The sequence below is a fragment of the Nerophis lumbriciformis genome, linkage group LG19, assembly GCF_033978685.3.
Source record: "Nerophis lumbriciformis linkage group LG19, RoL_Nlum_v2.1, whole genome shotgun sequence".
In the NCBI taxonomy this organism is placed as follows: domain Eukaryota; kingdom Metazoa; phylum Chordata; class Actinopteri; order Syngnathiformes; family Syngnathidae; genus Nerophis; species Nerophis lumbriciformis.
Genome location: NC_084566.2, coordinates 32,854,621 through 32,921,624, shown reverse-complemented (window position 1 = coordinate 32,921,624; position 67,004 = coordinate 32,854,621). Strand labels below are relative to the sequence as shown.

General features: G+C 40.5%; 2 protein-coding genes across 2 annotated transcripts in view; both read left to right on the top strand.

The window, feature by feature from the left end:
• The first annotated feature begins 17,387 nt into the window (after window positions 1-17,387).
• Window positions 17,388-46,846, top strand: LOC133618485 (transmembrane protein 200A-like). Its single transcript, XM_061978902.2, has 2 exons — window positions 17,388-17,522; window positions 44,725-46,846. Exon 2 carries the CDS (start codon window positions 44,758-44,760, stop codon window positions 46,243-46,245), a length of 1,488 nt encoding a protein of 495 aa, XP_061834886.1. The 5' UTR covers window positions 17,388-17,522; window positions 44,725-44,757; the 3' UTR covers window positions 46,246-46,846.
• Window positions 46,847-53,986: 7,140 nt separating this feature from the next.
• epb41l3b (erythrocyte membrane protein band 4.1-like 3b) overlaps window positions 53,987-67,004 on the top strand; it is a 123,117-nt gene continuing 110,099 nt past the window's right edge. Inside the window, exon 1 of the mRNA XM_061978889.1 lies at window positions 53,987-54,074. The gene's annotated coding sequence lies outside the window, so the exon portion shown is untranslated. The remainder of the gene's footprint in view (window positions 54,075-67,004) is intronic.

The window sequence follows — 67,004 nt, the reverse complement described above, 5'->3', positions numbered from 1 at the left end:
ACCTGCTCCCGGGCACTAACCAGAGAGATACTTATTCCTGTTTTTCGCCACGGACTGTCTGGCTTTCTTATCTGTAAGTTACTAAGTTACCTTGATTTACCTTTGGATTCCTGAGCTAAGTTTAGCCATTTGTTTTCTTGTTAGCTATTCCATTAGCTCCCCGTGCTATTGGCATGCTGTACTTTTTGTATATTTAAATGATTTATGGACTTTAAATCATTTTCTTACCTGCACACTGCATCCCGAGTTCCGTCTGCATCTTGGGAGAACGATCAAATCAATCAAAAGTGAGCATTTGTATCATAAAATCAGAAACGCTCACCTGCTCCCGGGCACTAACCAGAGAGATACTTATTCCTGTTTTTCGCCACACACTGTCTGGCTTTCTTATTTGTAAGTTACTAAGTTACGTTGATTTATCTTTAAATTCCTGAGCTAAACTTAGCCATTTGTTTTCTTGTTAGCTATTCCATTAGCTCCCCGTGCTATTGGCATGCTGTACTTTTTGTATTTTTAAATGATTTATGGACTTTAAATCATTTTCTTACCTGCACACTGCATCCCGAGTTCCGTCTGCATCTTGGGAGAACGATCAAATCAATCAAAAGTGAGCATTTGTATCATAAAATCAGAAACGCTCACCTGCTCCCGGGCACTAACCAGAGAACTAGTTATTCCTGTTTTTCGCCACACACTGTCTGGCTTTCTTATTTGTAAGTTACTAACTTACCTTGATTTACCTTTGGATTCCTGAGCTAGGTTTAGCCATTTATTTCCTTGTTAGCTGTTAGAATAATTGTTTCTAAGTTGTCACAAAAACTTTGTGTTACATTGAGTGCCTGGTGAGAAACAAAAGCTGTCTTTGGAACTTACCAAGAGTAAGGCTCGTAAAACTCCACTGTGTGTGTGTAGGGGGGCAAAATGAAGGTGTTCTGTTTCTTTCATGTATTGTAATCAAACAGAAAGATATTGTCTGACCCAAGGACTACAAAAGCGAAGAGGAAGCAGGACTAGACTCCCCTCCAGGCGACTTCCTTTTGAACTGTTTTACGAACCTCTCTTTGATCTCTTTTACTAACCTCTTCTTTGAACTGTTTTACGAGCTTTTCTGTGAAGTGTTTACGACTTTTTCTTTTGAACTGTTCTGTAACCAAAGGCAACGCTGTTTACGACCCACTTCCCTTTTGGAAGCAGCTGTGGTCATGTGGTCAGGGAAAGTCAAATAAAGGCGGAGGCGTACAATCTTTCGCCAGAGCGTGCTGGAGACTGTAAAAGGGTACAGACCAGATGTTTCTCCTCAAATTGAGACAAATTTAATTCTGTCTTTGTTTAATTCTTTGCTTCTTGTCTTGTTTAATAGATGTTATCAGTGTTAGAACCTGACAGTTTCCTTCAGATGCTTGTGTTGGACAGCCAGACCACAGTATCATCTTTAGCATCATCACGGACGGTGGCGGTGAAGACCAGAGTCTGTCGAGGCTATTGTGCGTGGCAAGTCAGAGACTTTGTGGCCATTTTGCGGCGAATCTCAAATGGCTGGATGTCCATTGAAGTGGGATGCAGGCATCCAGTCTGTAGGCAAAGCTTGGTTAATAGGTCTGTCAACGAGGCGAGTGTGAGTACTGCGACACCAAGCGAACAATCACGGAGTACTTACAAGCAGACACAGTGTGAAGACAGAAAAGGGAGAACGGACGCATTTTGGCTTGAAAACTAACAATAAAGGTGAAGTTATAACACTGAAACGCCCTCAAGAAGAGGTGCTTTAAGACATGGCTGCAGTGTTTTAGCTATTTCTAAATCACTAATCCTTGTCTCCATGGCGACAAATAAAGTAAGTTTCTTACAAGTATCATCCCTGATAGCTGTCACGTGCGGGGGTCGCAGCGAGGTTCGTTCCCCCGGGATGCAAACGGACCACTCCGGACAGGACGTGCAGGTAGGAACATGATTTATTCTGAAAAACTCGAACAAGTGCCAAAACCAGAAAACAAGCCGACGGAACAAAGTGCCGATCGCACTCGAAGCTAAGGCTACCACTTAGCATAGGCAAAAGACAAGGAATACTCACGTAACTTGTTGCATGAAGCAAACAATGAAGCCAGCCTGACTGACCGGCAAAGGCAGACTTAAATAATGCCTCTGATTAGTGCTCGGGGAACACGTGAGCGTCCCGAACACCAATCAGAGGCAGGTGAAAATAATAAGCAACCATGGTAATTAAAACAAACTCAAGGGTGGAGACTGTACAAGAGTACAGTGTCCCGGCGTCTCTCCTCAATTGAGCCAAATTGAATTCTGTCTCTGTTTAATTATTTGCTTCTTGTCTTGTTTAATATATGTTATCAGTGTTTGAACCTGACATAGCTATTCCATTAGCTCCCCGTGCTATTGGCGTACTGTACCTTTTGTATTTTTAAATGATTTATGGACATTAAATCATTTTCTTACCTGCACGCTGCATCCCGAGTTCCATCTTGGTAGAACGATCAAATCAATCAAAAGTGAGCATTTGTATTATATAATCAGAAACATCTCAGATCAAGTGTGACCAAAGTGAGGCTCCCGGGCCCAATTTGGCCTGCCGTGTTGTTTTGTTTGGTCCACCAGTGGCTTACCAAATTGAACACATATTCATACTGACCTCTTTCAAGCTCACACAATCATTAATCGCATGTCTGCAAGGCTAACTCATGACGTGACGATCTCTACTCAGGGGCGCCGAAAAGGGGGGGTAAAGGAGACGGATTCTAGGGGCCCATGATGGAGGGGGGCCCAGAGAGGCCCCTAATGAAGATGAAATTATAATACAGAAAAAATAATGACACTGTGTTGGGGGCCCTGTAAAGATTATTTTCATGGGGCCCAAAATCCCTAGCGGCGCCCCTGTCTCTACTACCTTATATATAATGGCGGTATGGGGCTAAACTCCCCACTTATGCTGTGTTTGGCCCCTGACCCATTGGCACATTTTCACTTTGGCTCTTGGAGGCAAAAACCGCCACCACTTGTCCGTTTCCAGTGCTCTGCACGCTGTCAGAGATGCATGGAGGCTCATCATAACAACCCAAACGTCCATACGTCTCCGTGGCCTACATCAGTCCACCTACACGGTGTGAGAATAATTATGTATATATTATCACACTAACTTTAGTATGCTTAAAGTCCGTTGCTTTAGTTATTTAGCTATTGTGCTCAAGTTAGACTTTTCTAATCTATGCAAGTACAAAACTTCTTGTCTGAGGGTTATCTTTGTTTTAGCCCGCTAACAGCCAAGGACTTCAACGACCTCAACAAAGATAAGATGACAGCACGCAGACGAAGCAGAGACTTCAAGGACTTCAAGGAAGATAAGATGACAACACGCAGACGAAGCGGGGACAAGGCGAAATCACAAGGCCCCCAGCACATTCCGTCACATACTGTGCGTCCTGGACCCTGCTTTGCATAATATATGTGACCACTCCTTTTAGAGGCGGCCTCAGTGATGTTGACTATGGAGCTCTGAATAAAAAGAGGGCCGCGGAAATGAACCTTAGCGCGTAGGGCTAGACTGTGACTAAGTGTGCAGCTCCATGCGTTCTCCTCATGAGCTAAATTGAACTCTTTCTCTGCATGATTCCTTGCTTCTTGTCTGATTAATAGATGTCATCAGTGTTTGAACCTGACACACAATCATTAATCGCATGTCCGCAAGGCGACCTCATGACGTGACGACCTCTACTACCTTATATATAATGGCGGTATGGGGCTAAACTCCCAACTTATGCTGTGTTTGGCCCGTGACCCATTGGCACGTTTTCACTTTGGCTCTTGGAGGCAAAAACCGCCACCACCAAACCGCTACCTGTCCGTTTCCAGTGCTCTGCACGCTGTCAGAGATGCATGGAGGCTCATCATAACAACCCAAACGTCCATACGTCTCCGTGGCCTACATCAGTCCACCTACACGGTGTGAGAATAATTATGTATGTATTATCACACTAACTTTAGTATGCTTAAAGTCCGTTGCTTTAGTTATTTAGCTATTGTGCTCAAAGTTAGACTTTTCTAATCTATGCAAGTACAAAACTTCTTGTCTGAGGGTTATCTTTGTTTTAGCCCGCTAACAGCCAAGGACTTCAACGACCTCAATGAAGATAAGATGACAGCACGCAGATGAAGCAAAGACTTCAAGGACCTCAACGAAGATAAGATGACAACATGCAGACGAAGCGGTAACAAGGCGAAATCACAAGGCCCCCAGCACATTCCGTCACGTATTGTGCGTCCTGGAGCTTCTTTGCATAATATATGTGACCACTCCTTTTAGAGGCGGCCTCAGTGGTGTTGACTATGGAGCTCTGAATAAAAAGAGGGCCGCGGAAATGAACCTTAGCGCGTAGGGCTAGACTGTGACTAAGTGTGCAGCTCCATGCGTTCTCCTCATGAGCTAAATTGAACTCTGTCTCTGCATGATTCCTTGCTTCTTGTCTGATTAATAGATGTCATCAGTGTTTGAACCTGACACACAATCATTAATCGCATGTCCGCAAGGCGACCTCATGACGTGACGACCTCTACTACCTTATACATAATGGCGGTATGGGGCTAAACTCCCTACTTATGCTGTGTTTGGCCCGTGACCCATTGGCACGTTTTCACTTTGGCTCTTGGAGGCATAAACCGCCACCACCAAACCGCTACCTGTCCGTTTCCAGTGCTCTGCACGCTGTCAGAGATGCATGGAGGCTCATCATAACAACCCAAACGTCCATACGTCTCCGTGGCCTACATCAGTCCACCTACACGGTGTGAGAATAATTATGTGTATATTATCAAACTAACTTTAGTATGCTTAAAGTCCGTTACTTTAGTTATTAGCTATTGTGCTCAAGTTAGACTTTTCTAATCTATGCAAGTACAAAACTTCTTGTCTGAGGGTTATCTTTGTTTTAGCCCGCTAACAGCCAAGGACTTCAACGACCTCAACAAAGATAAGATGACAGCACGCAGACGAAGCAGAGACTTCAAGGACCTCAAGGAAGATAAGATGACAACACGCAGACGAAGCGGGGACAAGGCGAAATCACAAGGCCCCCAGCACATTCCGTCACGTATTGTGCGTCCTGGACCCTGCTTTGCATAATATATGTGACCACTCCTTTAAGAGGCGGCCTCAGTGATGTTGACTATGGAGCTCTGAATAAAAAGAGGGCCGCAGGAGCTGAACCTAAGAGCGTAGGGCGAGACTGTGACTAAGTGCGCAGCTCCATGCGTTCTCCTCATGAGCTAAATTGAACTCTGTCTCTGCATGATTCCTTGCTTCTTGTCTGATTAATAGATGTCATCAGTGTTTGAACCTGACACACAATCATTAATCGCATGTCCGCAAGGCGAACTCATGACGTGACGACCTCTACTACCTTATATATAATGGCGGTATGAGGCTAAACTCCCCACTTATGCTGTGTTTGGCCCGTGACCTATTGGCACGTTTTTACTTTGGCTCTTGGAGGCAAAAACCGCCACCGCCAAACCGCTTCCTGTCCGTTTCATGCATGCAGGCTCATCATAACAACCCAAACGTCCATACGTCTCCGTGGCCTACATCAGTCCACATACACGGTGTGAGAATAATTATGTATGTATTATCACACTAACTTTAGTATGCTTAAAGTCCGTTGCTTTAGTTTTTTAGCTATTGTGCTCAAAGTTAGACTTTTCTAATCTATGCAAGTACAAAACTTCTTGTCTGAGGGTTATCTTTGTTTTAGCCTGCTAACAGCCAAGGACTTCAAGGACCTCAACGAAGATAAGATGACAGCACGTAGACAAAGCAGAGACTTCAAGGACCTCGATAAGATGACAACACGCAGACGAAGCAGGGACAAGGCGAAATCACAAGGCCCCCAGCACATTCCGTCACGTACTGTGCGTCCTGGACCTGCTGTCAGAGATGCATGCAGGCCCATCATAACAACCCAAACGTCCATACGTCTCCGTGGTCTACGTGTGAGCACCTCATTACCGGATTGCACTTTAGCTTGTGATTTATGAGGAGTTTGTTCCATATATTTGTTAGACAGTGAACACACGCTGCATCCATGAAGGTCACAACACAATGATGGATTAAATTAATGCGAGGCTCACTAATAAAAAAAAGTGTTATGGTGAGGCTGCACAGGGAGAACATATTTATGGTTTTGGTGTCAATTGTGGGGATTTTTTGTTAACATGATGAGGACCACACTGAAAAGAAAATAATTTTAAAAAATTGCGAAAAAAAAGTTGCCAAAGAAATTGAACAACTTTGCAAGATTATAATTGCATTTAATGGGGGGAAAAAACAGCCAGTATTTACTGTATGTATTAATTGTAATTGTCATTTAGGAAAACAACTGAAAATCAGTATTTATATATTTAATACATATTTCATATAAAACTATTTGGTCTATGAAATATAAACCTTTTTCCTTGTTTTTCTCCAGTGGCTGTGAAGTCCCACTGAAGGCCTAATTAATCACTCGGCTCAGGTGAGCGTAATCACCCGGGGATGTCTTGCTCATTAATTATTAAGTCTGGCCAAGCAAAGTCATTACTACAAGTTGGGAAAGTCCGCAGTAATAATCGTTTCTGCAGCTATTGGCCATTCAAACATCTTATAACAGAAATGACACAATGTTATCCAATAATTGTTCATATTTTGTCAAAGTATGCACAGCAATGTGATAAATTAAGGTATGCAGAATGCATGTAACCTATGTTTAAATAGTATTTTTTAAATTCAGCCCCTGAAGTCAATTTTAAAGAAAAACATGTTATTTTCTAATCATACTGTAAAACTCAATTGACCTAGGGGGCTGCTGGAGTCTGGGGGAGGCTCGGCTGCATCGGGTATCCATCCATCCATCCATTTTCTACCGCTTGTCTAGGAAGCACCTGGTAAAACGCAGGATTTTTCTCATGGCTAAGAGTGCAGCCAAGTTAGATGTGCGGCTGCAACTTCTGCATTTGGCACTTTTAACACTCTTTATTTACATTGCATGCTGGGAGCTGGGAGCTTGCAACTTTTCTTTCAGTCTGTAGAGATGTCCATCATAGATAGACCCACAAAAATTCTCAAGAACCCATGTGTCATGACCCGTGGTTACAGTTCATGTCCTGTGTTGTTTTTTTGTGTTATTATTCCCTATGTTAGTGTTTATTTCTTGTCTAGCACTCCTATTTTGGTTTCCTCTTCCTATATGTGTCGTCCTGCTATGACGTGACCACTTATTGAGCCCTGCCTTTGTTTAGTGATTAGTGTCCCCACCTGCTGTCTACACTAATCACACACCCATTCACTCGGTGCGGGTACTTTGTTCACCACCTGTCAGAATAATTGTATATAAGTTATCACACAACTTGTTTGCTATGGTGCAGGTTGACCTGCGTCTTTGATCTTATCAAGCAAAAGGCAGACAGCTTTTAAACCTCCACTGTGTGCGATGGAATGCGCCATAGAGGTGTCGGTTTCTCAGATCTTGGACAGCCACAGGAAGGACCTTTATCAGGACCTGAAATCTACAAGCAGAGAGGGGGCAGACCTGACACCGCTCCAAGCACCTTTTTGTTTGAACTGTTTATTGACCCAGTGCAGCTGCTGTATAATGAGACCCCTCCCCTTAGAAGCAGCTGCAGCTATGTAATCAGGGAATGCCCATATAAAGGAAGAGGCGTGGAACCCTTTCCTCAGAGCGGCGGGGTGACACTGTACGAGGGTGCAGGTCGACGCACTCTCCTCATGAGCTAAATTGAATCCTGTCTCGGTTTGATTCCTTGCTTCTTGTCTTGTTTATTAGATAGTTCGGTGTTTGAACCTGACACCACCAGTGACTGTTACGTTGTCATTTACGCTCTGCTACTATTTATGTTTAAGTCTTCATTTATAATGCTATAGTTGCCTAACGCTTCACATACGCTTTCCCAGCGACACCGTCTCTGTTTTGTATTTTGTCTTGCTTCGGGATTAAAGGATGGCTCTTACTTGCGCGCTGCTTCCTGCCTGTCCTTCTGCATTCTGGTAACACTCTCGCTCTTGTGCGACCCGAACGTGACACCATGTCCAAAAACACAAAGGATGTTGGCCATTTTGGTTCGAGGCAGATATTTTTATTTATTTTCAGGGTCATTTAAAAACTAACTTTTGTACTTCGGCTAGAGAATTTATGTGACTACTACCAAACTTGAACCACGTGTTGTAGACCGATACACAGTGTTGGGTTGGTTACTGAAAACCAGTAACTAGTTACAGTTACTAGTTACTTTATTTCAGTTACTAACTCAGTTACTTACACCAAAAAGTAATGCGTTACTGTGAAAAGTAACTATTTAGTTACTTTTTTTTTTTTTTAAGGCTCCCATTAATGCCTTCATTTCAGTACTGTTATTGCACTGGAGAATAATACAATCTGTTGATCAACTCGGCATGCATTTGCATCACTGAACTCTGCTAAGCAATGTGGTCTACATGAAACACACAAAGACAAAGATATGTTTCAAAGGGCCAATTTGTTTCAGGCCAGAAAAAAAATGACAAAACTATTTGAAATAGCTGCAACATAACATACATAAGTAACAAACAGCATAATAACAACATAGCTGTAAACCTGGCTTCACCCAAGGAAGGCACACATGACATACACAAAGCCTAACCAGGCATTTTTTTTCTCTCAAGGAATTGTGAAATAAAATTATGTCTTCATGAGATCAACACTGTACTGAAGCCCAGAACACTCTACACATTTCCCCAGTTTTAGTTTAGAGATAAGGAAGGATTGGCCTGGCCCACTAGCATCCCTATTTATCTTTGTGAACTTTATAGTCTATACATTTAGAGTGATGTGATAATCAAACACTCTAGAAGTTTAGAATGAAAGAGCGTATAAGAGAATTGACAGAGTGTGTACCTTCAGTGATGAATGATGAGCAGAGGCAGAGTTTGGAGTGTTTTCTTTAGCTCGCTTTCCATGTTTATGTACTCACTGTCCACTGTGTCCAGCTGCCTGAAAGCGGGTGACTCCACTGTAGAAATAGCCTGCATGTCTTCTAGCACATACGCTGCAATGGCTCTATCAATGTTGTCCTGGCTGTCCTACCTGTAGCTTCTTAAAATCCAGCCACTGTTGGAGGTGGAGGTGAAGTGTGTCTCTCTTTACTAGCTTCGTCGAAGCATGTTGTTTTTGTAGCTGTTTCAGCAGATTTGAATTGCTGTTTTTGGCATTAGATAGGATCTTTGATCCAAGACACAACTTAGATTTAACTAAAATATAATTTTTCTTTGTGCTCGACAAAAGAAAAGTAGTGAGAATATCTTCATGTTAAGAAACTCGACTTCTGGCTCCACCATGATGTAAACACAGACACGCCCCACGCTCCCCCCTTCTTTTCCTTGTGACACAGAAGGACGACACCGCAGCTCTCCAATAAAACACACTCAGATCTTCTGTTTCTAGCCGATACTACATAAAAAAATAACGAAAAATAACGCAGTAACACGTCATGTAGTAACGGTAACTGAGTTACTGAATATAAAAAATAACGCATTAGACTACTTGTTACCGCCGAAAATAACGGCGTTACAGTAACGCGTTAGTCCCAACACTGCCGATACATGACACCTAAATGCCAAAGGTGGAAGGTAACCCAATATCATAACATGTGGACGGAGCATTGCAGTTTAACCCATGTCAACATTCTTAAATGTGATGAAGTTAAAATTGCACCTGATTATAACAATGATAATAGCAATAACCAGGGGCGTCACTAGCTTTTAAGGACAGGGGGGGCTTAGCCCCCAGGAGATACACAGGATGCAAGCGAACGTTACGCGCAAGCACAAAACTTCACAAACGGCTAACAAAGACTTAGAAATTATTCATTGTTATTTTTTTTTATTTTTTTTAAATGCATGGGATGAAATGAAATGCTCCCCGGGACGATGGCTTTTAACCATTTTTTTTCTTTTTCTTTTTATGTATTTATTCATTTTACATTTTATATTAAATGTCTTGGTTTTTCCTCCCTCTGAAAATCCTATGAAATGTTTAACAAGCCATCCTATAATAATACAACAGCTATTAATGTAACAATACAATAAAACAAATATATTTAATGATGTTTTTTTCATTATTTTAACAATAGGCTAATGTATATTACTTTATATAGATTCTACAAGAAACACAAAACTTAAAAACTAAATGATATACAATTGCACACACAAGGTTTCGTGCAGCTTCACTCATTGTAAAGGAAGATAATGTGCTTCGTACACTTGCAGGACCGCAAGCAAGGTCGCAGAGAAAATGCGGACTGGAATTTGAGTGATGTGGGCATTTTCTATATGAACAAGTGGAATGGATTGGATACCGACGCACTAAAGGGGCTCTCTATTTTACGCTATGAAGTGAGGGGAAACTGAGTGCATAATAACAGGTTATATGATTATTTATTTAAACTCATATTCGGGCCACTTTATAATGACTATGTCGGCATGTATTTGTAAAAAAAACAAACACCAAATTATTTAGGGGGGCTTAAGAATATTTTATATTTTTTTAAATATGCCTAACAACGCCAATGGCAATAACAATAATATTAATGGATTAGATTTATACACCACTTTTTTTCTCATGACGTAATGCATGGGACACTGACAAGCCATCATTCATTCACTCCACTTTAACACATTGATGTTGGTAAGCCAGTTTCATTCAGTAACATGAAATCTAATCATAAATAGACCCCACAAAACTAATACGAGAGATTGTGTGATTTCTACAAAACTCGAACCATGTGTATTAGACAAGAGTACGTGATACTAAATTGCCAAAGATCTGCGTTTTCGTCATAGCCTGTGGACGTAGCACAGCAGTTCAACCCATGTCAACAATCCTGAACATGAATTTCAAATTGTTCAAATACCAGTTACCTGCAATCTATTTTAACTCCACATTATGTGCACATTTTATAAACTGCTGGCTGCTTCGGTGTGGAACCAAATTGCATTGTGATGAAAATTGATTCCGACCTTCATTGATGCCTAGGTGCTTGGAGCTGTCACTCAACGACACATAAGTCTTTATTTGCTGAAATGTGCTGACAATAAAGGTAGCCGGACGTCCCTTTACATCATTTTAATGCTCCTTCACCGTGTGACCTCTGTCACCAGCCTCACCTCCCAATGCTGCAGACATCCTTTCACCGTTCACACGCACTTTCTAAAGGTTCCGATATGCTGAAAAGCAACTTCATGACATTGCTGCAGTGTGTCCTGGTGTGTTGCTGCGCATTTGCTTCGAGCACAAGTCCCGAATCCATTAGCAGAAGCACAGGAAGCATATGTTAGAAATATCTCAGAAATATACATATACAAACCCTGTTTCCATATGAGTTGGGAAATTGTGTTAGATGTAAATATAAACGGAATACAATGATTTGCAAATCATTTTCAACTCATATTCAATTGAATGCACTACAAAGACAACATATTTGATGTTCAAACTAATACACTTTTTTTTTTTTTTTTTGCAAATAATAATTAGCTTAGAATTTCATGGCTGCAACACGTGCCAGAGTAGTTGGGAAAGGGCATGTTCACCACTGTGTTACATCACCTTTCCTTTTAACAACACTCAGTAAACGTTTGGGAACTGAGGAGACACATTTTTTAAGCTTCTCAGGTGGAATTCTTTCCCATTCTTGCTTGATGTACAGCTTAAGTTGTTCAACAGTCCGGGGGTCTCCGTTGTGGTATTTTAGGCTTCATAATGCGCCACACATTTTCAATGGGACTACAGGCAGGCCAGTCTAGTACCCGCACTCTTTTACTATGAAGCCACGTTGATGTAACACGTGGCTTGGCATTGTCTTGCTGAAATAAGCAGGGGCGTCCGTGGTAACGTTGCTTGGATGGCAACATATGTTGCTCCAAAACCTGTATGTACTTTTCAGCATTAATGGCGCCTTCACAGATGTGTAAGTTACCCATGTCTTGGCCACTAATACACCCCCATACCATCACAGATGCTGGCTTTTCAACTTTGCGCCTATAACAATCCGGATGGTTCTTTTCCTCTTTGGTCCGGAGGACAAGACGTCCACAGTTTCCAAAAACAATTTGAAATGTGGACTCGTCAGACCACAGAACACTTTTCCACTTTGCATCAGTCCATCTTAGATGAGCTCAGGCCCAGCGAAGCCGACGGCGTTTCTGGGTGTTGTTGATAAACGGTTTTCGCCTTGCATAGGAGAGTTTTAACTTGCACTTACAGATGTAGCGACCAACTGTAGTTACTGACAGTGGGTTTCTGAAGTGTTCCTGAGCCCATGTGGTGATATCCTTTACACACTGATGTCGCTTGTTGATGCAGTACAGCCTGAGGGATCGAAGGTCACGGGCTTAGCTGCTTACGTGCAGTGATTTCTCCAGATTCTCTGAACCCTTTGATGATATTACGGACCGTAGATGGTGAAATCCCTAAATTCCTTGCAATAGCTGGTTGAGAAAGGTTTTTCTTAAACTGTTCAACAATTTGCTCACGCATTTGTTGACAAAGTGGTGACCCTCGCCCCATCCTTGTTTGTGAATGACTGAGCATTTCATGGAATCTACTTTTATACCCAATCATGGCACCCACCTGTTCCCAATTTGCCTGTTCACCTGTGGGATGTTCCGAATACGTGTTTGATGGGAATTCCTCAACTTTATCAGTATTTATTGCCACCTTTCCCAACTTCTTTGTCACGTGTTGCTGGCATCAAATTCTAAAGTTAATGATTATTTGCAAAAAAAAATAATGTTTATGAGTTTGAACATCAAATATGTTGTCTTTGTAGCATATTCAACTGAATATGGGTTGAAAAGGATTTGCACATCTAACACAATTTCCCAACTCATATGGAAACGGGGTTTGTAGATTCTGCAGTATAAAGTAAACCATGGTGCAGCATACAAACAACAAGGGATCTGAGCAGAGGACCATTTTACGCATTGTGTGTGCATTGAAGCCCTTAAACTGCAATTCCTACCATGTCAGAGCCTTTGCACGATTTATTACTCCTCTCCCCCAAACGCTTGGACCACAGAGCTAGACCACATACTCCTGGGACATAATATTGGGCACACAGCAAAAAATTCTGCCTGTACATAAATTAAATGTGCGGCGCCCCGTGTGTTGTGGTCAAAATGCTTTGTAAAACTTGTATAATCATCAGACAAATGCACAATGACTTATTGGTTGCTAAGTCAAGCCCATAGGAATGGGTAGCTTTTACAATTCCTGGTACCTGGAAATGTATATATAGTCGCGATCAAAGGTTTATATACACTTGTAAAGAACATCATGTCATGGCTGTCTTGAGTTTCCAATCATTTCTACAACTCGTATTTTTTTGTGATAGAGTGATTGGAGCACATACTTGTTGGTCACAAAAAACATTCATGAAGCTTGGTTCTTTTATGAATTTATTATGAGTCTACTGAAAATGTGCTGGGTCAAAAGTATACATACAGCAATGTTAATATTTGCTTATATGTCCCTTGGCATGTTTCACTGCAATAAGACACTTTTGGTAGCCATCCACAAGCTTCTGCTTGAATTTTTTGACCACTCCTCTTGACAAAATTGGTGCAGTTCAGCTAAATGTGTTGGTTTTCTGACATGGACTTGTTTCTTCAGCATTGTCCACACAATTAAGTCAGGACTTTAGGAAGGCCATTGTGAACCCTTAATTGTAGCCTGATTTAGCCATTCCTGACGTGTGTTTGGAAGTCATTGTCCTGTTGGAAAACCCAACTGCACCCAAGACCCAACCTCCGAGCTGATGATTTTAGGTTGTCCTGAAGAATTTGGAGGTAATCCTCCTTTTTCATTGTCCCATTTAAAGCACCAGTTCCATTGGCAGCAAAACAGGCCCAGAGCATAATACTACCACCACCATGCTTGACGGTGGGCATGGTGTTCCTGGGATTAAAGGCCTCACATTTTCTCCTCCAAACGTATTGCTGGGTATTGTGGCCGAACAGCTCAATTTTTGTTTCATCTGACATCACATGGACAAAGATAAGGCAGGGTGTGCTTTGGTTGTCTACAAACCGGGTGTAACTAAATAGTAATAACATTCCCACAGAATATATATACAAGTGAATAATACGTTAAAAAATATGTATATTTTAGTGATTAATTGGCTGCCTTTTTTTGGTAGAGGGGAAGAGGCACCTTGTTAGCGCAACCTCCATGATGCAGTGCAATATAACACCATACTACAAACCCCGTTTCCATATGAGTTGGGAAATTGTGTTAGATGTAAATACAAACGGAATACAATGATTTGCAAATCCTTTTCAACCCATATTCAATTGAATGCACTACAAAGACAACATATTTGATGTTCAAACCCATAAACATAATTTTTTTTGCAAATAATATTTAACTTAGAATTTCATGGCTGCAACACGTGCCAAAGTAGTTGGGAAAGGGCATGTTCACCACTGTGTTACATCACCTTTTCTTTTAACAACACCCAATAAACGATTGGGAACTGAGGAAAGTAATTGTTGAAGCTTTGAAAGTGGAATTCTTTCCCATTCTTGTTTTATGTAGAGCTTCAGTCGTTCAACAGTCCGGGGTGTCAGCTGTCGTATTTTACGCTTCATAATGCGCCACACATTTTTGACGGGAGACAGGTCTGGACTGCAGGCGGGCCAGGAAAGTACCCGCACTCTTTTTTTACGAAGCCACGCTGTTGTAACACGTGCTGAATGTGGCTTGGCATTGTCTTGCTGAAATAAGCAGGGGCGTCCATGAAAAAGACGGCGCTTCGATGGCAGCATATGTTGTTCCAAAACCTGTATGTACCTTTCAGCATTAATGGTGCCTTCACAGATGTGTAAGTTACCCATGCCTTGGGCACTAATGCACCCCCATACCATCACAGATGCTGGCTTTTCAACTTTGCCTCGATAACAGTCTGGATGGTTCGCTTCCCCTTTGGTCCGGATGACACGATGTTGAATATTTCCAAAAACAATTTGAAATGTGGACTCGTCAGACCACAGAACACTTTTCCACTTTGCATGAGTCCATCTTAGATGATCTCGGGCCCAGAGAAGCCGGCGGCGTTTCTGGATGTTGTTGATAAATGGCTTTCGCTTTGCATAGTAGAGCTTTAACTTGCACTTACAGATGTAGCGACAAACTGTTTTTAGTGACAGTGGTTTTCTGAAGTGTTCCTGAGCTCATGTGGTGATATCCTTTAGAGATTGATGTCGGTTTTTGATACAGTGCCGTCTGAGGGATCGAAGGTCACGGTCATTCAATGTTGGTTTCCGGCCATACCGCTTACGTGGAGTGATTTCTCCAGATTCTCTGAACCTTTTGATGATATTATGGACCGTAGATGTTGAAATCCCTAAATTTCTTGCAATTGCACTTTGAGAAACGTTGTTCTTAAACTGTTTGACTATTTGCTCACGCAGTCGTGGACAAAGGGGTGTACCTCGCTCCATCCTTTCTTGTGAAAGACTGAGCATTTTTTTGGGAAGCTGTTTTTATACCCAATCATGGCACCCACCTGTTCCCAATTAGCCTGCACACCTGTGGGATGTTCCAAATAAGTGTTTGATGAGCATTCCTCAACTTTATCAGTATTTATTGCCACCTTTCCCAACTTCTTTGGCACGTGTTGCTGGCATCAAATTCTAAAGTTAAAGGGGAACATTATCACAATTTCAGAAGGGTTAAAACCATTAAAAATCAGTTCCCAGTGGCTTATTATATTTTTCGAAGTTTTTTTCAAAATTTTACCCATCACGCAATATCCCTAAAAAAAGCTTCAAAGTGCCTGATTTTAACCATCGTTATAAACACCCGTCCATTTTCCTGTGACGTCACATAGTGAAGCCAACACAAACAAACATGGCGGAAAGAACAGCAAGCTATAGCGACATTAGCTCGGATTCAGACTCGGATTTCAGCGGCTTAAGCGATTCAACAGATTATGCATGTATTGAAACGGATGGTTGTAGTGTGGAGGCAGGTAGCGAAAACGAAATTGAAGAAGAAACTGAAGCTATTGAGCCATATGCAAGCGAAACCGATGGAAACGACACGACAGCCAGCGAGAAAGCGAGGACGAATTCGGCGATCGCCTTCCAACCAACGATTGGTATGTGTTTGTTTGGCATTAAAGGAAACTAACAACTATGAACTAGGTTTCCAGCATATGAAATACATTTGGCAACAACATGCACTTTGAGAGTGCAGACAGCCCAATTTTCATCAATTAATATATTCTGTAGACATACCCTCATCCGCGCTCTTTTCCTGAAAGCTGATCTGTCCAGTTTTGGAGTTGATGTCAGCAGGCCAGGGAAGCTAGGGTCGATAGGGGGTTTAGCTCGCTCGTCTGCGGGAACAATCTGCCGCCATTGCTTGCCGTGCTACCGAGGTCCTTTGTCCCTGAATTGCTCACACACTCCGGCAGATTCAATGGGGGTCTGGCGGCAGATTTCTTTGACTTTATCGTTGGAAATGCATCTGCTTTGAGTGTCGCAGGATATCCACACATTCTTGCCATCTCTGTCGTAGCATAGCTTTCGTCGGTAAAGTGTGCGGAACAAACGTCCAATTTCTTGCCACTTTCGCATCTTTGGGCCACTGGTGCAACTTGAATCCGTCCCTGTTCGTGTTGTTACACCCTCCGACAACACACCGACGAGGCATGATGTCTCCAAGGTACGGAAAACAGTCGAAAAATAACAGAGCTGATTTGACTCAGTGTTTGAGAAAATGGCGGATTGCTTCCCGATGTGACGTCACAACGTGACGTCATCGCTCCGAGAGCGAATATTAGAAAGGCGTTTAATTCGCCAAAATTCACCCATTTAGAGTTCGGAAATCGGTTAAAAAAATATATGGTCTTTTTTCTGCAACATCAAGGTATATATTGACGCTTACATAGGTCTGGTGATAATGTTCCCCTTTAATGATTATTTGCACAAAAAAAAAAAAAAAAATGCTTATGAGTTTGAACATCAAATATGTTGTCTTTGTAGCATATTCAACTGAATATGGGTTGGAAATGATTTGCAAATCATTGTATTCCGTTTATATTTACATCTAACACAATTTCCCAACTCATATGGAAACGGGGGTTTGTACAATGGGTTGTTACCTTTGCAAAAGTCAGGATCATCTATGTAGCTCCTGTATTGGAACTTATTATGATAGATAGTGATGATATCTTTTTGCAACAATAACATGACAAATGTCCTCCTCTCTCCCTCTCTCTCTCTCTCTCTCTCTCTCTCTCTCTCTCTCCATGCACAACAAGGGGGAGCTGCAGCTGGCCCGCCCCTGCCTTGCCTTGCCTTGCTAGGTTGGGTGCATCCATGGTGGAGCACAGGAGCACTCTTTTCTTCTTCTTCTTCTTCTTCTTCTGCAGCTCTGGCACCAACGTCGCCATGCACACGCCTTGGAAGGATGCCATTTTCTGTCGAGGTAAGCATGTTTTGTTTTTTTTTGCCTCAGTGCAAACATGACTCATTTGACACCAAAAAAAATAAAAAATTTAAAAAAAAAACGTCCATAAGAACACCGTGTGCGTGGATGCCAAACGCATCATTTTGCAGCCAAATTGACATTAATGTGACAAGATGAGCACGGGAATATGTCACGCATCTGCCGGGAAGCAGCGAACTTTTTTTTTTATGGCTGTTCGCGTATTTGACAGCTGCCTTTTTTTTTTTTTTTTTGTGCGTGTGTGCGTGATTTTATATGCGTGCGTGGTTTTCGTCAGGGGCTGCGTGTGTTTTGTCATGTTTGGACGTGACGTTTCTGGACATTTTCAGGTGCGCGCACGCACACGCACACGCGCAAAAAAAGAAAGAAACAGATGTGCTGCCACGGCGCGTCATTTGCGCTAAAACACGCGCCCCCGCAGTTTGGACTGAAGGCCCCCCACCCACCCACCCCAAAAAAAAAAATGAAAATATGAAGCCCATCCTCCTTCCTTTTCGTCCTTGGCAATTGTGACGCTTTTTAGGGAAGCAGACGGAGACGCGAAAACGATCCACACCCACACTCATGCCCCCCCTCCAAAAAAAAGCTCACGGCACAGTCCACGTCCAGCCCCCACGCGTCACTTTAATGCATGTTGACTGCTGAATGCAGTCACCTCTACAGTACCGCTCCTATACTTGCACTGTACAACAACGTACCAAAAAAAAAATCACAAAAGGATCATCCATCCATCCATTTCCTACCGCTTGTCCCTTTTGGAGTCGCGGGGGGGTGCATGGAGCCTATCTCAGCTGCATAAATTAACGTTGTTCGGCAACCCAAAATGCTGAAAGAGCCATATTGGACCAAAAATACAAAAAAAGACTTATATAAGTGTTATAATGATGGCAACACATGATGTACAAAACCCCGTTTCCATATGAGTTGGGAAATTGTGTTAGATGTAAATATAAGCGGAATACTGCAAATCCTTTTCAACCCATATTCAATTGAATGCACTACAAAGACAAGATATTTGATGTTCAAACTCAGAAACTTTTTTTTTTTTTTTGCAAATAATAATTAACTTAGAATTTCATGGCTGCAACACGTGCCAAAGTAGTTTTGGAAAGGGAATGTTCACCAGTGTGTTACATGGCCTTTCCTTTTAGCAACACCCAGTAAACGTTTTGGAACTGAGGAGACACATTTTTTAAGCTTCTCAGGTGGAATTCTTTCCCATTCTTGCTTGATGTACAGCTTAAGTTGTTCAACAGTCCGGGGGTCTCCGTTGTGGTATTATAGGCTTCATAATGCGCCACATATATTCAATGGGACTACAGGCAGGCCAGTCTAGTACCCACACTCTTTTACTATGAAGCCACGTTGATGTAACACGTGGCTTGGCATTGTCTTGCTGAAATAAGAAGGGGCGCCCATGGTAGCGTTGCTTGGATGGCAACATATGTTGCTCCAAAACCTGTATGTACCTTTCAGCATTAATGGTGCCTTCACAGATGTGTAAGTTACCCATGTCTTGGGCACTAATACACCCCCGTACCATCACAGATGCTGGCTTTTCCACTTTGCGCCTATAACAATCCGGATGGTTCTTTTCGTCTTTGGTCCGGAGGACACAACGTCCACAGTTTCCAAAAACAATTTGAAATGTGGACTCGTCAGACCGCAGAACACTTTTCCACTTTGCATCAGTTCATCTTAGATGAGCTCAGGCCCAGTGAAGCTGACGGCGTTTCTGGGTGTTGTTGATAAACGGTTTTCGGCTTGCATAGGAGAGTTTTAACTTGCACTTACAGATGTAGCAACCAACTGTAGTTACTGACAGTGGGTTTCTGAAGTGTTCCTGAGCCCATGTGGTGATATCCTTTACACACTGATGTCGCTTGTTGATGCAGTACAGCCTGAGGGATCGAAGGTCACGGGTTTAGCTGCTTACGTGCAGTGATTTCTCCAGATTCTCTGAACCCTTTGATGATATTACGGACCGTAGATGGTGAAATCCCTCAATTCCTTGCAATAGCTGGTTGAGAAAGGTTTTTCTTAAACTGTTCAACAATTTGCTCACGCATTTGTTGACAAAGTGGTGACCCTCGCCCCATCCTTGTTTGTGAATGACTAAGCATTTCATGGAGTCTACTTTTATACCCAATCATGGCACCCACCTGTTCCCAATTAGCCTGCACACCTGTGGGATGTTCCAAATAAGTGTTTGATGAGCATTCCTCAACTTTATCAGTATTTATTGCCACCTTTCCCAACTTCTTTGTCACGTGTTGCTGGCATCAAATTCTAAAGTTAATGATTATTTGCACACAAAAAAATGTTTTTCAGTTTGAACATCAAATATCTTGTCTTTGTAGCATATTCAATTGAATATGGGTTGAAAATGATTTGCAAATCATTGTATTCCGTTTATATTTACATCTAACACAATTTCCCAACTCATATGGAAACGGGGTTTGTAAGTAACTAATTAGCTATATTAGCCTACTATCAAAACGACTATGTGTTGCAGGCTGACGCAAATCTTCGTTGACAGAAATGTTGAAATGTAATATTTATTCTACACATTTATACAACATTGGAAAACATTAGTAAAACTTCTCAGAGGGTGAGATAACTCCTGCAAATGACTGTCTTAGAATGACCAAAGTTAAAGGAAACAGCAGGCTGTCTTCTTCTAATGGATTTATTACAATCTTTGCAAGCTGGGTAACGTTTGCTGTGGTCTGGAACAAGATGGCGAGGCATAATGATGCAATATGTACATACAGCTAGCCTAAATAGCATGTTAGCATCGATTAGCTTGCATTCATGCAGTGACAAAATTAGCACTCCAACAAGTCAATACCATCAACAAAGCTCACCTTTGTGCATTCACGCACAGCATAAAATGTTTGGTGGACAAAATGAGACAAAAAAGGAGCGGCATAAAACACGTCTTTCTGTGGCAGCGTCGGAGAAAGTTATACATGTAAAAAAACTGTTGAGTCACAGTCCACACAACGGTGTGTTCAAGGGCCGCTGAAATTAGTAGGACCAAATTATCCACACACATCCTCTAATGTGGTGTTTTTGAGATACAGATCCGGTGTGCCATGGGAGATTATGTCATTTCAGCTATTTGGGTTAAAAATGTTTTTTTTTTGCAAACCAGTAATTATAATCCGCAAATAATGTGCCGTTGTTGAGTGTCGGTGCTGTCTATCAATCATCAATCGATCAACGTTTACTCATATAGCCCTAAATCACGAGTGTCTCAAAGGGCTGCACAAGCCACAACGATATCCTCGGCTCAGATCCCACATCAGGGCAAGAAAAAACTCAACCCAATGGGATGACAATGAGAAACCTTGGAGGGGACCGCAGATGTGGGGGCCCGCCCCCGGGGGACCAGTGCAATGGACATCGAGTGGATCTAACATAATATTGTGAGAGTCCAGTCCATAGTGGATCTAACATAATATTGTGAGAGTCCAGTCCATAGTGGATCTAACATAATAGTGTGAGAGTCCAGTCCATAGTGGATCTAACATAATAGTGTGAGAGTCCAGTCCATAGTGGATCTAACATAATATTGTGAGAGTCCAGTCCATAGTGGATCTAACATAATAGTGTGAGAGTCCAGTCCATAGTGGATCTAACATAATAGTGTGAGAGTCCAGTCCATAGTGGATCTAGCATAATATTGTGAGAGTCCAGTCCATAGTGGATCTAACATAATATTGAGAGTCCAGTCCATAGTGGATCTAGCATAATAGTGTGAGAATCCAGTCCATAGTGGATCTAGCATAATATTGTGAGAGTCCAGTCCATAGTGGATCTAACATAATATTGTGAGAGTCCAGTCCATAGTGGATCTAGCATAATATTGTGAGAGTCCAGTCCATAGTGGACCTAACATAATATTGTGAGAGTCCAGTCCATAGTGGATCTAGCATAATAGTGGGAGAGTCTAGTCCATAGTGGATCTAGCATAATAGTGTGAGAGTCCAGTCCATAGTGGATCTAACATAATAGTGTGAAAGTCCAGTCCATAGTGGATCTAGCATACTAGTGTGAGAGTTCAGTCCATAGTGGATCTAGCATAATAGTGTGAGAGTCCGGTCCATAGTGGATCTAGCATAATAGTGTGAGAGTCCAGCCCATAGTGGATCTAGCATAATAGTGTGAGTCCAGCCCATAGTGGATCTAACATAATATTGTGAGAGTCCAGTCCATAGTGGATCTAACATAATATTGTGAGAGTCCAGTCCATAGTGGATCTAACATAATATTGTGAGAGTCCAGTCCATAGTGGATCTAGCATAATAGTGTGAGAATCCAGTCCATAGTGGATCTAGCATAATATTGTGAGAGTCCAGTCCATAGTGGATCTAACATAACATTGTGAGAGTCCAGTCCATAGTGGATCTAGCATAATATTGTGAGAGTCCAGTCCATAGTGGACCTAACATAATAGTGTGAGAGTCCAGTCCATAGTGGATCTAACATAATATTGTGAGAGTCCAGTCCATAGTGGATCTAACATAATATTGTGAGAGTCCAGTCCATAGTGGATCTAGCATAATATTGTGAGAGTCCAGTCCATAGTGGATCCAACATAATATTGAGAGTCCAGTCCATAGTGGATCTAGCATAATAGTGTGAGAATCCAGTCCATAGTGGATCTAGCATGATATTGTGAGAGTCCAGTCCATAGTGGATCTAACATAATATTGTGAGAGTCCAGTCCATAGTGGATCTAGCATAATATTGTGAGAGTCCAGTCCATAGTGGACCTAACATAATATTGTGAGAGTCCAGTCCATAGTGGATCTAGCATAATAGTGGGAGAGTCTAGTCCATAGTGGATCTAGCATAATAGTGTGAGAGTCCAGTCCATAGTGGATCTAACATAATAGTGTGAAAGTCCAGTCCATAGTGGATCTAGCATACTAGTGTGAGAGTTCAGTCCATAGTGGATCTAGCATAATAGTGTGAGAGTCCGGTCCATAGTGGATCTAGCATAATAGTGTGAGAGTCCAGCCCATAGTGGATCTAGCATAATAGTGTGAGTCCAGCCCATAGTGGATCTAACATAATATTGTGAGAGTCCAATCCATAGTGGATCTAACATAATATTGTGAGAGTCCAGTCCATAGTGGATCTAACATAATATTGTGAGAGTCCAGTCCATAGTGGATCTAGCATAATATTGTGAGAGTCCAGTCCATAGTGGATCTAGCATAATAGTGTGAGAGTCCAGTCCATAGTGGATCTAACATAATATTGAGAGTCCAGTCCATAGTGGATCTAACATAATAGTGAGAGTCCAGTCCATAGTGGATCTAACATAATAGTGTGAGAGTCCAGTCCATAGTGGATCTAAAATAATAGTGTAAGAGTCCAGTCCATAGTGGATCTAGCATAATATTGTGAGAATTCAGTCCATAATGGATCTAGCATAATAGTGTGAGAGTCCAGTCCATAGTGGATCTAACATAATAGTGTGAGAGTCCAGTCCATAGTGGATCTAGCAGAATAGTGTGAGAGTCCAGTCCATAGTGGATCTAACATAATATTGTGAGAGTCCAGTCCATAGTGGATCTAGCATAATAGTGTGAGAGTCCAGTCTATAGTGGGTCTAGCATAATAGTGTGAGAGTCCAGTCCATAGTGGATTTAACATAATAGTGTGAGACTCCAGTCCATAGTGGATCTAGCATAATAGTGTGAGAGTTCAGTCCATAGTGGGTCTAGCATAATAGTGTGAGAGTGCAGTCCATAGTGGATCTAACATAATAGTGAGAGTCCAGGTCCATAGTGAATCTAACATAATAGTGTGAGAGTCCAGTCCATAGTGGATCTAACATAATAGTGAGAGTCCAGTCCATAGTGGATCTAACATAATAGTGAGAGTCCAGTGCATAGTGGATCTAACATAATAGTGTGAGAGTCCAGTCCATAGTGGATCTAGCATAATAGTGAGAGTCCAGTCCATAGTGGATCTAGCATAATAGTGTGAGAGTCCAGTCTATAGTGGGTCTAGCATAATAGTGTGAGAGTCCAGTCCATAGTGGATTTAACATAATAGTGTGAGACTCCAGTCCATAGTGGATCTAGCATAATAGTGTGAGAGTTCAGTCCATAGTGGGTCTAGCATAATAGTGTGAGAGTGCAGTCCATAGTGGATCTAACATAATAGTGAGAGTCCAGGTCCATAGTGAATCTAACATAATAGTGTGAGAGTCCAGTCCATAGTGGATCTAACATAATAGTGAGAGTCCAGTCCATAGTGGATCTAACATAATAGTGAGAGTCCAGTGCATAGTGGATCTAACATAATAGTGTGAGAGTCCAGTCCATAGTGGATCTAGCATAATAGTGAGAGTCCAGTCCATAGTGGATCTAGCATAATAGTGGGAGTCCAGGTCCATAGTGAATCTAACATAATAGTGTGAGAGTCCAGTCCATAGTGGATCTAGCATAATAGTGGGAGTCCAGTCCATAGTGGATCTAGCATAATATTGTGAGAGTCCAGTCCATAGTGGATCTAACATAATATTGTGAGAGTCCAGTCCATAGTGGATCTAACATAATATTGAGAGTCCAGTCCATAGTGGATCTAACATAATAGTGAGAGTCCAGTCCATAGTGGATCTAACATAATAGTGTGAGAGTCCAGTCCATAGTGGATCTAGCAGAATAGTGTGAGAGTCCAGTCCATAGTGGATCTAACATAATATTGTGAGAGTCCAGTCCATAGTGGATCTAGCATAATAGTGTGAGAGTCCAGTCTATAGTGGGTCTAGCATAATAGTGTGAGAGTCCAGTCCATAGTGGATCTAACATAATAGTGTGAGACTCCAGTCCATAGTGGATCTAGCATAATAGTGTGAGAGTTCAGTCCATAGTGGGTCTAGCATAATAGTGTGAGAGTGCAGTCCATAGTGGATCTAACATAATAGTGAGAGTCCAGGTCCATAGTGAATCTAACATAATAGTGTGAGAGTCCAGTCCATAGTGGATCTAACATAATAGTGAGAGTCCAGTGCATAGTGGATCTAACATAATAGTGTGAGAGTCCAGTCCATAGTGGATCTAGCATAATAGTGAGAGTCCAGTCCATAGTGGATCTAGCATAATAGTGGGAGTCCACGTCCATAGTGAATCTAACATAATAGTGTGAGAGTCCAGTCCATAGTGGATCTAGCATAATAGTGGGAGTCCAGTCCATAGTGGGGCCAGTAGGAGATCATATTGAGTGTAGACAGGTCAGTAGCGCAGAGATGTCCCCAACTGATGCACAGATGAGTGGTCCACCTCAGGGCCCGACTTTAGACAGCTAGCGCTTCATCTGTGGTCACCGAATCTGTGTGAACATGGTTTGTCGTGATCACAATATGCAGACAATAGCGGGAGGCAGTGTGAAGGTAAAAAGGTATCTAATGCTTAAACCAAAAATAAAACAAAAGGTGAGTGCCCCTAAAAAAAAGGCATTGAAGCTTAGGGATGGCTATGCGGAACAAAACTACAACTGAACTGGCTGCAAAGTAAAGAAAAACAGAATGCTGGACGACAGCAAAGACTTGCAGCGTGTGGAGCAGAGATGGCATCCACGAAGTACATCCGTACATGACATAATAACAGTGTCCACACAAAGAAGGATAGCAACAACTGGAATAGTCTTAATTGCTAAAACAGAGCAGATGCGGGGAATAGCGCTAAAGGGAAGACATGAAACTGCAATGGGGAAATACCAACAAAACAGGAAAAGCCACCAAAATAGGAGCGCAAGACACTACACAAAGGAAAACACCAAAAAACTGAAAATAAGTCACGGCGTGATGTGACAGGTCTTGACAGTACTTTGAGACAAGTATAGAATAGAAAGTACTTTATTGATCCCTGGGGAAAATTCAGCACCACAGTTCCCTCACAATAAACAATAAACACTCAGGTATTTTTTTACATGTGAATAATATAAATACAGTCTATTATACAGCATTATTCACATGTGAATAATATAAATACAGTCTATTATACAGCATTATTCACATGTGAATAATATAAATACAGTCTATTATACAGCATTATTCACATGTGAATAATATAAATACAGTCTATTATACAGCATTATTCACATGTGAATAATATAAATACAGTCTATTATACAGCATTATTCACATGTGAATGATATAAAGATAGTCTATTATACAGCATTATTCACATGTGAATGATATAAAGACAGTCTATTATACAGCATTGTTCACATATGAATAATATAAATACAGTCTATTATACAGCATTATTCACATGTGAATAATATAAATACAGTCTATTATACAGCATTATTCACATGTGAATAATATAAATACAGTCTATTATACAGCATTATTCACATGTGAATAATATAAATACAGTCTATTATACAGCATTATTCACATGTGAATAATATAAATACAGTCTATTATACAGCATTATTCACATGTGAATGATATAAATACAGTCTATTATACAGCATTATTCACATGTGAATAATATAAATACAGTCTATTATACAGCATTATTCACATGTAAATAATATAAATACAGTCTATTATATGTACCCCACCTTCTGCCCATGTGCAGCTGAGATAGGCTCCAGCATCCCTCGCGACCCCGAAAGGGACAAGCGGTAGAAAATGGATGGATGGATATACAGCATTATTCACATGTGAATAATATAAATACAGTCTATTATACAGCATTATTCACATGTGAATAATATAAATACAGTCTATTATACAGCATTATTCACATGTGAATGATATAAATACAGTCAATTATACAGCGTTATTCACATGTGAATAATATAAATACAGTCTATTATACAGCATTATTCACATGTGAATAATATAAATACAGTCTATTATACAGCATTATTCACATGTGAATGATATAAATACAGTCTATTATACAGCAGTATTCACAAGGGAATAATATAAAATACAGTCTATTATACATTCAAGTACAGTCAAAAGGAACATAAGCATTATACAGTCTGATGGCTGTCGGTATGAAGGACTTCCTGTGTCGTTCCGTGTTGCATTTTGGGAGTGATGCATGGTTGGTTATGGTTTGAATTCATATTCAACAATTGCGACGGCAACTTTTTATTGTCAATATCGAGGTCAATTCTTTTTATGTTTTTTGCTGGTGGCGTGCCTTCTGATTTTTTCAATGAAAAAAATGTGCCTTGGCTCAAAAAAGGTTGAAAAACACTGCTCTAGTGAGCGCATTTGTCATCATAGCACATGGTGACGTTTGTGCAAAGAAGCATATAAACCAGACTATGCCTACACCTCAAGGTTCATGGTTCATGAGTCTGCACCTCATGTCCAGGGTACACCCTGGACAAGTTGCCATCTCATCGTAGGGCCAACCAACACAGATAGACAGACAAACATTCACAATTTAGTGTTGCCACTCTATATTATAGATCAGTCCTGGGCAAATTACGGTCCGGGGGCCACACGCGGCCCGTTAAGCTTTTCAATCTGGCCCGCCGGACATCCCTAAATATTTTTTTTAGATCTTTAAAGGGGAACATTATCACAATTTCAGAAGGGTTACCGTAAAACCATTAAAAATCAGTTCCCAGTGGCTTATTTTATTTTTCGAAGTTTTTTTCAAAATTTTACCCACCACGCAATATCCCTAAAAAAAGCTTCAAAGTGCCTGATTTTAACCATCGTTATATACACCCGTCCATTTTCCTGTGACGTCACATAGTGATGCCAAAACAAACAAACATGGCGCACAGAACAGCAAGCTATAGCGACATTAGCTCGGATTCAGACTCGGATTTCAGCGGCTTAAGCGATTCAACAGATTACGCATGTATTGAAACGGATGGTTGTAGTGTGGAGGCAGGTAGCGAAAACGAAATTGAAGAAGAAACTGAAGCTATTGAGCCATATTGGTTTGAACCGTATGCAAGCGAAAACGACGAAAACGACACGACAGCCGGCGACACGGGAGAAAGCGAGGACGAATTCGGCGATCGCCTTCTCACCAACGATTGGTATGTGTTTGTTTGGCATTAAAGGAAACTAACAACTATGAACTAGGTTTACAGCATATGAAATACATTTGGCAACAACATGCACTTTGAGAGTGCAGACAGCCCATTTCAGGCATATATTTTTCCACGATTTCAGCACTCAGGTTAACCATACCTAAATAGACACAAAATACTGCATTACACAAGACTACCCGAATGTACTCGAATGATTGAAAAAAATAAATGTTTTTAAGCTAAATTATTGGTAAACACAGCTTATGTATAATAATTTACGTAAAACCGCGAGTAATGAATAAAGTTTTCATCAATTAATATATTCTGTAGACATACCCTCATCCGCTCTCTTTTCCTGAAAGCTGATCTGTCCAGTTTTGGAGTTGATGTCAGCATCTGCTTTGAGTGTCGCAGGATATCCACACATTCTTGCCATCTCTGTCGTAGCCAGTGACGTGCGGTGAGGTTGATGGCTGGTGAGGCACTGACTTCATCACAGTCAGATTTACAAACATATGAACCCTAAAGAGTATCTTATTCACCATTTGATTGGCAGCAGTTAACGGGTTATGTTTAAAAGCTCATACCAGCATTTTTCCCTGCTTGGCACTCAGCATCAAGGGTTGGAATTGGGGGTTAAATCACCAAAAATTATTCCCGGGCGCGGCGTCGCTGCTGCCCACTGCTCCCCTCACCTCCCAGGGGGTGATTAAGGGATGGGTCAAATGCAGAGGACAAATTTCATTACACCTAGTGTGTGTGTGACAATCATTGGTACTTTAACTTAACTTTAACTTTACACATACAAACTGTAGCACACAAAAAAGCACATTTAATAAAAAAAAACGTTTTTATGGTCTTACATTTACTTATAAATAAAGTCCATTCGCCGCTGTTGTGCTGGATTAATGAACCCCCTGACGGGTGTGTTATATCAACTAAAGCCCTCACTTAAACTTTCCACGTACAAGATTGAATCTATTTAAAAAAGTGTAACCTAGGGTTTATAAATGTCGCCTATACTGTATGAAACTACAAAATAACAAACACGGAGGCTCCAGTTTACACGAGGACCACTTTATTTACCTTCTTTCAAAAACCTCCGCTCCACTACAACATGTCATCACTTCTGCTCTTGGCGCCTTCAAAATAAGAGCTCAAGGCATATACTGTATAACAGCGCATAACAGGAACTTAACATCACAAAGAGGAAAGCCCATGAAAATAGGTTACAAAAGTTATTTAATAAGAAGCCAAAAAGTGCAAAAACAATAATGTTCATGTTGGAGGAGTTGTGAATTAGGTACACCTGCAGTCTGCAGGTGTACCTAATGTTGTGGCCCTGCAGTCATTCACAACTCCTCCAACACGAACATTATTGTTTTTGCACTTTTTGGCTTCTTATGAAATAACTTTTTTAAATAGATTCAATCTTGCACGTGGAAAGTTTAAGTGTGGGCTTTAGTTGATATAACAATTATACGGCGGGGGTGCAGGAGGCGGGGCTACTGGAGCCTCAGCCAGTGCGTCTTTTGCAGCCGTTTTATGATCGCTCAGCACAAGAAATACGTTACACAAATACAGTTGTTGACAAAATACACTGTACATTATATACCTCAGCTAACTAAACTATGGAAATGTATAATATAATTCATATAGCAATACAGTCTCACTGCACAGCAGGCCAGCAGTTAGCCGAGTCCGTCCATGTTGAGGCACTGAGTGACGTGCCTCAACTGGCTGCTGTTCACAGCACCGTCTCTTCTCAGTATTTGAACGGCAAATGTGAAAATTCAGCGATTTTGAATAAAAATAATCTAAAACTGGTGAAGTTAAATGGAAAATAACTTTATAGTATAATCACTGCATACATAAAACAATTTAATTCATTTTTTTTCTTTTTACATTTTTTTTCTTTCCATGGTGGCAGGTGAGGCCCCGCCTCACCTGCCTCTAGTGACTGCACGTCACTGGTCGTAGCATAGCTTTCGTCGGTAAAGTGTGCGGAACAAACGACTGACCATTTCGTCGGCTTTCCCCACAGCCTCGTATTTTGAACACATTTTGTCCAATTTCTTGCCACTTTCGCATCTTTGGGCCGCTGGTGCAACTTGAATCCGTCCCTGTTCGTGTTGTTACACCCTCCGACAACACACTGACGAAAGTGAGAAAATGGCGGATTGCTTTCCGTTGTGACGTCGCTCCGAGAGCGAATAATAGAAAGGCGTTTAATTCGCCAAAATTCACCCATTTAGAGTTCGGAAATCGGTTAAAAAAATATATGGTCTTTTTTCTGCAACATTAAGGTATATATTGACGCTTACATAGGTCTGGTGATAATGTTCCCCTTTAAGATGGAAACTGTAGCTGCCTTTATGATGTGCAGTGATGTTTTCTAATGACCGTAAGTCTTGAACTAAGTATTTCCATGGTTGGAATCTGCATTTTTGCATGATATACTAGTTACTATGGTCATCTAATTAGTTACTATGGTCAACTAAGTCACAGCAGCTCAGACGAGGCACCAAGCAGTGTGGGTGGGGAGCGTTTCCACAGAGCGTTTCCACAGAGTGTTTCCAAAGCGGCCAGCTTGGGTGTAAGGGAAAGACTCGGAAGGATATTTTTACAACAAAGTTCTAAAGCTTTGTGCTATATCAGATATATAAGATTGTAGGTGGGGTTTTTTTACCCTTCACATTCATATTTCGCTGTGTTTGTTGCATTTTTGTTTTGTTTCGCTTGATTGTCAAATATGTCGATCGTTCATATATTGTCAATATTCAGTGTTTTATCGTTCATAGTTAATATTGTAAATCCCACATTCTTTATTTTCATGTATATTCTGGGTGTCTCATTCAGTAAAAAAATGGAACATTCCATTCTGTTTTTTAAAGCGGTCTGTCATAACGTTTTTAGCATTATTGTGAGGTTTTGTATTAGTGTTCCTAAAAATAGATATACCGGCCCCCAGACACATTTTTTTCTCTAAATTTGGCCCCCCTGAGTCAAAATAATTGCCCAGGCCTGTCATAGATAATAGCTCTTAATATTTCCACAACAGTGGACCACAGGAACTTGGACCCAAAATTCCAACTAAAATCGTGTCCAAAAGGACAACAGAATCCCTCAAAAATAGGACACAACTACAATAAAGTCTGTATTTGTTTGTGTTTGGTGCATTTAATTTCCGTTTTTTGGTGACAATGTGCATGAAATGTAAAATAACTATTTGATAGATTAGAAACAGCTCTGTGTATACACAAAAAAGGACCAGAATTGTAAAACAAATAATAGGCTTTATTACTCCTCAAGCAGTACACATGGAGCATTAGAACATGGACAACAAATTACCTAGAAAATATTGTCCAAAGTATTGTGTTTATAGCTGGGTTGCAATCACGTGACCTAGCGGCATGTCCGGGTGATGGTCTGAGTCCCATTAGGCTACTGTTTATTTACCTGAATCAGTGCAGATTTGGGTGTATTTTGCACGGTTGAAATGAAATGAAATGAGTTTATTTCGGTCATATAATCAACCATTTTGTGTGATCAATTTAACAGCACAGATTATACATATTAACAATCATACACATACACACACAAAAAGAAAAAGAATGACTAAAAAAGAAATAGGCTGCTCGCATAATGTGTGACCCCTTCTTTAAGAAGCAGCCTCAGCATGTAACTAGGGAACTCCTCCACCAAATAAATAGAGGAGCGCATGGACTGATCCTCAGAGCGTAAGGTGAGACTGTAACTGAGTGTGCAGATCCATGCGTTCTCCTCATGAGCAAAATTAAACTGTCTGATTAGTTGCTTCTTGTTCTGTTTAATAGTGTCACACCTGGGTTTCGTCTGGTCTGGGTTTCGTCTGGTTTCGTGTTTTGTCATTTCCTGTTTTATTTTGAAATGCTGACCCTCCCTCGTGTGTATAAATGTCTCATCCTCCTTCTGTCCTGTGCCAGAGTGTACTGTCACGAGCCGACTAGGACTCTGGACACAGATGCAGGATTACTGAAAACAGTTGTTTATTCTCAGAAGTTTAGGGGTCCAAAACGGGAGAAACAAAACAGGCTATCAAAACAGATCTAACCTGACTACTAAACTAACAAAAATATTAACAACTCAAAACGCCCCGGCTATGGAGGGAAAAAGGGGCTAAAGAAGAAAAACTAACAAATACAACAAAAGGCGCTAAATGAAATGAGTTTATTTCGGTCATATAATCAACCATTTTGTGTGATCAATTTAACAGCACAGATTATACATATTAACAATCATACACATACACACACAAAAAGAAAAAGAATGACTAAAAAAGAAATAGGCTGAAGCCAATGCTTATATTTGCCTATCCTATACCTTCACTGTACATCTACGTTCAAAAAATCAATGGGATGAAAGTAATCATTGCTATATTTTATAGTTTTCCATTATTTTACCTTTCAAGGCTTTCTTAAACTGTAACAAAGAACTACATGTCGTCAACTCATCACTGAGCTTGTTCCACGGGGACGGCGTGGCGCCGTTGGGAGAGTGGCCCTGCCAGCAATCTGAGGGTTCCTGGCTCGATACCCAGCTTCTACCAACCTAGTCACATCCGTTGTGTCCTTGAACAAGACACTTCACCCTTGCTCCTGATGGGTCGTGGTTAGGGTCTTGCATGGCGGCTCCCGCCATCAGTGTGTGAATGTGTGTGTGAATGGGTGAATGTGGAAATAGCGTCAAAGCGCTTTGAGTACCTTGAAGGTAGTAAAGCCCTATACAAGTGTCAGGTTTAAGCACCGAACTATCTATTTGTCACACCTGGGTGAAGTCTGGTCTGGGTTTTGTCTGGTTTCATGTTTTGTCATTTTCTGTTTTATTTTAAAATGCTGACCCTCCCTCATGTGTGTAAATGTCTCATCCTCCTTCTGTCCTGTGCCAGAGTGTTTCGTATCGTCGTGTGCGAACCCCAGCGTTCCTTTGCCACAGCCTTGTCTACAGCCATTGCCACGTTTTTTGTACTTTTGATCCACGGGAGATTCTTTGTTTGTAACCTTTTGTCAGGTAAGATTAGCTTCTTAGCATCGCCTCCGTTGGAGCGCCTTTTGTTGTATTTGTTAGTTTTTGTTCTTTAGCCCCTTTTTCCCTCCATAGCCGGAGCGTTTTGAGTTGTTAATATTTTTGTTAGTTTAGTAGTCAGGTTAGATCAGCCTGTTTTGTTTCTCCCGTTTTGGACCCCTACCCTTCTGAGAATAAACAACTGTTTTCAGTAATCCTGCATCTGTGTCCAGAGTCCTAGTCGGCTCGTGACAGTACACTCTGGCACAGGACAGGAGGAGGATGAGACATTTATACACACGAGGGAGGGTCAGCATTTCAAAATAAAACAGGAAATGACAAAACACGAAACCAGACGAAACCCAGACCAGACTTTACCCAGGTGTGACAGAAAAACATGAAACCAGACGAAACCCAGACCAGACTTCACCCAGGTGAACAGAACAAGAAGCAAGGAATCAGACAGTTTAATTTTGCTAATGAGGAGAACGCATGGAGCTGCATACTCAGTTACAGCCTCACCGTACGCTCTGAGGAACAGTCCATGCGCTCTTCTATTTATTCGGTGGAGGAGTTCCCTAGTTACATGCTTAGGCTGCTTCTAAAGGGAGGGGTCACACATTACGCGAGCAGCTCAGTACGCACAATACGTGATTATTCAGAACGGAATGTGCTGGGGGCCTTGTGATTGCGCCCTGTCTCTGCTTTGTCTGCTGTTGATATTCCTTATCTTCGTTGAGGTGCTGGTTCGTCCTTGGCTGTTAGCAAGCTGAAAGACAGGAAACATCTGCGGCGAGGCCACTCCTCACATGCAGTGGAAGATAACAAGTCGTGTGCCCTTGCACGAGAAGAAAAAGTACAGCTTGAGCACAATAGATAATGACTAGAGCAACGGCCTTTAAGCATAAGAGTTCTGTGATAACTTATATATAATTATTCTAACAACAAGTATAACTCATTTAACTCCTAAAACTGGAGGGTTACCCACATATGCGGTCCTCTCCAAGGTTTCTCATAGTCATTCACATCGACGTCCCACTGGGGTGAGTTTTTCCTTGCCCTTATGTGGGCTCTGTACCGAGGATGTTGTTGTGGCTTGTGCAGCCCTTTGAGACACTTGTGATTTAGGGCTATATAAAAAAACATTGATTGACATTGATTGATTGTATTTCATATTCGTTCTTACTTTACATATTTCAAAAATCAATACCCCCCCATAAATTATAGTTTTTTCCTTTTAATTTAAATAACCTAAGAATACAAGCTGGAAGGCTGTTGTTCTTTACTCGAAACACAATTTCCATTGTTTTTTAAAAACACAATATCTGAAAATTTTAAAAAATTAGAACTTATGAATAATGGATTGGTATTGTGTTTATAGCTGGGTTGCAATCACGTGACCTAGATGCACGTCCGGATGATGGTCCGGAGTCCCTGAATCAATGCAGATTTGGGCGTATTTTGAAAGGTTTGGAGCAGGGGTCGGCAACCCACGGCTCCGGAGCCGCATGCGGCTCTTTGATCACTCTGATGCGGCTCAGCTGCATACTTGCCGACCTTCCCGGGAGTCTTCGGATTTCGGTGCCTCTCGCAGAAAATTCCCGTGATTAATATTCTCCGATTTTCACCCTAACATTATTAATTAGGGTGTGCCATGATGGTACAGCATTTGGCGTCCTCTACAATCTGTACACAAATCATGCCAGCCCAGTCTTTTGTTGTATGCATCATCTACTTGAACATGTAAGTGACAGCAAGGCATACTTGTTCAACAGCCACACAGGTTACACTGACGGTGGCCATATAAAACAACTTTAACACTCTTACTATTAATGCGCCACACTTTGAACCAAAACCAAACAGGAATGACAAACACATTTCGGGAGAACATCTGCACCTTAACACAACATAAACACAACAGAACAAATACCCAGAATCCCATGCAGCCCTGACTCTTCCGGGCTACATTGTACACCCCTGCTACCACCAAACCCCGCCCCTACCCCAACCCTGCTCCCTCACACATCAACACCCCCCCCCCCCCCCCCGCCCCCCTCCGTGCGTCGGATGAGGTGGGCGGGGTTTGGTAGCGGTATAATGTAGCCCGGAAGAGTTAGGGCTGCATGGGATTCTGGGTATTTGTTCTGTTGTGTTTATGTTGTGTTACGGTGCGGATGTTCTCCCGAAATGTGTTTGTCATTCTTGTTTGGTGTGGGTTCACAGTGTGGCGCATTATTAGTAAGAGTGTTAAAATTTTTATACCACCACCGTCAGTGTAACCTGTGTGGTTGTTGAGCAGGTATGAATTACTTTCACTCACGTGAGCAAACAGAAGCCTCAAACAACGTGTGGCAGGGCCGGCACGGTAGTTGTAATGTGTGCTAAATGCCGCACCATCACGGCACGTTCGAGATAAAAGTAAGTTGCATCGGAATTCGTAGTTTGCCGGAAAAATCAAGAGGGTTGACAAGTATGATGATATCAAGCGCCGTTCAATTAAAACTCGCGGGCCGCATTAACATTTAATTTTCATTTTAAGGTGTGGGCCGCGTGTCTGAGACCCTTGGTTTATACATTGCGCAAAGCAAAAATAAAACTTTGTATGTAGTGTTATTTCATTTTATATATCAAAAGATTTTTGTGGCTCCCATTGTTTTCTTTCATTTGTGAAACTGGTCAAAATGGCTCTTTGAGTGGTAAAGGTTGCCGACCCCTGGTTTAGAGGCAAATATATAAGCAAACATGACAAAAAGATTTAAAGCGGGATGGAGTGGATTTATAAACTGTTAAGAAAAATATTTCCTTCATATTTTAAACCATTTATCATCACCAGTTACTGTTCACTTCATTTGACACTCACGGTATTTAGAGAAGAAAAGATTGGAGGCACATCATGTCTTTACATCGGGAGGGTCCACAAATTAAGCATTCACCCGTGAAATCGGTAAGTCCCGTATTTGATTGAAATAATAATAAGTTGATTTCCTGCTAAAAAATATTTGTCTGTCATCTACAATTCATGTTTGCAATTGTTTTTATGCTGTGAAGTTCAAAGCTTGTGTCCTTATTTAGCTATAAATGTCCATGTTGTTTAGCAATGTTTGCTTGCAATGTCAAGATTCAGTATATGCTGTTTAGCCTACAAGAGATTTATTTATTGACCGTGTTTATTAATACTCTTAAGGATATTTTCTTGATGCGAACAAATATCATCAAAGTGGTCATCTGTGTTGACTTGGCTTTCCTGCACAACAACTAAGCTTTTAGTTTCTGTTATAAAAATCAAGAAGGAAAATACGGTGGATTGGTCCAACAATCACAATATTTATTACTAGGACTTATGGATGATGTTTGATAAGAAATTACCGAGTTCGAGCCCATTATCAAATCCTCTTATTGAACCGATTCCTTATCGATTCTCTTATCGAATCCAGATAGGTTGTTGTATATGGTATATATAGTTGTATTTTGGTTTAACAAAAGCTCACTTTTATTTTATAAGAAAAAAATAAAATTAAATAAATAAATAAATATTGACTGTTACCCCCCTGAAAAAAAATATATATAAAAAATATTGACTGTTGTTACCCAAAGTATATTAAGAGGGATTTTTCAGAAAAACAAATATATACAGTAACACAAAAACAACCTGTCTCTGTGATCACTATAGGTGTATAAATAATAATATAGTGTTAAATAAAATCAGTCCCTTTAGCACAAAATTGAAAATAATACAGCTCTCCAAAAAGTGCACTTCTGCTGCTATTGGAACATACTAACTACACACACAGGCAATCCAAGACGTCTAATAAAGTTCCAAAGCAGATTAATCCATTTAGGCTCTTTAGTGTTGTTGATCTTACTTTGTCTTTTCCTATCTTTACTTTTGTTTGCACTGGACTGTTATTTGTATTTTTATTTAACTGAAATATACACAATGACAAATGTATAAGCTATGTGATTCAATTAACATACTGAAATGTAATACACAATATGTAAATATTAGCTTCACACAAATATACAGTACTATCATCAAACGAATACTTCTGAGTGTTGAAACTATTTCAATGGTGGAAATACACGACTGGCAGCCCTTTTAATTCCTCAAAACATCCATTGAAACAGGCCACAAAAATCGTTTTTCAATAAACATCTTAGTATCAAATTGAACCACTTTCCACCTTAATATTGAGTTACATAAACAAGTTAAACAGTTTACTTACAGACTTATCTTTTCCAAGGCTTCTAAGAGCTAACACAACTTGTCTACTTCTCAATTGTCTCATGAACTGAACAGACGTTGCCAACTCGGAAGTGCCCAAACTAATGACGCGTAGTATTTTCATATCGCCACAAGGTGTCAGTTAGAGTCTACAATCAAATGGGCATAACATTGCCGTCCCACAGGGCATTTCCTGTGGGAAGGGATTCGTTCCCAGGGATTCAAATAAAGAACCAACTATTTTTTTTTACTATAGTGGCCTCGATAACGGGAACCAGTTCTCAAAAAGGGATTCGAGTCCATGGAATCGGTTCTTTTCTTATCGAACAACCGGGAGAACCGGTTTCGAACATCATCCCTATTAGGACTTAACGTGACGTTAGTTTATTTGCACAACCAGGTCTTCGTAGTTATATTTAGGCATAGCAACCACAAAAGAGCACCAACTCATGCGCTTGTCGTTTCTTTACGTTCAGTTCTGCTATCAAACACTACTAATATAGTAGAGATTGAACTTGATTGAATCACAGAAAGTTTCTCAAACAAATCAAATGTTCAAACAAACATTTTACAAAGTAATCACTGCAGACACAGGTGGTCCGTTTGTATTCCACAAGATGATGACAGTAAAATTGTTAAGAGCCATTTCCTTCAACACACTTTTGTTTTGTCCTGACTTTATTACCTTTATGAACTACTCCTTTCGGAACTATATAAAATCTATTTCATATCTCTCTATTAGAACGACTGGAACACCCAAGAACAGAACAACAATACCACATGTTCTGATCAAACTCTACACTCACTGTTACTTGTTTTAATGCTACGCTCAAGCTGCTTTACAATCGTGTGAATTAAGCCGCAAAGAAGAAAAACTGATGTGAATACGAGTACAAGTTTTTTGGGATACGAGCTGTCTCTCGACTAATTATTATGCTAGCAAAATTTCATGTTATGAGTCTCCCCGCCACTAGTTGGTGTAACGAAAGTCACAGTGAACCCCGTAAAGATCTGACCAAAACATCCGGTCTTTTTTGCTCGCATTACCTTATATCTAGAGATTAACATAACTTTGTTTTTCCAAGCATAGGAAGGAAGAAAGTGAGTGGTGGAGAAGTGGACGATGTTTGTTGAATTAAACAAATAAATAATCTAGAACCTGTGTGCACCATACGGAAGCGGAATTTGTCAATAACGCCAGCCAAGGATGATGAAATAATATCTGAATGGCAAACATTTATCCATGAAAATATGGAATAGCTGCTGATGGTGTGCTTGGTGGAGAGGCAGCTGGAATTAGATATTGTAAAAGTCTGCTGTACTTTATATTACTTCATAAAACTACTGTAGTTGTTAGTAATACATTTTATTTTCATACAATATTTCTTATCTAAGAGTTGTTGTTTTTTCTTATTAGAAAGCATGTTACATGGCCGTGCCGAGCACCACAAAAACAATAACATTTACTAAAATGTAAAGAAAGAAATACATTTTATATGACAAACAATACAATATAATGTAGTAAAACAACTACACTAGTTTTATGAAGTAATGTAATAATAATGTAAAGCATTTTACAAAGTAATCACTGCAGACACAGGTGGTCCGATTGTATTCCACAAGATGATGACAGTAAAATTGTTAAAAGCCATTTCCTTCAACACACTTGGAGAGTGGACTTCCATTCATCCATCCATTTTCTACCGCTTGTCCCTGTTCTATGGTATCTAAGTCCAGCTGCTGCTCCGTCAACCACACCAGCCGCAGCCTCTCTATATTTTCATGGATAAATGCCCGTCGTTACATATAATTTAGACATCCTTGGCCGGCGTCATCAAATCATTCTGCTTCAGTATAGTGCAGACTAGCAGTGGTACGCTCCAACTGCTTCACCAAGTTAGCTTGCTACAAGTTTTTGATTATTTCTTTAATTCAATGGCCATCATTCACTTCTTCTTCTCAGTACTGTTCTTCACACTGACTTTCTTCCCTCCCATGCTTGGAAAAACAAAGTTTTGTCGATCTCTAGCTGTAAGATAATGCTAGAGAGTAAGACTACGGTAGATGTTTTGGTCAGATCTTACGGGGTTCATTGTGACATTTGTTACGCCACCTACCAGCAAGGATGCTCGTTAACTGGAAATTTTTGCGAGCAACCCCCGAAAATATTCTTAAGCCCCCCTAAATAATTTGGTGTTTTGTTTTGTTTTTTTACAAATACATACTGACATAGTCATTATAAAGTGGCCCGAATATGAGTTTAAATAAATAATCATATAACCTGTTATTATTCACTCGGTTTCCCCTCACTTTGTGGCTTAAGGTAGAGAGCCCCTTTAGTGCATCGGTATCCAATCCATTCCACTTGTTCATATAGAAAATGCCCACATCACTCAAATTCCAGTCCGCATTTTCTCTGCGACCTTGCTTGCGGTCCTGCAGGTGTACGAAGCACATTATCTTCCTTTACAATGAGTGAAGCTGCACAAAACCTTGTGTGTGCAATTGTAAATCATTTATTTTTTAAGTTTTGTGTTTCTTGTAGAATCTATATAAAGTAATATACATTAGCCTATTTTTAAAATAATGAAAAAAACATCATTAAATATATTTGTTTTATTGTATTGTTACATTAATAGCTGTTGTATTATTATAGGATGGCTTGTTAAACATTTCATAGGATTTTCAGAGGGAGGAAAAAACAAGACATTTAATATAAAATGTAAAATGAATAAATACATAAAAAGAAAAAGAAAGAAAATGGTTAAAAGCCATCGTCCCGAGGAGCATTTCATTTCGTCCCGTGCATTTTTTTTAAATAATAATAATAACAATGAATAATTTCTAAGTCTTTGTTTGCCGTTTGTGAAGTTTTGTGCTTGCGCGTAACGTTCGCTCGCATCCTGTGCATCTACTGGGGGCCAAGCCCCCCCTGTCCTTAAAAGCTAGTGACGCCCCTGCCCCACAGTATCAGTGACTACGTTTCCATGCACTAAACTAGACCGATTTTTAAAAATAATTTGGCTTAGAGCTGGGGGATATATCGAATATACTTGATATATCGCGGGGTTGTCTCTGTGCGATATAGAAAATGACTATATCGTGAGTATTCGAGTATACGTTCTCACGCAGTTGCTTTTAGCTGCGGGCATTACACTACAGGCTCTTTTCACTCTTTCTTGTCTCTTCTTCTCACAGAGACATAAAACAAGCGCACCTTCTTACATACGTCACGTACTGTCGCGTGTGCAACGTCATACGCCCTCGCGAAGCAGAGAGGTAGCGTTAGCTGTGGTGCTAGCGGAGCGGTGGGAGTGGTAATACAAGAGAAAGAAGGTGCGAATCTGGTAATAAATGGAGGAAGAATTAATTCCCAAGAAAAACAGCAGGGGGTCCATCGTCTGGCGGTGGTTTGGCTTCAAGTGGGAATATGTCGAACAGACAACCGTAATATGTCAAGTATGACATATTACAATTTTTTTTCTTTCAAACTGTCATTGCTCAAAACATAATATTGAATCAAGATCAATGTTATTATGAATTATTGACCTATCCAAGATTCCGATTACTTCACATAAAATATTACACTAAGAAAAATATTTTTGGTGGAAGATTTTGCAAATTTGGTAAATAGATAACCCAAAAATGGATATTTTGTTGTTTTTTTACTGTACCGAAAATGAACTGAACCGTGACATCTAAACCGAGGAATGCACCGAACCGAAATTTTTGTGTACCGTTACATAGGGATGATACTCGAAACCGATTTTCCCGGTTGTTCGATAAGAAAAGAACCGAGTCCTCGGACTCGAATCCCTTTTTCAGAACCGGTACCCGTTATCGAGACCACTATCGTAAAGAAAAAGAGTTGGTTCTCTATTTGAATCGACCAGAAATGCCCCGTGTGACATCACAAGAAATGACGTCACGTAGCTCAGTCATGAGGCGCAGATAGCGAAAGCAGGAAAAACAATGGACTGGAAAAAGCGCTCCAAGGTGTAATAAAGTTCAAAACAAAAGGTATAATCCAATGAATAACTTTACCGAGAGATTCGAGCAGGGTACAAACACATGACCAACACTTTTACGACCAACCGGAAACATAGCAACCAGGCTAGCAATGCACCTCCTTTACGGCAGACATGATCTCCCTTTTTTAACTTTTGTTTTTCTTTCCTATTTTTTTAGGGGGAGTAACAGTCAATATTTATTTATTTATTAGATTAAAATGTTTTCTTATATAATAATGAGCTTTTGTTAAACCAAATATTGTGTGTTTTTTTTTCCATATAGAACAACTTATCTAGACTCGATAAGAGAATCGATAAGGAACCGGTTCGATAAGAGGATTCGGTAATAGGCTCGAACTCGGTAATTTCTTATCAAACATCATCCCTATCGTTACACCCCTATCCCGAACACACGTCAAAAGTGGTAAAGGAATGGCTAAATCAGGCTACAATTTAGATTTTAGAATGGCCTTCCCAAAGTCCTGACTTAAACGTGTGGACAATGCTGAAGAAACAAGTCCATGTCAGAAAACCAACACATTTAGCTGAACTGCACCAATTTTGTCAAGAGGAGTGGTCAAAAATTCAACTTTTTATTGCAGTGAAACTTGCCAAGGGCCATGTAAGCAAATATTGACATTGCTGTATGTATACTTTTGACCCAGCAGATTTGGTCACATTTTCAATAGACCCATAATAAATTCATAAAAGAACCAAACTTCACAAATATCACACAAAAATAAGAGTTGTAGAAATGATTGGAAACTCAAGACAGCCATGACATTATGTTCTTTACGAGTGTATGTACAAATTTAAATATTACTTAAAATGTTACCTGTATTTAGGAGGCCGTGGACCACTTGGGTTTTCTTGGGGACCGGTAGTGGCTTGTGGAACACACCTTGAGAAACCCTGCACTCATGTAACACTCCCACAAAAAAGGGGTCAGAATAATGTGTGTGGGTGATTTATGAGGAATTGCACGGTATAACAGGGCGAAAATGTTGTAAGGCGGCTCCCGTTCGATTGTGCAGGTGTACCTAATGAAGTGTCCGGCTAGAGAGCGCTGTCACCTCGAGGTGTCTCAGACGGAAATGGATTTGCTTTGAGAGCAGCGAGAGGGGGGTCGCAGCGGTGAGGCGGGGGTGAACACGCCCGCTGGCCTCCTGTCTGGACACATCACCTCCTCCCTGGCTGATACGGCCGATACGTCGACTCACTCAGCACTCCTCGTCCCTTGCATCACCATACAGATCTGGCCTGGAGACCCTTTTTTATGACTAACGTGGTTGGCCAGCTGAAGTCGTTCTACTTGTAGCTTTTTACCTGCCCACTGAACCCAAAAATAATCTTTATTTTTGGAATCACGCCTCCCACTTTCACTTCAAACGCACCGCACGAATGACGCTTTAAAAACCTCCGAGCACCCGCGTTTGCGTTTAAGAATAGTGCGGCACCAACCACTTAGGTAGGCCGTATATCAAGTCAACTGATTGCTTTTCAACATTTTCTTCCAATATATTTTCCAAAAGCAATTTGCTTGCAGGCAACGAACGTGATTTATTATAAACAGCTTTTACAATGACTCCTATTATTTTTCCTCGTTCCCTGACATAATTTACGGGGTACAAGACCAATATAATTTGCAGGGACATGTATGATTTTGTGACATCAAAACAACAAAACGTAAATGAAGTTGGCTCCTTGTCAAGTCATGCTCTCGTGTGGCACCCTTCTAACTGCACCCTAAACATTGCTGAGTGGCCGTTTAATTGACGAACTACATGGAATGATGGCAGAATAGGAAGTCAGCCAAGTTAATTAATACACATTACCTCCTCCTTCACATCACTACTCTATACTAGTGTTGTCCCGATACCAATATTTCCTCGGTGAGGAGAAACGTGTACATCTGTACCCTTGTACAGTGTCATTACGCTCTGGTGAAAGATTGTACGCCTCCTCTTTTATTTGGACCTTCCCTGATTACGTGGCAACAGCTGTTTCTAAGGGACGGGGGTCGTCAACAGCCATCGCCTTTGATTACAACAGTTCAAAGAAAAGGTCTTAAAGCAGTTCAAAGAAAAGTTCGCCTTGAGGCATACTTGCCAACCTTGAGACCTCCGATTTCGGGAGGTGGGGGGAGGGGGAAGAGGGTGGGTGTGGTCGGGGTGAGACGGGGGCGTGGTTGGGGGCGTGGCTAAAAGGGGAGGAGTATATTTACAGCTAGAATTCCCCAAGTCAAGTATTTCATATATATATGTAAGAAATACTTGACGTTCAGTGAATTCTAGCTATATATATATATATATATATATATATATATTTATTATATATATATTTTTTTTAATTATTTATATATATATATATATATATTTTATTATTTATATATATATATATATATATATATATATATATATATATATATATATATATATATATATATATATATATATATATATATATATAAAATAAATACTTGAATTTCAGTGTTCATTTATTTACACATATACACACACATAACACTCATCTACTCATTGTTGAGTTAAGGGTTGAATTGTCCATCCTTGTTCTATTCTCTGTCACTATTTTTCGAACCATGCTGAACACCCTCTCTGATGATGCATTGCTGTGTGGCACGCACAAAAGTGCTTTCATCAAATGCACTAGATGGCAGTATTGTCCTGTTTAAGAGTGTCACAACATTGCTGTTTACGGCAGACGAACTGCTTTACGGTAGACGAAAAAGTGACTGCTGTTGTTGTGTGTTGTTGCCACGCTGGGAGGACGTTAATGAAACTGCCTAACAATAAACCCACATAAGAAACCAAGAACTCGCCCTCCATCATTCTATAGTTATAACGTGATTGGGCAGGTACGCTTTTTTATATTGTGGAGGACCTGAGTCCGCCTGAATTTCGGGAGATTTTCGGGAGAAAATTTGTCCCGGGAGGTTTTCGGGAGAGGCGCTGAATTTCGGGAGTCTCCCGGAAAATCCGGGAGGGTTGGCAAGTATGCCTTGAGGGGAGTCAGGCCCTGCTTCCTCTCCGCTTTGTAGTTCTTTGGTCAAGACAATATCTTTCTGTTGATTACAATACATGAAAGAAACAGAACACCTTCATGTTGCTTCCCATCCTACACAGTGGAGTTTTACAAGCCTTCTTCTTGGTAGGTTCGAAGACAGCTTTTGTCTTCTGGCCGGGAACTCATGGAAACACAAAGTTTTGTGATAACTTAGACACAATTATTCTGACAATACCGCCTCTAAAAAGTACCGGTGGATCTACACCTGACATACACTGTAATGATGCCAAGTACAGGAGCGTATCTAGTCGATACTACTATGATTACATAGACATGTTTTGGCATCACAACATCTTTTTTATTTTATTTTTAAATGTATATTATGTTTATAAACTCAGGAAATATGTCCTTGGACACATGAGGACTTTGAATATGACCAATGTATGATCCTGTAACAACTTGGTATCGGATTATACCACACTAGTTGTAAAGTATTCTATAGTTCACATGTCGCTGGGTCTGTTAGGGAAACCATTGAGACTCTGGAAAAGACTCTAAGTAGAGCCAAGCTAGACTTGCTATATGAACCACTACTCTGTATTAAATTAAAAATACCACTGCAACTGGTCAATGTTGCATCCCTGCATCACAAAGTAGTCTTTCTCTCAGAGCTTCTGATATCCCGCTGTTCGCGGACTAATCCATGGGCTGTGATAAATCAGGATTACGCGTATAAGCTGTGTGGACTGTGTGGAACATTTACATCAAGTGCGGCCATCTGCTTCTCCTGTGTCAGCATGCATGTACTGTAATGTAACCCATCTTTTGTGTCCACTTCCAGGTTGAGTAAGAAGCCCGCTGTCTCAACGCCGCCATGATCGCCACCGGCGGTCTGCTGCGCATGAACCGGCGCCAGGATTCCCTGCGCTCCAAGAACCGCGCTGAAAACAAGAAGAAGCGGAAATCCAAGAAGAAGAAGAAGAATGACGTGGTGGTGGTGAAGGGCAAGCTCAAGTTATGCTCGCCGGCCGGTTTGGTGGCGGCCGCCGGTGTTGTGGTTCTCATCGTGGGGATTTCCATGGCCATACTGGGCTACTGGCCCAGCCAGAACCAGCAGCCGTACCAAGATCGCCGCAGGACTGGAGTGTACAACAGGTTGAGTTTCTCCCAAAGTCAAAATGTTTCCTCCAACGCCGGCCGAAACCCTTCCAACCAGACCAAGCTCTTGAACCACAGCCATTCCAACAGCACCCCCTCCGCCCAGTGTGGCTTCCTCTGCGACTTCCTGGATAACCACCTTTACTCGGACAACCTCAAAGTCTTTGGACCGCTGGTGATGGGGATCGGGATTTTCCTTTTCATCTGCGCCAACGCAGTCCTCCACGAGAACCGAGACAAGAAAACCAAAATCATTAACCTGAGGGATATCTACTCCACGGTTATAGACCTGCACAGTGTTCGCTCCAAGGAGTACTCGCCGCTCAATGGTTTGGTGAATTATACCCAGTCCAAGAGCGCAGAGGGTCCGTCGGTCTCCCACCCCCCGAGCGTGATGCATACTCGCAGCTCCTGGCCCTCCACTGGACTAAATCTGCGCGGTGACCTTGGCGGGGATGAGGTCTTCAGACGTCCGTCATTGGCCAGCCGCACACAGAGCTGGTCCAAAGACGTCCAGACCTTCACGGACACGGTCTACAGCATCTATAAGGACTATAGCAACAGCAGCGAGGAGGCTCCGCAGCCACGACAGTGGGAGACCACCTCCATCGTCACCTCCTCCGTCAACGCCTTCACCCTCCCAGTCATCAAACTGAACAACTGCGAGGTGGAGGCGTCTGCAAATTTGGCGGAGGGACACTCTGAGGAAGGCGTGGTCATCGAGGCGGGAAATATTAGTGAAGAAGCACAGGCCGGCGACGGCCATATTGACGAGACGGAGAAGGAGCACTCCGCGACGAGTCCGCCGTCACCTCGGCAGTCACACGAGGACATACCCACAACTGACCACCAGGGTGCGAGACAGGACCCGCTACAGTGGACACAGCTATTTCCTCCGTCCCCAGTTGCCAGGGCGATGGGGTCGCGGCTATCTCTCAACTCGCTCACGGATCAGCCCCGCTCCGCCCGGCGCTGCAGCCTGTCGGCGGTCGTGTGTCGTCAAGGCGACAGGGGCAGGCGTTTCAGCTGCCCCCGCTTGGAGCGCTCCAACAGCAAGGGCTACATCAAACTGAGTGACCTTGGGGGCGAGTCCTTTGAAGCCCCGGATACTTCTTTAGCGAACACCGAGCAGGGCATAGCAGCGGCTGACGAAGCTCAGGGAGAAGAGGGTCTGTCCACCCCCAGCGGCTCTGCGGAATCGTGAACATTTTTCAGATGACTCCCTCACAACTCTCCCATCGCTGACGTCTTGTCATTGGGGACGCCGGGCTGAGCATCACAGCCATGAGCACTCAAGGGCACAACACAAAAACCACAGCTCCAATAGTCATACTGACTTTTCTATTTTTTCAATGTAGCAAGAGCAATACTAAAGACTTTTCAAGAATTTGTAAAAAAGTTTTGGCTCGCAGTAGAGGCAAGGAAAAAAACTGTAGCTTGTAGAACAAAGCAGAAAAGACCGGAAAAGTCGCCCTTGTAGCATCAACTCTAACTTAAACTAATCGTCTCCACTGCATCGCTATGTGAAGAACCACGCCATGAGGTCAACCAAGAATGAATCTCAGGTTTGATTTACGGAGCCCCGCGGGGACTTGGTAGGGGGACGTGGTCTTTCTTCCCTCACGTGCACAACTGTTTATACAAAACGTCACGGTTGAATAAATATGACCCCCCCATACACATGTTGGCCCTGATACAATGTACTGTAGGCGTCCTTTTTGTGCAGCGAATGCGACGTAGCTTGTTTGCGCCCGATCACGGGAAAAAAATTAAAAGATGACTAAAGAAGGTTGGAGTCTTTCAGTCTGCAAACTTGATCTGCTGTTGATGTAATATTCCCTGAACTCATGTCACAAATTGTCTTCATCATACAACTTAACTTCATATGCACGTTAGTAGTTGAGAGTGGTATTCAAAAGGCAAACAAGGACCCTTACAATTCTTCAAGGTGCTTTAGATGCAAACATGCCCAATGTATGCACTTGTGTACATGCAGCTAACTGACGTGTTTGTACGTGCATTTGTTTCTATGAGGGGCCGTTAGGGACATTATTCAGAATTACCTCTACTGAAATGTTTTTCTCTCACACACACTACTGAAACACTCTTATTGTCAGGTTCAAACACTGATGACATCTATTAAACAAGACAAGAGGCAAAGAATTAAACAGAGACAGAATTCAATTTGGACTCAATATTGAGGAGAGTCGTCTGTACACTGTACCCTTGGACAGTATCTCAGCACGCTCTGCCAAAAGATTGCACGCCTCCTTCTTTTATTTTGGACCCTACCCAACCATATGCCCACCGCTGTTTCCAAAGGACAAAGGTCGCAAAAAGTTCACAGAAAAGGTCGTAAACAATTCACAGAAAAGGTCGGTTCAAAAAGAGTTCGTAAAATAGTTCAAAACGAGGTCCCTAAAATACTTCAAAAAGAGGTCCATAAAAATAGTTTAAAAAAAGAGTTTGTCTGGAAATTGGGCAGATCCTGCCATCTCTCCGCTTTGAAGTCCTTGGGTTAGAACAATATGTTTCTGTTGATTACCAGAAAAAAGAAACACCTTCATCTTGCTTTCCCCCTACACAGTGGAGTTTTACGAGCCTTACTCTTGGTAGGTTTCAAAGACAGCTTTTGTCTTCTCACCAGACCCTCAATGTAACACAAAGTTTTTGTGATAATTTAGAAATAAAGAAATATATATATATATATATATATATATATATATATATATATATATATATATATATATATATATATTTTTTTTTTTTTTTTTTTTTTTTTTTTATAAAGGATTCTTCACTAGAGTGAATCTTTGGGCACCACACGATTCGATTTGATTCTTGGGGGTAACGATTCTCGATACAAAATCGATACTTTTTCAATAACATTGGGTGCAAGTTCTTTGATTAACTATATTCCTCCATAAAAAAAGATGAACAGCTCTGATACATTTCTAAATTACTTGAAAGAAAACCGATTTTGTTTAATAAAATTCTACACAAACATTTAATAAAGTCAAATACGAAATAAGGCAACAAGAGAAGTATCCCACACCTCTCTTTTCTAAAGTACATCTGTACAGATGGAAATCCACATCGACAATATGATTTACCTGAAAGGGTGGAAAGACCATATTTGTGGAGGGAGATGTCAGCACTGCCTGCAGGAGCAAAGGTCACCGCCTCTGTCCGTGGTTGCTGAGGACAGAGCACCATCAGACGGGGGCGTGGCAGTGCTGACGGCGAGACACAGCTGGCAGGTGATTAGATTTCACAGGTGGTACGTGTTAATCCAATCATCTGTTGTATTTAACAGTAAGCGGCCGGGAGCAGAGAGAGAGAGAGGATACGGACGTGGCTGAAAGGTCACGTTCTACTGGAGGGAAAACTTTTGTTGAAACATTATCATTAAAACCTGCAAGCTTGGCTCCTGCGCCGTGTCTGAGAGTGGGACCGCTAGGAAACGACTTCCACAATATTATCTTTTTTATTACGCCCCTATTCCTTACTATTGTGCTTGGGAGAGGTATGCGCTCTCCAAGTGCTTTTCATTAGGCACACCTGCACAATGGAAAGAGATATGCACTGTGGGACTACTGCTAGTTGAGTCAAGTGTTTATTTGCACTCTGGTGGAAATACATTCATCTGTTTGTGGTATCGTGGTTAGGTTTGTTAATTAGGTGAATGGGAGCAGCTCTCAGCATGATGCAGGTGATGCACGTAGCTGCAAACCACAATAGCAAATAGGGTTGCCAACGGTCCCTTGAAAAATGGAATTGTCCCATATTTAAAGACAAATGGTGCACACGTTCCGTATTTAGCTGTCACTTTGTCCCGTATTTTTATGATAGTCACACTACACAGGCCCGTCCCTAATCAATCTGGCGCCCTAGCCAAGATCGGCAGTGAAGTGTATATACTCACAAGAACCCGAATAGCTTTGTCTTTGACCTTTTTTTTTTACTTACAACTATACCTAATATATAAAGGGGTGGAAAAGTGACTATTACCTGCAGGGAAAACATTAGCTAACCAGAAGGCAATAATGTAAACAAAAAACACCTGCTTAAAAGATCTAATACAACTGTCCCTGAGGAATGTAAGGTGGGAGTACTGTAATTACCTAACGTTACATTATTATTTTCCATAACAATTTAGCCCCCTCCACAATATTAACCCGACGTTAAAACAGAACTAGCTATTTATTGATTAGCAATTGCCGAGTCATGTAACATTAGCTTAATGCTAAAAAGCCAGGTTACTATCACATTCTGTAACAGACAAATAATTTCATGTAGGCTAACGTTACCTACCTGCTACCTCTGTCTTTTCTCGTTTCTCCTCCTCTTCTTTTCTCTTTTTTCTTCCCTGGGCACCTGACAGTTTTGGCCGTTTTGACATCTTGTGTTGATTTTTTGATGTGGTGACGTCCAAAAAGAGTCATGATACGGGAAGGGAGGGGGCGCACCGTGCGTGGGGAGGAGGGGGGGCGTAATGTTGTAACAAATAATATTTCTATTAAATAGGCTTTACTTTGCATTTTAATTAACGTGAGATTATTTTTTGTATTTAGAAATAATAGTAACAACTTTTTCTTTTTTTTTTTTTTTTCTCCAACATTTGTGGCACTGGCGTGGCGCCCCCTGATGGACGGCGCCCTTAGCATTTGCCTATACGGCCTATGCCACGGGCCGGCCCTGACACTACACTTTGATAGTCACACTACACTTTATGATAGTCACACTACACTTTGATAGTCACACTACACTTTATGATAGTGACACTACACTTTATGATAGTCATACTACACTTCATGACAGTGACACTACACTTTATGATAGTGACACTACACTTTATGATAGTCACACTACACTTTATGACAATGACACTACACTTTATGATAGTCACACTATACTTTATGATAGTGACACTACGCTTTATGATAGTGACACTACACTTTATGATAGTGACACTACACTTTATGATAGTCACACTACACTTTATAATAGTGACACTACACTTTACGATAGTCACACTACACATGATAGTGACACTACACTTTATGATAGTCACACTACACTTTATGATAGTCACACTACACTTTATGATAGTCACACTACACTTTATGATAGTCACAATACACATTATGATAGTCACACTACACATTATGATAGTGACACTACATTTTATGATAGTCACACTACACTTTATGATAATGACATTACATTTTATGATAGTCACACTACACTTTATGATAGTGACTCTACACTTTATGATAGTCACACTACACACTATGATAGTCACACTACACTTTATGATATGTTGTTGCCGACTGCTGGGATGTTAATATATACACTTTATGATAGTCACACTACACTTTATGATAATCACACTACACTTTATGATAGTGACACTACACTTTATGATAGTGACACTACACATTATGATAGTGACACTACACTGTATGATAGTCACACTACATTTGATAGTGACACTACATACTATGATTGTCACACTACACTTTATGATAGTGACACTACACTTTATGATAGTGACACTACACTTTATGATAGTCACACTACACTTTATGATGTGACACTACACTTTATGATAGTCATACTACACATTATGATAGTGACACTACACTTTATGATAGTCACACTACACTTTATGATAGTCACACTACACTTTATGATAGTGACACTACACTTTATGATAGTCACACTACACTTTATGACAATGACACTACACTTTATGATAGTCACACTATACTTTATGATAGTGACACTACACTTTATGATAGTGACACTACACTTTATGATAGCCACACTACACTTTATGATAGTCACACTACACTTTATGATAGTCACACTACACTATGATAGTGACACTACACTTTATGATAGTCACACTACACTTAATGATAGTCACACTACACTTTATGATAGTCACACTACACATTAAGATAAGGACACTACACTTTATGATAGTCACACTACACTTTATGATAGTCACACTACACATTATGATAGTGACACTACACTTTATGATCGTCACAATACACTTTACTATAGTCACACTACACTTTATGATAGTGACACTACACTTTATGATAGTGACACTACACTTTATGATAGCCTCACTACACTTTATGATAGTCACACTACACTTTATGATAGTGACACTACACTTTATGATAGTCACACTACACTTTATGATAGTCACACTACACTTTATGATAGTCACACTACATTTTATGATAGTGACACTACACTTTATGATAGTGACGCTACACTTTATGATAGTGACACTACACTCTATGATAGTGACACTACACTTTATGATAGTCACACTACACTTTATGATAGTGACACTACGCTTTATGATAGTCACACTACAATTTATGATAGTGACACTACACTTTATGATAGTGACACTACACTTTATGATAGTCACACTACACATTATGATAGTGACACTACACGTTATGATAGTCAGACTACACTTTATGATAGTGACACTACACTTTATGATAGTCACACTACACATTATGATAGTGACACTACACTTTATGATAGTCACACTACACTTTATGACAATGACACCACACTTTATGATAGTCACATTACACTTTATGATAGTGACACTACACTTTATGATAGTGACGCTACACTTTATGATAGTGACACTACACTCTATGATAGTGACGCTACACTTTATGATAATCACACTACACTTTATGATAGTGACACTACACATTATGATAGTAACACTACACTTTATGATAGTGACACTACACTTTATGATATAATAATAATATCACTAATACTTGGTTACGATACGTAAATTGAGTTATGTTAGCGCTTTTTGAATGTTTTTTTAAGACATTTTTATGGGCGGAGCTGCAATTGGCTCCGCTGTAAGTGGACTTTTATTTACGTTTATTTCCGAGTTAGATTGCATTTTAAAAAATCCATCCGTCGTCATGTCTTTTATAATAATTGTGAACGGTAGGCAAAATAAAAAATAAAAAATTGCAGTTCCCCTTTAATAGTTTTATAAGAGTTACATTCTGACATTCTGCTTCTATTTATTGACAAGTTATCGAAATATAGCATAAAGACCATGGCCACAGGTGATTTCATTTCAATGTTGCCATTCATATAATTAAAAGACACATTTCTCACTTCTCCTTTCTTCTTGTCAAAGTATTTATCAAACTGATGAAAGTTGGAGACCCCTTCTCTATCATAAATCTGCATATAAAGCAGTACTGTTAGATGTTTAAAAAAACATGTTTTTTTTTAAATCTGTTAGGTTAAACAGGTAATATTTCTATTCAGGAATTGTTTTTATTCTGGGCATTTTGTTATTCTGCATATATATATTGGACAATTACTTTCCCATGTATTTGTATTAATCCAAAACCTGCACATCTAATTACATTCTGGTTGAACATTAAGTAGTATAACATTATTTCTGTGTAGATTGTCAATAGAGATGTCTATGTAAGAGATGTAAATGCTTTAAAATGTAATATCGGAAATTATCGGTATCGGGTTTTTTTTATTACTCCTAATTACCGATTCCGATATATAGATCAGTCGAGGAAAATGATCAAACTCCATAAATAACATTCTGTAATTGGATTTTGATATATTTTTTTCATTTTAATGGACACCAATGAGTTGACGGATGAACATTATCACATAATTTATTCAGAAAATATAAATAACGACAAATAAATGATTAACCGCAACATGTAAGTGTAAAAAAAAAACTAACAACTAGAGATGTCCGAGAATATCGGACTGCTGATATTATCGGCCGATAAATGCTTTAGAATGTAATATCGGAAATTATCGGTATCGTTTTTTTTTTATTATCGGTATCGTTTTTTTTTTGTTTTTGTTTTTGTTTTTTTTATTAAATCAACATAAAAAACACAAGATACACTTACAATTAGTGCACCAACCCAAAAAACCTCCCTCCCCCATTTACACTCATTCACACAAAAGGGTTGTTTCTTTCTGTTATTAATATTCTGGTTCCTACATTATATATCAATATATATCAATACAGTCTGCAAGGGATACAGTCCGTAAGCACACATGATTGTGCGTGCTGCTGGTCCACTAATAGTACTAACCTTTAACAGTTCATTTACTCATTTTCATTAATTACTAGTTTCTATGTAACTGTTTTTATATTATCTTTTTTATTCAAGAAAATGTTTTTAATTTATTTATCTTATTTTTTTTTTTTTTTTTTTTTTTTTAAAGGACCTTATCTTCACCATACCTGGTTGTCCAAATTAGGCATAATAATGTGTTAATTCCACGACTGTATATATCGGTTGATATCGGTATCGGTAATTAAGAGTTGGACAATATCGGAATATCGGATATCGGACATCCCTACTTGTCAGTCATCAGGTCATATAATCCAAAAAGGTATAATGCAAATGGACTCTTCTGAATAGGAGTCAAGCTGCTTCCATAAAACCCCTTTCACACAAATAAAAAAAAACAAAAAAAAACAGGTCAACCATCCCCAAAATAGGTGTCCTTTATTTTTGCAAGGAATTGGCAACCCTAAAAGGCATATCTTTCTGACCGTGTGAATCAAAATGGAGCTTTTTTTATCTTTGTAAGGGCACTTTTAATTCTTAATGCATACCTAATGACTTTTATTGCGGTTAGTAACCATACAACGTCAGCATTTATTTCCACAGTATAACTCTGCTGCCCTCTAGCGGCCATGAGTATTTATAGTTTGTATATCTAACATGACCACTAGATGGCACTAACACCGTGCTGATTGTTGCAGCCTCATTAGGGTGGGCGCGCCTCATAGTTGAACCAATGGGGGGTGTTTCCAATCAAAAGGGGCGGGGCTAAGGCAAAGGATTGGTTCCTCCTCGCTGAACCTGACCTGACTTTACAGGTGTCAGGTCCTTTTTCCCTCCCAGGCGCTCCTCCCGGTGGCAAGTCACACAGCTGTGGGGTCAGGGGAGCACTTTGAACAGTCAGGTAAACATAATGTCTGTTTAAGAGAGTTTAAAAACATCAGATTAGCACTTTTTGCACAGTTGGAACCTTCAAGCTAAAACGTGCAATGTAACTTGTGGTATTTTGATTATAATTTGTGCTTCTGTTGCTTCAACACGGGGGGCGCCCCTCTGCACAATGCGACTGACGACCACCCCCCCACCCCCCTCGGCCCGTGGAATGTGAAATGGTGAGTCCTCATTCATTCACACGAGCAAAATAGACACTGGTGAACCATGTCAAGGGTGCAGTTTGTATATTCAAAGTGACAATGTCACAAATTCAGTCATTGAGTTACGGGGTCAGCAGCAATGAAGTAAAGTTATATTGTTGCTTGCTCTACGTACAAAAAAAGGATGTGTTTTTTTTTAATAGAGTGATTACTTTACTTTGAACATTGACTGAAGTGCTGAGTATGGGGGTTTTCCTCGCACACTTGATCAGATGTGTTTCCTGGCAAATGGGATGTTCGCACAGCACGTGTTTCCGCTCAGGAGAATAGGATGTGAATGGATCAAAGAAGGGATTGTCTTACCACTTTGTGAATCCACAACAGGCTCTGGACATTGAGTGTGCCACGGTGACCTTCTGTCTGCTTTATGAGTGTGACTGATGAAGGTGAATGTGCAAAGGCAGAGAGATAAGACCAGAGCAAAGTCCACGAGAGATGTCGTGTTTATTGGCTGGCGGCGATGGGCCGTACTACATCCGGCTTGTTCCTCTTTAGTGTTCCTCCCTGGGAAATGCGCTGAGGTAGGACCCCCCCCCCGGGGTCGCCACGTGATTATTGGGCCTCGGGTTGTCGTAGTATAGAAGCTGCAGATGGAAATATTGGGAATATACCGTATTTTTCGGAGTATAAGTCGCTCCGGAGTATACAGTAAGTCGCACCGGCCGAAAATGCATAATCAATCAATCAATCAATGTTTATTTATATAGCCCTAAATCACAAGTGTCTGCACAAGCCACAACGACATCCTCGGTACAAAGCCCACATAAGAGCAAGGAAAAACTCACCCCAGTGGGACGTCGATGTGAATGACTATGAGAAACCTTGGAGAGGACCGCATATGTGGGTAACCCCCCCCCCCTCTAGGGGAGACCGGATGCAATGGACGTTGAGTGGGTCTAACACACCGTATTTTCCGCACTATAAGGCGCACCTAAAAACCACAAATTTTCTCAAAAGCTGACAGTGCGCCTTATAACCCGGTGCGCTTTATATATGGATAAATATTAAGATTCATTTTCATAAAGTTTCGGTCTCGCAACTTCGGTAAACAGCCGCCATCTTTTTTCCCGGTAGAACAGGAAGCGCTTCTTCTTCTACGCAAGCAACCGCCAAGGTAAGCACCCGCCCCCATAGAACAGGAAGCGCTTCTTCTTCTACTGTAAGCAACCACCCGCCCGCGTAGAAGAAGAAAAAGCGCGCGGATATCACCGTACGTTTCATTTCCTTTGTGTGTTTACATCTGTAAAGACCACAAAATGGCTCCTACTAAGCGACCGGGATCCGGTTCATGAAAAGACGCAATCTCTCCATCCGCACACGGATTACTATTTCACAGCAACTGATATTCCTGTGAACCGCACTGTGGATACAACGGGAGCACGTACGGTGAATATTCGCACCACAGGGAATGAGAAGTCATCCTTCACTGTGGTTCTAGCTTGCCATGCTAATGGCCAGAAACTTCCACCCATGGTGATATTCAAAAGGAAGACCTTGCCAAAAGAGACCTTTCCAGCCGGCGTCATCATAAAAGCTAACTCGAAGGGATGGATGAAGAAAAGATGAGCGAGTGGTTAAGGTAAGTTTAAGTTTACGCGAAGAGGCCGGGTGGCTTTTTTCACGCAGCTCTGTCCATGTTGATATACGTATGTTTGTGATTGCACATTTGCGTACATTTTGGGAGTGAACAGAGTTGTTAGAACGCTGGTTTTTAATATATTATTAAAGTTTGACTGACCTATCTGACTGTTTTTTTGACATTCCTTTAGCGCAGTTAGATGCGGCTTACAACACCGGGCGGCTTATAGGTGGACAAAGTTTTGAAATATGCCGTTCATTGAAGGCGCGGCTTATAACCCAGGGCGCCTTATGGTGCGGAAAATACGGTAACATTGTAAGAGTACAGTCCATAGTGGATCCAGCATAACAGTAAGAGTCCAGTCCACAGTGGGGTCAGCGGGAAAAAAGTCTGCGGGCTATACGGCGTTTTCTATTCGGGCTCCAGTACTATGGAATGCCCTCCCGGTAACAGTTAGAGATGCTACCTCAGTAGAAACATTTAAGTCCCATCTTAAAACTCATTTGTATACTCTAGACCAGGGGTCGGCAACCCAAAATGTTGAAAGAGCCATATTGGACCAAAAATACAAAAACAAATCTGTCTGGAGCCGCAAAAAATTAAAAGCCATATTACATACAGATAGTGTGTCATGAGATATAAATTGAATTAAGATGACTTAAAGGAAACTAAATGAGCTCAAATATAGCTACAAATGAGGCATAATGATGCAATATGTACATATAGCTAGCCTAAATAGCATGTTAGCATCGATTAGCTTGCAGTCATGCAGTGACCAAATATGTCTGATTAGCACTCCACACAAGTCAATAACATCAACAAAACTCACCTCTGTGCATTCATGCACAACGTTAAAAGTTTGGTGGACAAATCGAGACAGAAAAAGAACTGGCATAAAACACGTCCTAGAAAGTCGGAGAAAGTTATACACGTAAACAAACTACGGTGAGTTCAAGGACCGACAAAATTAGTAGGACAAAACGACGCTCGCCAAATACTCGAATCAGTGAGGCATGTTTAATATAAACGGTGTGCTTTATAACAATTAGGGAGGTTTGCGTCATGTTTGTCCTCCTACGAAAACCATATTAAAACAAAACAAAAACAAAATTCCCCTCATCTTTTCATTTTTCATACATGTTTGAAAAAGCTCAAGAGAGCCACTAGGGCGGCGCTAAAGAGCCGCATGCGGCTCTAGAGCCGCGGGTTGCCGACCCCTGCTCTAGCCTTTGAATAGCCCCCTTTTTTTAGACCAGTTGATCTGCCGTTTCTTTTCTTTTCTCCTCTGCTCCCCCCTATCCCTTGTGGAGGGGGAGACACTCAGGTCCGGTGGCCTAATAAAGAAGGAAAAAAACTAGGGATGTCCGATAATGGCTTTTTTTGCCGATATCCGATATTCCGATATTGTCCAACTCTTAATTACCGATACCGATATATACAGTCGTGGAATTAACACATTATTATGCCTAATTTGGACAACCAGGTAAGGTGAAGATAATTCCTTTTAAAAAAAAATAAAAAAATAAGATAAATAAATTAAAAACATTTTCTTGAATAAAAAAGAAAGTAAAACAATATAAAAACAGTTACATAGAAACTAGTAATTAATGAAAATGAGTAAAATGAACTGTTAAAGGTTAGTACTATTAGTGGACCAGCAGCACGCACAATCATGTGTGCTTACGGACTGTATCCCTTGCAGACTGTATTGATATATATTGATATATAATGTAGGAACCAGAATATTAATAACAGAAAGAAACAACCCTTTTGTGTGAATGAGTGTAAATGGGGGAGGGAGGTTTTTTGGGTTGGTGCACTAATTGTAAGTGTATCTTGTGTTTTTTATGTTGATTTAATTAAAAAAATAAATTAATTAAAAACGATACAGATATAAAAAAAAAAAAACAATACCGATAATTTCCGATACTACATTTTAAAACATTTATCGGCCGATAAACATCTCTAGTATTTTTCGGAGTATAAGTCGCTCCGGAGTATAAGTCGCACCGGCCGAAAATGCATAATAAAGAAGGAAAAAAACTAGGGATGTCCGATAATGGCTTTTTTTGCCGATATCCGATATTCCGATATTGTCCAACTCTTAATTACCGATACCGATATCAACCGATACCGATATATACAGTCGTGGAATTAACACATTATTATGCCTAATTTGGACAACCAGGTAAGGTGAAGATAATTCCTTTTAAAAAAAAATAAAAAAATAAGATAAATAAATTAAAAACATTTTCTTGAATAAAAAAGAAAGTAAAACAATATAAAAACAGTTACATAGAAACTAGTAATTAATGAAAATGAGTAAAATGAACTGTTAAAGGTTAGTACTATTAGTGGACCAGCAGCACGCACAATCATGTGTGCTTACGGACTGTATCCCTTGCAGACTGTATTGATATATATTGATATATAATGTAGGAACCAGAATATTAATAACAGAAAGAAACAACCCTTTTGTGTGAATGAGTGTAAATGGGGGAGGGAGGTTTTTTGGGTTGGTGCACTAATTGTAAGTGTATCTTGTGTTTTTTATGTTGATTTAATTAAAAAAATAAATTAATTAAAAACGATACAGATATAAAAAAAAAAAAACAATACCGATAATTTCCGATACTACATTTTAAAACATTTATCGGCCGATAAACATCTCTAGTATTTTTCGGAGTATAAGTCGCTCCGGAGTATAAGTCGCACCGGCCGAAAATGCATAATAAAGAAGGAAAAAAACTAGGGATGTCCGATAATGGCTTTTTTTGCCGATATCCGATATTCCGATATTGTCCAACTCTTAATTACCGATACCGATATCAACCGATACCGATATATACAGTCGTGGAATTAACACATTATTATGCCTAATTTGAACAACCAGGTATGGTGAAGGTAAGGTCCTTTTAAAAAAAATTAATAAAATAAAATAAGATAAATAAATTAAAAACATTTTCTTGAATAAAAAAGAAAGTAAAACAATATAAAAACAGTTACATATAAAATTAACTGTTAAAGGTTAGTACTGTTAGTGGACCAGCAGCACGCACAATCATGTGTGCTTACGGACTGCATCCCTTGCAGACTGTATTGATATATATTGATATCAGTGACGTGCGGTGAGGTTGATGGCTGGTGAGGCACTGACTTCATCACAGTCAGATTTACAAACATATGAACCCTAAAGAGTATCTTATTCACCATTTGATTGGCAGCAGTTAACGGGTTATGTTTAAAAGCTCATACCAGCATTCCTTCCCTGCTTGGCACTCAGCATCAAGGGTTGGAATTGGGGGTTATTAAATCACCAATAATTTTTCCCGGGCGTGGTGCCGCTGCTGCCCACTGCTCCCCTCACCTCCCAGGAGGTGATCAAGGGGATGGGTCAAATGCAGAGGACAAATTTCATTACACCTAGTGTGTGTGTGACAATCATTGGTACTTTAACTTAACTTTAACTTTACACATACAAACTGTAGCACACAAAAAAGCACATTTAATAATATTATCGGCCGATAAATGCTTTAAAATGTAATATCGGAAATTATCGGTATCGGTTTCAAAAAGTAAAATGTATGACTTTTTAAAACGCCGCTGTACGGAGTGGTACACGGACGTAGGGAGAAGTACAGAGCAGTTGCGTCTCCCAGTCATACTTGCCAACCCTCCCCATTTTCCCGGGAGACTCCCGAATTTCAGTGCCCCTCCCGAAAATCTCCCAGGGCAACCATTCTCCCGAATTTCTCCCGATTTCCACCCAGACAACAATATTGGGGGCGTGCCTTAAAGGCACTGCCTTTACGTGCCGGCCCAGTCACATAATATCTACAGCTTTTCACACACACGAGTGAATGCACCGCATACTTGGTCAACAGCCATACAGGTCACACTGAGGGTGGCCGTATAAACAACTTTAACACTGTTACAAATATGCGCCACACTGTGAACCCACACCAAACAAGAATGACAAACACATTTTGGGAGAACATCCGCACCGTTACACAACATAAACACAACAGAACAAATACCCAGAACCCCTTGCAGCACTAACTCTTTCGGGACGCTACAATATACACCCCCCGCTACCTCCTACCCCAAAAACCCGCCCCCCCTAACCCCGCCCACCTCAACCTCCTCATGCTCTCTCAGGGAGAGCATGTCACAAATTCCAAGCTGCTGTTTTGAGGCATGTTAAAAAATAATAATAAACTTTGTGACTTCAATAATAAATATGGTAGTGCCATGTTGGCATTTTTTTCCATAACTTGAGTTGATTTATTTTGGAAAACCTTGTTACATTGTTTAATGCATCCAGCGGGGCGTCACAACAAAATTAGGCATAATAATGTGTTAATACCACGACTAAATCGGAATCGGTAATTAAGAGTTGGACAATATCGGATATCGGCAAAAAAGCCATTATCGGACATCTCTAACCACTAATCCTTATGCACTTTGCAAAAGTGGAAGTCCTCAAGTTACAAATGGACCAAAACAACTTAAAATGAATAGAAATAAACATTTTGAAAATCAATATTACATCACGAGAGGAAGTATTGCAATATATATACAAATCCATATTTTCTCCCGTCCCTAGAAGACCCATGTAAAAACAGTTAAAGTACATTGTTAATCTTCTGAATTAAGACACGGCTTTTGCACGAGCAAATGTGTATTTGACTGCAGCACAAGCATGTTTTCCCCACGCAGCCCACTGGGACACAGGAAAGCTTATAATTACAGGAACGGTGCAGGGAATTCCCAAATCCCAACTTGGACTGCAGAGTTTTTTTTATTTGCATTAAAAAAGTTTATTATTTTGGTTTGAACTTGTTGTGAGTCTTTAATTGGATTTTTAAAAAAAGCCTATTTTGTCTTCTTGCTCTGCAGTTCAAGGAAACGTTTTGTCGTTCACTTTGACCTCAAAAGCTTTTAGAGGCTCGACATGTGATGAAGGCTATCTCTTGACTATTCATCTGTGGAATTTCAGTCAATAACGCCGCCAGTTCGGGTTCTGATCAATACGTCGAGCATTGTGCTGGAGGAGAAGGCGCTCTGTGTAGTTTGGCTTCAGCTCTTGCTGTGCAGCATGTTGGACACAATGGCGATTATGATGCAGAGATAAGGAATGCAAAGGTTACAGTAATATATTAATGTCTCTTGATAGTCTCTTGGGTAAAAAAAATTAAAATATGGCCACTCTATGTAAATTTATTAATCATCTTATCGAGAGATGTCCGATAATGGCTTTTTTGCCGATATCCGATATTCCGATATTGTCCAACTCTTAATTACCGATATCAACCGATACCGATATATACAGTCGTGGAATTAACACATTATTATGCCTAATTTTTTTGTGATGCCCCGCTGGATGCATTAAACCAGTGTTTTTCAACCTTTTGCGTTGACGGAATCCAAAGGCACACCACCAGCAGAAATCATTCAAAAACAAAACTCAGTTGACAGTAAAAAGTCATCGTCGCAATTGATGACATGCATCAATATAGCTCTTGTCTCAAAGTAGGTGTACTGTCACCACCTGTCACATCACACCCTGACTTATTTGGACTTTTTTGCTGTTTTCCTGTGTGTAGTGTTTTACTTCTTGTCTTGCGCTCCTATTTTGGTGGCTTTTTTCTCTTTTTTTGGTATTTTCCTGTAGCAGTTTCATGTCTTCCTTTGAGCGATATTTCCCGCATCTACTTTGTTTTAGCAATCAAGAATATTTCAGTTGTTTTTATCCTTCTTTGTGGGGACATTGTTGATTGTCATGTCATGTTCGGATGTACTTTGTGGACGCCGTCTTTGCTCCACAGTAAGTCTTTGCGGTCGTCCAGCATTCTGTTTTTGTTTACTTTGTAGCCAGTTCAGTTTTAGTTTAATTCTGCATAGCCTTCCCTAACTCACCGTTTGTTTATTTTTGGTTTAAACATTAAACACCCTTTTACCTGCACGCTGTTTCCGACATCTACAAAGCAATTAGCTACCGGCTGCCACCTACTGATATGGAAGAGTATTACACGGTTACTCTGCCAAGTTCTAGACAGCACCAACACTCAACAACAACACATCATTTGCAGACTATAATTACTGGTTTGCAAAAAATATTTCTTTACCCCAAATAGGTGAAGTTAGATCATCTCCCACGGCACACCAGACTGTATCTCACGCGGCACAGTGGTTGAAAAACACTGCATTAAACAATGTAATAAGGTTTTCCAAAATAAATCAACTCAAGTTATGGGAAAAAAATGCCAACATGGCACTGCCATATTTATTATTGAAGTCACAGAGTGCATTCCTTTTTTTAACATGCCTCACAACAGCAGCTTGGAATTTGGGACATGCTCTCCCTGAGAGAGCATGAGGAGGTTGAGGTGGGCGGGGTTGAGGTGGGGGTGGGTAGGGCGTTGCCGGGGGGGGGGGGGGGGTGTATATTGTAGCGTCCCGGAAGAGTTAGTGCTGCAAGGGGTTCTGGGTATTTGTTCTGTTGTGTTTAATATGCGGTATGGCGTAGTGGGTAGAGCGGCCGTGCCAGAAACATGAGGGTTGCAGGTTACCATCCAAAATCGCTGCCGTTGTGTCCTTGGGCAGGACACTTCACCCTTGCCCCCGGTGCCGCTCACACTGGTAAATGAATGATGAATGAATGAGTTGTAAAAATTAATGATGGTTTCTCACTTCTCTGTGAAGCGCTTTGAGTGCCTAGAAAAGCGCTATATAAATCTAATCCTGTCACGTCTGTGTGATCATGTTTTGTTTTAGTCATGTTCGGTTTTGTTTTTGGACTTTTTGTGCACTTTTGTTTGTTTTGTCACCATAGCAACCATTAGTTTTCACCTGTCACGTCACGCACCTGTTTCACGTTTTGAGTCACGCACCTGTTTTCACTAATCATGTCTGTAGTATTTAAGTTCATTGTTTTCAGTTTGTCTTTCTGGCAACATCTGCAATTATGCTCTGCACACTCTTCATCCTCTTAGATCATGCTTCATGTCCCATGCCAAAGTAAGTTTTTGTTCCATGTTTATAGTCTTTTTGGTTTCATAGTTTGTTCTCCGCCATTGTGCGCGCCTTTTGTTTACTTCTTTTTGTTTTAGTAATTATAAAATAAATTATGTACTTACATTCCCGTCTCGCCCGAGCCAACTTTCCGTTGCCTTCCGGAAAAGCAAACACCCAGGACCAAGTCTTGACAAATCCATTATTATTATTATTATGTTGTGTTACGGTGCGGATGTTCTCCCAAAATGTGTTTGTCATTCTTGTTTGGTGTGGGTTCACAGTGTGGCGCATATTTGTAACAGTGTTAAAGTTGTTTATACGGCCACCCTCAGTGTGACCTGTATGGCTGTTGACCAAGTATGTCTCGCATTCACTTGTGTGTGTGAAAAGCCGTAGATATTATGTGATTCGGCCGGCACGCAAAGGCAGTGCCTTTAAGGCACTGGGTGGAAATCGGGAGAATGGTTGCCCCGGGAGATTTTCGGGAGGGGCACTGAAATCCGGGAGTATCCCGGGAAAATGGGGAGGGTTGGCAAGTATGACTGGGAGACGCAACTGCTCTGTACTTCTCCCTACGTCCATGTACCACTCCGTACAGCGGCGTTTTAGAAAGTCATACATTTTACTTTTTGAAACCGATACCGATAATTTCCGATATTACATTTTAAAGCATTTATCGGCCGATAATATCGGCAGTCCGATATTATCGGACATCTCTAGTTGTTAGTTTTTTTTTTAACACTTACATGTTGCGGTTAATCATTTATTTGTCGTTATTTATATTTTCTGAATAAATGATGTGATAATGTTCATCCGTCAACTCATTGGTGTCCATTAAGATGAAAAAATTATATCAAAATCCAATTACAGAATGTTATTTATGGAGTTTGATCATTTTCCTCGACTGATCTATATATCGGAATCGGTAATTAAGAGTTGGACAATATCGGAATATCTGATACCGGCAAAAAAAGCCATTATCGGACATCTCTACTAACAACATTATGATTTGTACATTTGGGCTTGTTCTATTTTTAAACAATCTGAAGTTGTCTTTATTTTTAAGTTATCGTGCAGTGATTTTACCAGTCCGGCCCACTTGGGAGTAGATTTTTCTCCATGTGAGCCCCCGATCTAAAATGAGTTTGACACCCCTGAGCATACTTGCCAACCTTGAGACCTCCGATTTCGGGAGGTGGGGGTGGGGGGGCGTGGTGGAGGGGCGTGGCTAAGAGGGGAGGAGTATATTTACAGCTAGAATTCACCAAGTCAAGTATTTCATATATATATATATATATATATATATATATATATATATATATATATATATATATATATATATATATATATATATAAGAAATACTTGACTTTCAGTGAATTCTAGCTATAAATATATATTTATTTTATTGTATATATATATATATATATATATATATATATATATATATTTTATTTGTATTTTTTATTGTATATACATATAAAAGAATACTTGAATTTCAGTGTTCATTTATTTACACATATACTTGTTGAGTTAAGGGTTGAATTGTCCATCCTACTATTTTTCTAACCATGCTGAACACCCTCTCTGATGATGCATTGCTGTGTGGCACGCACAAAAGTGCTTTCATCAAATGCACTAGATGGCAGTATTGTCCTGTTTAAGAGTGTCACAACATTGCTGTTTACGGCAGACGAACTGCTTTACGGTAGACCAAAACGTGACTGCTGTTGTTGTGTGTTGTTGCCACGCTGGGAGGACGTTAATGAAACTGCCTAACAATAAACCCACATAAGAAACCAAGAACTCGCCCTCCATCATTCTACAGTTATAACGTGATTGGGCAGGCATGCTGTTTATATTGTGGGAAAGCGGACGTGAAAACAGGCTCACTCAGGTCCGCCTGAATTTCTGGAGATTTTCGGGAGATAATTTGTCCCGGGAGGTTTTCGGGAGAGGCGCTGAATTTCGGGAGTCTCCCGGAAAATCCGGGAGGGTTGGCAAGTATGCCCCTGAGATAGCGTAATTGTGCCTAATGAAGTGATCAACAGTTAATTTCCTGAGTGACATTTAAGATCTTGATGTGTTTCAAATGTAAATGGCAACCTAGTCCTACCTCCACCCCCTCCACTCCAAGTCAAACACGCGAGCGCTGCATTGATGGTGATGCCTTCAGAGGCCGCAGGAGATAACGCCTCTGACTCAATCGTGTTGTGTGTTAAGATAAGCTCGTTGTCGGTCGTGCTATCTTCTAGCAGTGGCCCTGATCACTTGAGAGTGGCGTAGGGCTTGGCCTAATGAGGCCACGTCGATCTTGACAGTGCTAGAGTATTTATAGTGGGAATAAGGATTAGCCTTGGATTTGGATATCTCTTCAAATGTTGAGAGATGACTTTGGCCACAGAAAGTGTGGGATATCAAAACTCCCTCGCTTTTTTGATTGATTGATTGAAACTTTTATTAGTAGATTGCACAGTTCAGTACATATTCCGTACAATTAACCACTAAATGGTAACACCCGAATAAGTTTTTCAACTTGTTTAAGTAGGGGTCCACGTTAATCAATTTATGGTACAAATATATACTATCATCATAATACAGTCATCACACATGTTAATCATCAGAGTATATACATTGAATTATTCACATTATTTACAATCCAGGGGGTGGGATGAGGAGGGTTTGGTTGATAACACCACTTCAGTCATCAACAATTGCATCATCAGAGTCTGACTTGGTAGGATATGTACAGCGAGCAGAGAACATAGTGAGTTCAGATAGCATAAGAACAAGTATATACATTAGAAATACATTATTTACATTTGGTTATTTACAATCCGGGGAGGTGGGATGTGGTGGGGGTAGGGTGTTAGTCAAGGTTTGAAGTTGCCTGGAGGTGTTCTTTTAGTGCGGTTTTGAAGGAAGATAGAGATGCACTTTCTTTTACACCTGTCTTTCTTTTACACGTCCCGGGGGGGCGTGGCTGGGGGCGTGGTTAAGAGGGGAGGAGTATATTTACAGCTAGAATTCACCAAGTCAAGTATTTCACATATATATATATATATATATAAATATATATATATATATATATATATATATATATATATATATATATATATATATATATATAAGAAATACTTGACTTTCAGTGAACTCTAGCTATATATATATATATATATATATATATATATATATATATATTTATATATATATATATATATATATATTATTATATACATATATAAATAAGAAAAATATTTGAATTTCAGTGTTCATTTATTTACACATATACACACACATAACACTCATCTACTCATTGTTGAGTTAAGGGTTGAATTGTCCATCCTTGTTCTATTCTCTGTCACTATTTTTCTAACCATGCTGAACACCCTCTCTGATGATGCATTCTGCTTCGTCTCCTTGTTGTGCACTGCACTCTCTAAAAGCCCTAGATGTTATTGTCACATATGCATGTACAGTAGATGGCAGTATTGTCCTGTTTAAGGGTGTCACAACATTGCTGTTTACGGCAGACGAACTGCTTTACGGACGTGAAAACAGGCTGGCGACACGTCACTCAGGTCTGCATGAATTTCGGGAGATTTTTGAGAGAAAATTTGTCCCGGGAGGTTTTCGGGAGAGGCGCTGAATTTCGGGAGTCGCCCGGAAAATCCGGGAGGGTTGGCAAGTATGGATTACGGACTTTTTTGAAAGCTTTCATTTTCAAAATGTAAACATAGTAGGCTATAGGCTTGTAGGAGTTAGCAGCTGCACAGTAGCTAAGCACACATTGGCACACAAGCTGGGTATATGTCAAATGTGTCCTTAATTGAACAATATTGCAGTCTAAAACACCACAAATGTCAGCATACACAAGTATCAAATAATTGTAGTTGCATCGCATCTCAAAGGCAGAAGCGTATTAGACAGGCTTGTCTAAAGTCGGAATTCCGTCTTTTTTAATCTCGGGGGAAAAAAAATAATTATTTCCCGTTTTTCCGTTTTTTTTTCCGACCCTAAATCAAGATTCGAGACGTAGTTTATATTACGCCGTAGTTGATTGGTCGATATGTTCATTATGACCAA

Coding starts and splice junctions, on each gene's coding strand:
- LOC133618485 (XM_061978902.2), top strand. CDS start 44,758: ATGATCGCCACCGGCGGTCTGCTGCGCATGAACCGGCGCCAGGATTCC.